The 57898-nt window shown below is 40.4% G+C and overlaps 4 protein-coding genes across 8 annotated transcripts; 2 read left to right on the top strand and 2 right to left on the bottom strand.

The window, feature by feature from the left end:
* Window positions 1-982: 982 nt before the first annotated feature.
* aqp7 (aquaporin 7) lies at window positions 983-5360 on the top strand. Its single transcript, XM_007554270.2, has 6 exons — window positions 983-1325; window positions 3531-3657; window positions 3751-3888; window positions 3978-4096; window positions 4694-4911; window positions 5024-5360. The coding sequence occupies exons 1-6, from the start codon at window positions 1200-1202 to the stop codon at window positions 5166-5168; spliced, it is 873 nt and encodes a 290-aa protein (XP_007554332.1). The 5' UTR covers window positions 983-1199; the 3' UTR covers window positions 5169-5360.
* Window positions 5361-7219: 1859 nt separating this feature from the next.
* Window positions 7220-11711, bottom strand: tpgs2 (tubulin polyglutamylase complex subunit 2). 2 transcript variants are annotated; one of them, XM_007554272.2, is made up of 7 exons: window positions 11528-11711; window positions 11352-11431; window positions 11184-11271; window positions 10522-10662; window positions 10265-10378; window positions 9987-10150; window positions 7220-8086 (listed from the first exon to the last, which is right to left on the bottom strand). In XM_007554272.2, exons 1-7 carry the CDS (start codon window positions 11607-11609, stop codon window positions 7871-7873), a joined length of 885 nt encoding a protein of 294 aa, XP_007554334.1. In that variant the 5' UTR covers window positions 11610-11711; the 3' UTR covers window positions 7220-7870. The 2 variants fall into 2 exon arrangements, with proteins under 2 accessions (XP_007554334.1, XP_007554333.1); XM_007554271.2 differs by having other exon boundaries at window positions 7220-8089; window positions 11528-11710.
* An 85-nt stretch (window positions 11712-11796) lies between these two features.
* On the top strand, window positions 11797-32872 carry kiaa1328 (KIAA1328 ortholog). Its single transcript, XM_007554269.2, has 11 exons — window positions 11797-11903; window positions 12611-12885; window positions 13022-13113; window positions 13246-13361; window positions 21320-21444; window positions 23091-23479; window positions 24575-24793; window positions 25013-25087; window positions 25207-25298; window positions 25526-25637; window positions 32238-32872. The coding sequence occupies exons 1-11, from the start codon at window positions 11849-11851 to the stop codon at window positions 32464-32466; spliced, it is 1779 nt and encodes a 592-aa protein (XP_007554331.1). The 5' UTR covers window positions 11797-11848; the 3' UTR covers window positions 32467-32872.
* A 9108-nt stretch (window positions 32873-41980) lies between these two features.
* Window positions 41981-53521, bottom strand: LOC103139573 (CUGBP Elav-like family member 4). Of its 4 annotated transcripts, none has more exons than XM_016672545.1 (8): window positions 52770-53520; window positions 51942-52094; window positions 51457-51567; window positions 49596-49661; window positions 49111-49191; window positions 47750-47893; window positions 45487-45682; window positions 41981-43577 (listed from the first exon to the last, which is right to left on the bottom strand). In XM_016672545.1, the coding sequence occupies exons 1-7, from the start codon at window positions 52885-52887 to the stop codon at window positions 45555-45557; spliced, it is 801 nt and encodes a 266-aa protein (XP_016528031.1). In that variant the 5' UTR covers window positions 52888-53520; the 3' UTR covers window positions 41981-43577; window positions 45487-45554. The 4 variants fall into 4 exon arrangements, with proteins under 4 accessions (XP_016528031.1, XP_016528033.1, XP_016528034.1 ...); XM_016672547.1 differs by having other exon boundaries at window positions 49596-49658; window positions 52770-53516; XM_016672548.1 differs by lacking the exon at window positions 51457-51567 and having other exon boundaries at window positions 49596-49658; window positions 52770-53521.
* Between the last annotated feature and the right edge of the window lie 4377 nt (window positions 53522-57898).

The raw sequence follows: 57898 nt of genomic DNA, 5'->3' as shown, positions 1-57898 counted from the left end.
CGTCTGAAAGGGGGACGGTCCAGCCAGCCCCTGCAGTGCAGCTTTTTCCCAATCAACATCCGAAAATTAGCCAGTGGTCTCGTGTAAACATAGCCTACGCTGCACTTGAAAACTGCAGTTTCAAATGTATTGGTATCCATTGATACTTTCATTAAACAAATAGTTTGTCAGAATTTCTTACTATAAATCCTGACAAAGGCAGTTTGGGAGGTTTTAAGCATCATTAATTAGCATTTATTGTGACAGCTATAAATCAAAATTCTTATGTTAATAAATTTATCACGATAAGTGATAAACCATAAGCGCCCATCCATCCATAGAACCATACAAATGGACTGGTTTTGCATTTTACCCCGTCTTTCAAATATCAGCCTCTTGGTGGCACTAGAGGAAAGGTTATTTGACTTTCAGAAGGCGCTGACACTCAGTATTCATGTGAAGCAATTCAAATAGACATTAAAAACTGTACAGTAAATTCTTCTGGCAGAAAGTGACTAGAGGCTTCATCAGCTGTTTTCACTTTAAATCTCATTTCCTCCCTTTGTGTCAGGCTTTTAGCACATGATTGATGTGATTATGTGAACTTTGTAGTTTTGTGTTGTAAAGTGTAGATCATCTGTGACTTTGCAATTTATACTTTGTGCTGTATTTTTTCCACATCTGGACATTTTGTCAATCAACAGAGCTTATGTGTAAAAATGCAGCAAAAACATGAATTTAGACTTGGGAAGGCCCACGATGGATCTCAGTGAAGATCTTCTAGCTCTGTTTTTTTATGCCCTTCTCATAGGAGTGTTGGGCACAGCGAATTGATTTTCCTCATTGGCCAAAAAGTATTGGAGGATCTGGCTGTGGGTTTTGAGTAAATCCGTCAGAAGGTGGGGTTGGATCAGGGCTATAAATTGTGGGACAAACCCAAAGGGTTAGTGAGACAGAGGGAGACTGAGAGACAGACACACACACACACGCGCACACACACACACACACTCACTCACACACAGACAGTGGGAGGAAAGGGAAACAGAAGAGAAGAGGAAATGATTTAGTTTGTTTTTTCCCCCCCACAATTTGACATGGGACTTTATATCTTTTTCACAGGAGTCTGAAGATGAGAGGCCTGTAAGTTTTTAATTTTTTATTTTTCGCCAAATCTATAACCTCTACCAAAAGACTGAAGCAAAGAGGAGACAATCAAAGACATGGGGCAGTCAGTGGAACTGGAGGTCTCCATGCGGGGCAAACTGGAAGTAGGGCGACCCAGGATTTGGCTGAATGAACTCTCACGAGTGGGACTTGCTGAGTTTCTTTCAACGTATGTCATGATGGTAAGACGAGAAATTCAGAAAGGAATCCTGTTTATTCTGTTGTAGTGTTCTTTTATCAATAACTGTCCTTCGTGTTCAAAACATATGATTTGCCTGCATATGTAACAACAACCATATGTCATTAATTATTAATACTGTGCTCTTCACCCTGATAACCTGCCCCAACTCTCTAATGCACACAGACAAGCAGCTTTTTTATGTAACATGTTCTGTGAGAGGGGATTGGTGGGTGCCGGTGGGTGAACCAGGAAACGCTGCGTCACGAGAGCAATGGTCAAGCTGCTGGCCACATGGAGAGAGTTTCAAAAGGCACATGTTATCTGTCAAAAGGTCACAGTAATCCGATACCTAATACACTAGGAGAAACTAGAAGGAAGACTCAGTAGAAAAGAAAATCTTGACAATGACTAGCAGATAAATAAGGGTTGCAAACAAAGTCAAATTTAAACACTCCTTTGACCTAAACACTTATCACATTTTGCAGCGAGAATCCAGCTTTGACTATTTCCTGTTGTTTGTCAGTGTCAGCGTTTTTCTCTCTGAACAGTGTTTCATAGAGTTCAGATTTAGAAGAGACAATGATGAATCATAAGTTTATAACCAAGTAGAGATTGTCTATATAGTACCTTTCTATATGTAAAAAAAAAACCAAACAAACAAACTTAAAAGCATCATAGAGCTTGAAAAAATACAATGACTAGTATATTTTGACTCTAGTTTCTGGTTTCCATCTTAAGAAAGAGACTTGTCCTCTCATGCAGTTCTTCCAGATCATTTTCATTGTCCCCATCCTCTGCCCAGTGTCCAAGGTCTCCAAACCCCCAGCCTTGTTCTAAACTGACAGCCATGGTGATATCATTTATCGCCACAAGCAGCACTTTGCTTAAGCAGCCTGCCTCTTCAGACACCTAGATCCACCGAAGGCGGTGGAGGATTGCTTACTTCTGCCTCAACATCCTGTCTAAAGCAAAAGGGCCAAGCAGGGGCCGCCTTCCATTTCATGCTACTGGATTTCAACAGAGGGATGGATGGCCAGCTTCTTATAGCGAGTGCCTTCCCAGAGTGGGTTGAGGATGGCCTGCCACTTTAAGTAATTGTCCCTAAGTCCTTTGACGGTGTCGAGGCTGATCTGCCTCCTCCACTGACTGATTCTGCCCTCTCTGTTCTATCTGGCTGCTCACCAGAAACTTTCTGCCAGAGATTGTTGTTTTCACTGAGGTGGCCTCTGAACAAACCCCCTCTCTGGGACTTGCTTGACCCACTTGGTTGGGATTGTAGTTTGTTTTTCTGGACTGCTGGAGTAACTTGACGATTCCCACATTTTTGGGTTGTTTATGTCATTCTTGTGTTGGCTTAACACTGTAAAAGACATTTCAAAACAACCACTGCAATGAGACAAAAATGTGTTCGATATGTTGTCTCCATTGTGTGCTTGTTAGAAGCTGTGCAACTGATTGGAGACAGTCTAGTTTATTCTTATTCAAACATGTAAGAGTCCCAGGCATGAAGAGATAAAAACGTGATGGTTATCTCCTGATCGATATTTGAGATGATTACAGATGCTTGGAGGTACAAAGGGTTTTAAACTTTACTGGATTTGTCTATAAGTAGTTGGGATGTAGTTACTGTTTAATGATGGACGGGCACTTAAAACAAAGATAACAGCTTAAAGTATTAAGCAGAGTAAAATGAGTTAAACAGCAGAATATATTCAGCATTTAGATGGTAAAACTTCCTTCCTTCCTTCCAGAAACATCTGGGAATTTAATAAGTTGTAAATCTCAGGAGGAGAATGTTTGATATAATATATATATATATATATAGAGAATGTTTGATATAATATATATATATATATACATATATATATATATATATAGGGAACATTTCACTTTAATTTTGTGTGTGGCTCCAAATCCAGGCCTCCATTGGTTAATAAATTTGATTTCCATTGATGATTTTTGTGTGATTTTGTTGTCAGCACATTCATCTTTGTACAGAACAAAGTATTCAATGAGAATATTTCATTCATTCAGATCTAGGATGTGTTATTTGAGTGTTCCCTTTATTTTTTTGAGCAGTGTATATAAAAAGTAAATCCTGTGGTCCTCTACAAATTTTCACACAAACTTGTTGAAGAAAACCTTAACTTTCACTTAAACTTGTGTTTAAAAAGTTGATATTTTTCCTTTTTTCCTGTTTTGCCAGACATTAGGTCTGGGTTCGGTGGCCCAGGTTGTGACTGGTAAAGGAGGATTTGGGACCTTCTTCAGCATCAACATTGGCTTCGGCCTGGCTGTTGCAATGGGGGTTCATATTGGAGGAACTGTCTCCGGTAAGAGAATAGATCGCTTAAATGACTTCAAAGGCTTCGGTGTTCATATGCAGACGACATGACTCTTGTAACCCTTTTGTTTCTCTTTTCCAGGGGCTCATATGAATGGCGCAGTCTCCTTTGCATTGTGTGTTTATGGCCAACTACCATGGAAGAGGCTCCCCTTGTACATTTTTGCTCAGCTGTTTGGATCGTTTCTTGCAGCAGCAACAGTTTATGGTGTTTACTATGGTAAGTCTGCTGATACTATACACTTGACATGCACTGTCACTGTTCTTTCTGATGGTTTCAAATAAAAAGTTATGTCATTTTACTTACAGACGCCATTTCTACTTATGCTGGTGGAAACCTGAGTGTTACTGGAGAAAGAGCCACGGCTGGGATATTTGCCACTTATCCAGCACCATACCTCTCTGTGTTAGGTGGCTTTGTTGACCAGGTAGCCATGAAACTTAGCTAAAGAATTACAACCACAAATCAGATTTATTGAGTTCATCCCTTTTTCTTTCTTCAACTGTTTTACAAACTTCCTTCTTGTGGTAAAGTTCCATCTGCAAACTGGACTGGATACTGGAAACTGTATGGAGAGCACCTATGAGCATGAACTTCCCAGTTACCTATTCTAAGTCAGATTTAGTTTGTGGACTTGGACTTGGCTATTATAACGCATGATGTTGATTTGACCCATTAAAGCACTGACGTAGCTGTGCCATTTTCATGCTCATATAATAAACGAAACAGTGCACCATGAGATGTTTAAAGGCAGTTTAAACATCTCAGCTCGGTTTATAACACAACTTGGCTTTAAAAACATCTCCGCAACTTCATCCGCTCTCTGTCTGCTGTGTTTCTCGGTCTTCAGTTTTTAGATTTATATTTGTAAAAGAAGAAAAAGTTAAGCCTTGTATCATTTTTCTTTCCATCCCGCTGTTCAATCTAAAATCTGCTGCTTGCAGTGTTTTGCGTTGTTGCATATTTGCCTTTTTCATACCGTGAAAAGCGGAGTTGTCATTATTGTTTGTGTTGTGTTTGCCAGGTGTTTGGCACGGCCATACTGATGCTGTGTCTGACAGCTCTAGGTGATGAAAAGAACAAGCCAGCGGCCAAAGGGGCTGAATCTATCTTTGTGGGTCTTCTGGTGGTCCTCATTGGCATTTCTTTGGGCAGCAACAGTGGTTATGCCATCAACCCCACCAGAGACTTTGGACCCAGGCTCTTCACTGCAATAGCAGGCTGGGGTTTGGATGTATTCAGGTGAACTCAGGGAATTTTTTTTTTGAGATATGCTCCGGTTAACTTTTAACGATAAAATCTGTGTTTTTGGTCACCCCCAACTGTTTCGATATGTCCGTCATTCTCTTTGTAGGGCTGGAAATGGCTGGTTCTGGGTCCCTATAGTGGCTACTCCCATAGGTGCAGTGCTGGGAGCAGGGCTTTACAAGGTATGTATACAAATGCACCACCCAGCCGTCTCTGAACAGTACCAGGAGAAGGATCCCAGTGAGGAATAATCTCTCCCGCCAAAGAAGAAGCGAAACATCTGTTCCACGTGAAACTTGAAGCAAATGGAAACAATAAAGAGCTTGTGCAGCTGTGAAGATCTGAGGATGCTGTTGAAACATGCTGCACAACATTCCTGAAGCACTTGAACAATACCTGCAGTGCGCATAATTTTATAATAATTAAACCAATTTACAAAATTTTCTGCTCACGTATTCTTCCTATTTTTTTTAAACTTTGAAGGAATTAACATGCTTAAAACAAAGATAATGACGTTTCTTGCCACACAGACAATTAAAGACAATTGTTTTGTGATTAGTTTTTATCTCCCATCGGGAATAGCGGCGTAGGCATGCTTGGAAGACAGAAGTATTATGAGGCAAAAGATCATACGGCAGTGATCAGAGCCTGGGGTCCTTCGTGAAATGTCAGGGTATGCAAGACGTAAACAACTTTTTGAAAATAAATAGAAGCAGCAGGAGCCAGCTCCTCACAGCGTTCAAAGGGCAGCAGTACAAGGACTGAAATAAGTTCCCTCAAGTAGATTTCCGTCAGTTCAATGCACAGCAGTCTGGAAGTCTAGAAAATATTGATTAATGGTGTCTGATCAGGTTTTCTTTTTTTACACAAAGTGTGACAGATAGAAAAAAGATGCTCCTGAAATGATGCAATATATTAATATATGCCTTTAGTTTGTCAACGTTGAGTAAATAACCACAACACTCAAAGTCGCAGTGCTCCAAAACATTTTTAAACTTTGGGAAGTTTAAAATGCATAAAGCTGAAGCCTGCGTCAGTGATTACGTCGGCAGTAACCTTCTTCTGGGTCCTGGCCTGTTGGCTGAGTAAATGTCCTTACATCCTCATGTACAAACACAATCACAATAGGGGTTGGGGGGAATCAGTTTATCCTTTTCACTATTTTGTGTTTAATATTTAGGCTTTTTGTCTTGTTGTCCTTTTACAAAATCTTGCGTCCAGACGGGATATTTAGAAAGGACGTGTCGGTTTGAACTTGTGGCTTTGAAAGTATTTTGTGAATGTTTTCTTATAGTTTGCTATAAGATAACATGACTTTCAGACTTGAATATATAATCTCTACTGACAGGAGGGCCCTTGGTGCTATTTTAGGTTGTTCATAAGTTAAAATCTCTCATATTTTCAAAGAGTCTAACTGGTTCAAACAGGGATCAGAACCGCAATCAGCACAAGTCTTTAGACAATTCTATGAATTATATTATAATGATGATGGACTTAAGATTTCAGTTTTATTATGTTCAATCGCATCTTAACAAAGTCCTTAACTACAAAGAGAAACAAACTATCAGAATGCAAGAGGATTTTGATTTAGTCTTAATTCTACATTTTTGACTGAAATATAATTCAGTTTTATTGCCAATTTAGTCCTTTCTCATTTCCTTTTAGAATTGCTTTGATTTATTAAACTATATTTTAGTTGACAAAAGTTAGTGGAATAATCTATGAAGTCAGACAAATAGATTTGTTTAGGGTCTCTTATGACTTAAATGAAAATAATTTCTTAGTGAAATATATAATCTTGAGAAACACTGCAACTGCACACAGTTGAAATTAGATTTAATTGGTTTTCAATATTCTTTACTTATTAAAGAAAATCCTGACCATTTTGTGGTAGTTTTTAGTCATTTTTGCCGTTTTTCATTTTTGTGTCAAAAACGAACACTGTAAAACTACGATGAAAAATCCTACTCAACAAAAACACGGGATGAAATATCACGTTGGACCAAAACGGAAACATGTGGGTTATCTTAATGACAAAGTTTTTGAAATACCACGGACCATGAAGTTATGGTCACATAACTTCATGACCATAAAGCAGTTCTCTTTTATATTTTCTGGAAGCAGAAAACATGAAAAGAAAGATTTGTTACTGGTTTAATACCAAATGTTTTCTATGATTGCTTTTTTTTTTGTAACAGTTAGTAGGAACACTGATTTAAAGGAGCTCAGATTAGACATCAGCCAGTATAAGACACACTTTATGACGACCTCGGGTGCAAATACCACAACACCTACACAGACATTTAAAACAAAAGTGTAACAATAATTAGTCATTTTATTCAAAACATAGGAGACAATCATAATTTCTGCAGCAGTATTGACATATTGCTTCTAAAGTTATAACAATCTTGTATACATTAAAACTTGCATTTAATTATTATGTCAATTTCTATACATTATAAATAAGAAAAACAATATAAAATAACGGCAGCAGCAGTTTTCCAGTGGTTATTGCACACATTTCTATTCCCTTTTGCATTCAAGCTAAATGTCTAATATTAGCTGGTGATGGGTGGTATACTTGTCTCAGTTTTTTGTTTTTACAAGAGCATAAAAAAAACAAAACAACACAAAAGGTGGTGTGAGATTTTTTTTTTTGCAAAATATTTGTATACCTAGAAACCAGCGACTGGCCCAAGGTCAGCTCAGAAGGATTCATTTTCTGGTAAAGTTTTAAATCCGTCAACATCTCGTAAATACCAAACCGAACACAGGCGAGGCCATTTAAATCCTGGTTACGGACTACGCATGCTCCACAACGTGCTCTAGTGTTACAAAAACCTGCGTTCAAGCAAGCAGACGACAGCAGATCAGTCTTTTTAAGATGTGGTGGCGAAACAGACGAAGAGAAAGCTGCACAGCAGCAAACGTCTCTCTCCAGATCGGATTGGTTTCACCGTTTTGCTCCACCGTGTCTTCCCGTGCTGCCTTGCCCTTTAGCAGCGCCTCCAGAGTTGCACTGGGCCGACTGCTTCTTCTTGGGGGGCGGTGCCTTGGCTTTGCCTCTGAAGGCCTTTGTGGGATCCAGCTTGTTTAGAAAGACGTCTGCAGCCGAATCCGTCTGGCTAACCTCATTGCTGAATATCAGGGGCTGGTAGAGGGACGCCCACTGCTGCAGAGAAAACCAGCACATGAGAACATGAACACAACATCTACTTGATACTCCAAACAGAGTTGTGACAAAAGGTTTAGAAGATTAGAACAGAGGATTAAGAAATAAAATAATATCCATACCGTTTTTTTTTTTTTTATGTTTTAAAACAGCAGCTAGATGTGTTTTAAAGTATATAAAATAAACCATTGTGCTAAAAATACAAAATAAGATAAAGCTACAGTCAGGGATCCCCCAAAGTTTTACATTGTTGTGGAAATTTCTGCTATCAAAGAATGAGAGTCTGTTCCACTAACTAGAGAAAGATTAATCTTCCTCTTCACTTCTATTCGAAGGCAAAAGTGTTCGAAGACCCGTCTCACTGAACATCACATATTTATATAGACACAGCGAAAAAAAACAACACACCCAAAGTCCGAACTTATCTCTGTTACCAGGTGGACAACAGAGCCACATTTTTATCCACTGTCATGCAACCGCCCCTTGGATGGAACAATTTCAGTTGGACTTTCGTTGGAAAAGAAAGAAAAAAAAACAACAACTCACACCCAAACATGAATGGCAGGAAATGAGAGCTGACAAGGAGTCTTATCAGAAACCGCTAGAGCTTCCTACAGCAGAACTAAACTCATAGGTATATGTGCTCTCACATTTACACAGCGACGAAATGTTAAGGAGAAACATTCATATACATTCAACACTATCAATCCAAAATTTAGATAAAATTACAATGAAATAAAGTTGAAATGACATTTTCTATTACAACATTTAAAATTCAACATATTTTCAGGGTCAAATTTCTGGAGGGCAAAAATATTTACGCACTTCGGTTTTATCTGTACGTTCCAAAAATCACAAAACGACACAAAAGTAACGTTTGCTTGTGATTTAGCTTTGTGGTAAAGAACTATGTCAATCCTTCTTTGAGATCTAGACGTTAAATCAGATCCGTTTCGAAAACTGCTATATGGAAACTTGTCAAATCGAATTGTATTATACCCCATTAGCTAGAAATGGTTTAAATCACAGTTTGTAATGGGTGGTGCCCTGATTTGTTCTTTTTTTTTATTATTCTAAAACACTGGAAGTTTTAATGGTACATGTTTAACATCTGAACCACAATCAGTTTAACAGCCACAAGTCCAGTTTAAAGCCCAGATGTAAGAGAAACAGTAAAAATGCCATTTTTTATTCCTGAATATTTATATAAAAATGAATGCAAAGGACATTTGTTTTAAGGACGACTTCTTTTTTCAAACTTTCCACAACTGTATTTCTCTATCAGTCTGAGGATTGACAGGTAAATCACAAAACAACACAATCATAATCAGATATACAAGTGTGGAAAGATTTGAAACTGACAGAAATAGCTTTTTGAACTACTACTACTACAACCATATAATTGTTCAAAGGAAAAAGGGAAAGTTTCAGTGTCCTACACACACGCGCGCACGCACGCACACACACAATGGGATAGTGAAGAAGTTAGCCAGTAACTGGAGAATATATCAAAAAGCAGTTACGTTAAAAAAGCTGAACATCTCTCCAAGATTAAAGAAAATACAAGACTGAAGAGACCCACATCAACACTGCAGCAGATGCAGGAATTTCTAACATGACATGGTTGTGATCCATAGAAAAGTTGTGTGTAGAGCTGAAAATGTGTGTGAGAAAGGTGATCTACAAACCTAGCCTGGTTACACCAGTTATTTTAGGAGGAAGGGACCAAAATGCCAGCAAAATGTTTAAAATACATATATACTTACAGCTTTGAAACAGGTGTAAATCCCTCCCTTTTTTTTGGCTTATTATGTATGTAAATATCTGGTTTCGGTTGAGGATAAGAAATAGCAAAACAAGATACAACAAAAAAAATTTACATCCTCCCATTATCTACCTTAGCCTGCGGGCTTGGACCATATGGTGTGTAGGCATACTGCCACTCAGGTAGGCCCAGGTGTGTTATCATCAGTCTGTAGTAGGCAGTAAATGTTGCAGTCAAAAAATGCCAGCACAGTGAGCGGTCCAGGAACCAGATTTCACTGTGCTGTGCGACCACTCCTGAAAAACAAAATGGCGAGATCAACATGACGTAACAGAAAATATCACCGTCTTCAGGTTTTCTCTGTGCTTCTAATTAATAAAAGTGATATTATGTAAACATGAACGCAACACCTGGAGTGCAGTTTTTGTAAACCAGACACACTTTTCCATTCCCGCCGCAGGAATCCAGCTCATAAATACGACTCCGGGCATCAAAATGAGGCTCAGACGGTGCAGGCTCCAGTCCTGACAAAAAGAGGAAATAATGCATCCCGAACAAATATTTACTTTCCTGTGCGAAGAAGCACACGCAGCATAGATGTAATTGAAAGTGGCACACGGAGGCTGTTGAATAAAGCATGTGCGTGAATCGGTCAGGTGAGTTTTACCACTTTCTGAGCTGCTCTCCTCCCAGTCCAGGTCGGCCAGCGATGGGGCATTAGGGAGAGAGAAAACAGACGTAGGCTGAAGCAGCGGGCACAGCCTGCCCACGCCGTTAATCATCATGCAACCTAAAGGGACGCACTCATCTGAAAGATAACATACAGTCATGGATGAACGGATAAAAAATTTTAAATTAAAAAGTCGTTTTTAGTGGATACAACTTAAATATGTTCTGAATAAATCTAAAAACTCACTAATTAAGTGGGTGAAATATCAGTAGAACAAGCTAAATATTCATGGAACATTTTGGTTATTTCAAATAATACATTTAAAAATGGGGACTCATGTAGATCAATCACACACTAAGTAGTTCAATCATTTATATTGATTTACAGGTAAAGAATTATGTTTATCAGAAAACTATGTCATTACACAAGATATATATATATATATATATATATATATATATATATATATGATATTGTATTTAAAACTAATGTAAATACAGTTTTATGCAATATTGTAATTTTCTGAGGAACTGTAATTTATGAAAATGACCACAAATAAACATGAAACATGTAAGGAATTAGTATTTATAGTTGTAATAAATTACCTTTTAGTACATCGTAAACTTGCTAAAATTGAGCTATGCTAGGAGGCCACCTACCGTCCAGTTTAACACTCCAGGTTAATGTGAATCCATCAGTGGTCAGATAGAAGTCTCGCAAATCCTCTGGTAAAATACACGTGTTTTTCTAAAATAATATAATGAGTTACACATAAATATGATAAAAGGCAAAACGAAATTATTGAAAAGGTGCTAATTTTATTCTACCTGCTCCCAGGACAGGAGGGTCCTCTTTTCTGCAGGGTCTCTCTCTGCGAACCGCAAATCCACCACCCCTGGCATGTTTTCTGGACCAAAATGGACAAAAAGCAAAACATGTTTAAAAGGTAACATATTTATTGCAAGCTAGTCTCAGCATAAATGGCATATAAGACAATACAAACCGAGTATTCGAGTAATTCCGAGGGTCAGCCTCTCAGCAACACCTTTGAACACAAACGCATCTTTTGTGTCTTCCATTATCATAATTTATGCACAAATATTAACAGAAATTTCTCAGAAATCCTTCACGCATCCTTCCTTCTGCATCGAGTCACAGGAAGCGACAAGAGCAGTTTACAAGCAAACCTTGACACATATTTTGACCAATAAGAACGCCGTGTTTCTGCATTTCGTCCTATGAGATTCTTAGTTGAAAAATAAGGGCGGGGCTACCATTCCTTAGCAACGCTTGGCTCTCTGGGAGTGGTGGCGGTTGTTTCAATATGGCGGCGGCTGCAAAGAGAAGTGGAAACTCGGGGATATTTTGGAAGAATTTCGGTATATTTACTTTTGTTTGATTTTTTACGCTTCACAGAGTACCTTACGTCCGTACGATAATAGGTGGGGTTTTTAAGTGGTCCTGCTTTAGTGCTTTCTTTTTGTGTGAGCAGCTAACAGGAAAGTTGCTGTCTCAATGAAAGGAAGTAGGGCAAAAATGTTAGCTGGCTACTTGAAGTTTAAGTTGTTTACATTTATTTTACTCTCAGTGCTGCGAACTCCGTAATCACACGGTAGCCTGCGGCGAGTCTTAACAGTTCCTAATGTTATTTCATTATGAATAACACTGAAGAGCATCTAGCAGTAGAAGAAAGGCTAATTTATTGAAATATTAGTTTATATATGTTTGAATAATCCCAAGATTTAACTTCATTGAATCTTGGGAGTTTTGAAATGTTGCTTAGCTCAACTGAACTACTATCTCTGTTGCACTGGTAAACTCTTCCAACTTGAGTAGATAGTTTTAACTATCTAGTTTAAGGTGGCAAAAAGGAAATCATGGAAAAGCCTTAAGTATACTTCATGTATGATCCATCCACTGGGTTATCCATGTTATTTATTAAGATTTGCATGACATTTTTATTTCCAAAAAATATTTGGAAAGAATATTTTTATCAGTTCTTGACCAAAGTACAACACCTAGATGTGTGAATCATGTATAAACACTCCTGTATTTGCTTGTTGTTTCTTTCTGTTAACTGTCTTAGGAGTTGATGGAGGACTGAAAAGTCAGACAGCTGCAGGTCTGGACCCAGACAGGATCTATTCGTCCAGAAAAAAAGACACCAAGATCCGAGTGAAGCATTCTACTAATGGCAAAAATCAAGCTTCACTAAAGGCGACGGGGAGAAAGCAAGGCCACTATCAAAGTGATTACTCTGAGAGTTATACTACAGAGGAAGCATTGGGGGATCAAAGGGATTCTGTACCTACAATACACAGCCTCTCTCAGCCCAGTGGTACCCATTTTCCTTTGCCACAGGTAAATCAGTTTCCGGTACATGGTGCGTTTTCTTCTCTCCTCATAGATGACGGAGTTCAGCATGTTAAGGCTGGCAGATTTTCACTTCAACTTTTCGTCGCTAACTCTGTGTACCTCTTAATTGTTATTTACATAGGTGAGCAACAGAACAAAGGGCGACATCTCTCTAAAGGACCTGTGTTTTGAAGACAAAAGGAGAATTGCAAACCTCATTGAAGAGCTAGCCAGGTATGTGAAATCATATGGTAAAGAGCGTCTTTGAAATGTTGTTCGTAATTAAAGTTCTTTTGGTGTCATAGATTACATGTAGACAGTCTGTCCTTTCCTTATTTTCTAACAATGCGCCTTGCTGGTTTACAGAGTAAGTGAGGAGAAAGAGGAGTCTGTGCAGCGTCTGAAAAATGAACAGGGAAACTTTGAACGCAAGATCCAGGATCTAGAGCAGCAGAACCTGATGATAGCAAAGGAGAGAGAGAGTATCCTTTCAAACTCACTGGCAGAAAATGTTGTAAACAGTTGCTATTTATATGTAATTGGGGGTAATCATTGTGTTTTATAAGTCCTTCAGGTGCTTCTCAGTAACTTAGATCATTATTGAAAAGCTAAATTATTTTAGTAAATCGATTTTAAAACGTTAAACTCGTATATAAGCATTTGTTTCTGTTAATTTTGATGATTATGGCTACAGCTAAGGAACTTTTAATACTCAGTTTTAGAAAATGGGAATGTCGCATTAATGAAGCATTTGGCAGAGCAGAGAGGAGTCAAATCCTGCTGAAACAGCAAGTAAGTGTAAACTTTGTCTGCAGAGGGAAGCAGGAAGTGGTCCAGAGTTTCCTGATTGGCTGCTGCGCTTACTTTGAACAAGATGAATCATAACAAACCAACACCAGCAGATGACAGGGCTTCCCAATCCATCATTGACTGTACAAAATTCAAACTGGATCTCAAGCATCTTGGATTTTGTCCTTTCTTTCTCCAGACAAACCTTTCTTCAATGTAGGTTTTCATTAACTGATGCCATAATTGTTAAAATGAATGGAAACAAACACTTATATGCCAATTTGTGTGTGACGAATTAAAATTAAATACAATTTGCCATGATCCTTATTTAGCGAAATGCACTTTTATAATGTAAAAAGAAAAAAACATACAAAAACTACATCTACAATTCAACTTCCAAAGGTTAGGCTTAGATCTTTGGAGATTTGATTTATGAACGTTTGCAGGTCTTTTGTAAGGTTTCGACATGTTGAGTCGATTAGATGTATTAGTAATATTAAGTCAAACATCTCTGAACGACTTTAAGTCTAAGGACTTTGTTCTTATCCTCTATACTATAGAGGATAAGAACAAAATCCTTAGTTTTTTCAATTAGGCAAGTAAGTTTTGTCATTTTTGACATGCAAAGAACAAAAAATTAACGACCAAACACACTAGTGCTGTTAGCTTTAATACAAAATCATATCAAAAATGCCTTTATGCTGTTGATAGTATCAACACTGCATAAGCATAAGTTATCAAAACTGTTCAAAACAAAAATAACTGTTTATTAATATCAATGCACTTTTATTAAATAAATACTATTTTATTAATGTTTCACAAAGCAATCTGCAGGGGGCAGTGTTGTTTTAAGTAAGGGTACCTCAAGGCCTTGGGCTAGACCCATCAGTCTGACACAAAAAGCAAAGAAATAGATGCATTTAGATTATTTGATGCTTGCTGCGGTTGTCCTTTTTCAATTGCTCGCAGTTTATCCACTGTTGTGCTCAGAATCAATTTCGTGGTTGGAGCCGGTGGTCTTTGCCGTCTAAATTATCTTACGCGAGGTTTGATATTAACTCGGAGGACCATGTTGTTTGCTTTTTCTCTGTGTTTGTTGTAAGCCCTTTCTTATTGCGGGTGCTTGTTGAATACGGAATATTTTTCACTCACCTGGAAAACCTCGAGCCTTTTAACCTGAAAATGTTTTTAAAAGATTACAGTTGTGTTCAATAAATTAGAATAAGGTTAATGCATTTTAGTAACTCAGTTCACTAAGTGAAACACATCATATGCAGACTGATGTTTTCAAGGCTTTACTTGTGTTAACTGTGATGGCTTAAAATCACATTTATTATTTAAATACTACATCATAGCAATATTAAAACATTTACTGCAGAAATGTGGGTCTAGCAAAAACTTTCCTAAATGCCTACTTAAAGGTTGATATTCTCAAAAGCTACTTCAGTCTGACAAAATGAGGCTTGTTTCTAATTTGATAATATGGATGTCTGTAAGAATTCACAGGTCGGGAGATCATAAGCAGCACAACATATCTCCTCATCTTGATTTAATTAAATGAAACAATTATAAAATAGGTAATATGCAGTCTTTTTCCAGTCAGTTTTACAACAAGAAGTGTGTCTGAACTCTGCTCATTCATGTTCCCACTCAGGCACCACCTGAGCATTTCCGTCAGTCTGTTTTGCATTAAGAAGGCAGCAGAATATGAAGTCTATTTGACCCAGCTGGTAATTTGCACAATTTGCAACAGCAGCGGAGAAAATTGGGAAAGCACAACTTTATTAAAGCCACTTTAGCTTGGAGACTTGGCATTTACAGCTAACTTCTAAACTTCATTAAAAGGTATTTAAGAGGAGAAAGTGTTTGAATCCTAGCACCTTGGGGTACGTGGGGGTGGGGGGATAACGTAGTCTTTAATGTGTGTGCAAAAGTCAGGAAGGCCCTTCTTAGGAAGAAGGTTCGCGCACTTCTTGGAAAAGGTTAAGGAGACACCAAAGGCAAGCGCACTGAGTGAGGGTCTTGTCAAGTCTAATTCCATTACGCCTCAGCTTATCTTATCTAACCAAGACTCAGGGTTGTCTGAGGTATAAAGGATGTGGGACTATACGTTAGCCCCCAGCCACCCAGGATAAGTTAGAAAAGTACCCTTGATATTAGGGATATTCGGCTGACATTTGCAACTGACTGGCATACAGAAGTCAATCTGTGGCAGAGATAGCGTTTTGTACTTAAGGGCGTGTTGGCCTGGGTGGAAATCATTTGGGATTTCTAACGCAGCGTAGACGTCTGGTTTGTTGTTGCTGCTATTTAGTGAGAGGAAACAATATGAAAGGAAACTTGTGGTGTTATAAAAGGCTCCATTAGAAATTACCGGCATAATTCAATTCTGGTTGAGTTTGAATTTACAATGATTAAAATGGATGGATGGATAAAACCCAACTTTAATTAAAAATCGTTTTTGTAATGAGCAATACAAACATTTCACTTTTCATGTGCATCTTGCGTCTTACGAGTTAAACCTAATTTTTATCACAATAATATTTTAGCTTTCCATTGTAGCTTGTAAACATGCTTTTAGGCATTTGCAATGAAATAACATTTTGAGCATTTAAAAAAATACTTGGTCATTTTAGTTTGTATATACTTTACGCATGTATGTAACTTGTTTGGTTGCTAAAGTATTATGAATATAAAGAAAACATTTGTACTAAATAGGATAAAAAGAGAAGAAATGTTGGGGAGGTCAATCATGTTGATATAATTTAGTTCCTCGTTTTCTCTGTGTGCTAAGCAATTGCAAAACCTGCCTGCAAAGATATTTTGGGGGAAAAAATGAACAAAACACGCAGATCTCCAGTCATTTGAGACTAAAGCTGAAGTTCAATTTGGAAGACTGCAAGATTTTTTTAACTTAAAGTCAGGAAGAGTAGTCAATAAAATATCACTACAGGACAATCTTTCATCAAGCCGAGACTCTTTTTTAAAGGTAGAGCTCAACTCTATTATTGCAATATGATTTGTCCTGTGTTGGTGTTAGTTTAGTCTGCCAGACTGGCTCTCTTTTGTCATGATTCCTAATGACTAACAATTCAAAGCGCATGTGAGAGTTGGAAGCATTGTGACAATCACAAAGACAAAGAAAACTGACTTGTTCTCAGATAGATTCTTATTTAAGTTTGATTGTTCCTGACAGCTTATCGACTCAAAAAAAGTGTATATATATATATATATATATATATATATATATATATGGTGCCTGTGGTCATCGGGGCCCTCGGGGCAGTCACCCCCAAACTGGAGCAGTGGCTCAAACAGATCCCAGGAACAACATCAGACATCTCAGTCCAGAAATGTGCAGTTCTAGGCACAGCCAAGATACTGCGCAGAACCCTCAAGCTCCCAGGCCTCTGGTAGAGGACCCGAGCTCAGAGGATGAAAGAGACCACCCACAGAGGGTGAGAAGGGAATTTTTTTTTTTTATATATATATACTTTTGTTTCCCCCCCGAATCAGTGAATTCGCCATACATACAGGCTACCAAGTCGTGCCTACAACAACAACTTTTATGTGTAGGGTAAAGACTCAGTTAGCTATTTTCATTATCAGTTGGATGTTTTAAACAAGGTCTGGAGACCCGCAGATATGCAAGAAGCCATTTAAGAAGAACATATATTTCTTCCATATTTATATTATATATATATATATATATATATATATATATATTTTTTTTAAGCTTATGGAGACGTTTTTCTGGTTTATTCCTGGCTACGAGAAGGCAATAGAGAATGCGACTTGAAGCAGATAACAGGAACACTGAATGAAGTACGGTGAAATTGGTTTGTTTTATGCTTTTGAGCTTCCGGCTTTTCTCATGAAACATCCTGGCTTTGGAAATGTTAGAGTAAAGGGCCCACGTTATCCAGGGCATGCGTATGGAGACAGCTGTTTAAGTAATGGTAGCCATGCTAGGTGTGGCGGGTTTCTCGCCAAAGATGGTTTGAAATGTGAACTTTTGAATAATTTTGTTTTTGTTTTAAAGTAGTAAAGCCTCATTTTGGGGCGACTGTTCTCTCACATAAAATGTGATGTAGCCTCTGCTCATACTATAAATAAATAATGACCGCTCACTGCAGGAAGGCTGAAAAATATTTTGAATGGTGTCCTTATATCGTCTTAGGTTATAGTTCTTTCTATTTACTGCTATTGGCAGCACAAGTTTCAGGATATCAGGCACAAAAATTCTGGTTGCTGCATCTCTTCTCATAACCCCTTAAGGACATTTTTTGAGTGGCTCGATGGCTCCTGCTGTTCACCTCCACTAAAAGGCAATCATTGACAGCACCTTCTCCTATTCAAGAATGTAAACATTGTCATTGTAGGAGTATAAGGTGGAGGAAATGGGGGACACTGGGTCCATCGTCACCATACAGTTAGAGTGATAACTGAACCGGAACTATGGAGAGTTTAATTTGTCTGCGTTGCATGATGCACTAAAACTTAGCAAATGTTTTTGATAATTTTGCTTTCTGTACTTTCTTTTTCTTTGTGGGTGCCAAAATATATTTAACAGCCGTAAAACTGCACCTGCTGATGGCTTTCCTGAACTTTCAGTGAGATACAACTTGATCTGTACGAGTCCAAACTTCTGACTCCATCCAGTTGTCATCTATGAATCACAAACATGTCTGTCTGTCGGTGGTTTTGTCAGTTTTCTTCTTCTTTTTCTCTTCTGCTTGAATCCAGACGTGTTTTCACATCTTTCTGAATTCAATTCTCCAGAATCAGTACTATTGAGACGATTATGTAAACTGTCATCTCCTATTACTTCCCTGTCATTTTCTTCCCCACACACTTTTGATGTACTCAACAGCCATCATGCATCAGGCTCTCTGTCCCCCGCTCCCTTTTTGCATCCCTGCTCAGGCTCAATCTGTTTGACACAGAGTACTAAAGCGGGTTTTAAAATACCCCCACTTCCCCTTCCTTCTGTGCAAATTTGTTCCACCTTGAAATGGATTTCATTATTTCATTTGAGGCTCTGCCTGACAGGGAAGTGAATCATTTTGACAGGCTCCATCTGAAGCCTCTTCACTCCAACACCTCGCTTTGGAATATTTTTGGATGGGGAGGGTGTGTGTGTGTGTTATTGTCGGCACTTTGTAGTTAGGATGTAAACTGGGAGTTTGCAAAGTGCTCCCACTGGCTGAGGTCCAAGGCCCTGGGGGAGGGGAAGCATGTTTAGCGTAATGACATCGGTGCTGCAATCAAGTATGCTTTACTGAGTGGTTTTAAGACAGAGAAAGTGTAGAAGCGGCATTTGCGTTGGTATGACGAAATGAATTTGGTTTATTTATACGTTTCAAATTTCATATTCTACCTTGGTTTGAGGTAATCTATAGCCGAGGAGGCATGTTCAATCTCCCGCGCTGCATAAACGGACCTCCCAGTGCAGATTTGCTTGATGTGATGCCCTTGTGATGTCCTTAGGTTTTCCATATAGCGCTGCTTTCATGGAGATCAGCGCAGGCATCCGGGAGCCCGGGTGAGGCTGAGGGTTTAATCAAAGTGTTCTCTCACATTTTCTCAGTGTTTATGGAAGTCGCTACATTGCATTTGCCCGGTGTCTGGTCCTCAATTCAAAGTCATCCTCTCTCTCCTCTCTCCTCCCTCCCTCCCCCGTTTCATTTCCACGGCCTGATTGAAGTCGTCTAACAAGGAAAGTGTTTTCTTATTCAGTGTTCCGCCAACTATTTCTTCAATAAGACTCTACTCTGAACTTTGATTTTCTCTTTAAACGGAAGCTCTTTTTTTTTTTTTTGTGCAAATGTATGGTGAGAAAAACTCATCAGATGGGAGAGCATGGCCACCATCATAAAAAGATATGACCTGGAGGAATACACTTTATGGTCAGCCTGGGGGTAGTGTGTGTGCGTGCGCGCTACTTGCTTTGTGCACAACCTGCTTTATTGTTGTGTTTATGTGTGGACTGTTTACTGTGCATGTGGGGAATTTGCACTCTAGTGTCATGAGGTTCTTGTGTGTACGTGTGTTTGTGTCCTAGAACGTCAGAGTTGATTATTGCACGTGTGCGGATGTGCCTGTGTGCAGTCTCCCCATTCTCGTGCTCATTATCTTTGTATGTGTCGGTGTTGGTGTGGTGCTGCCACTGTCATTAGTGGGCTCCTGAGGCACAGCAGTACTCCCGTTCCAGATTAGTTTTCCTCTGGCTGCCAGCTCTCTGTCTGGCAAATAGCCTGGCGTGGCACAGCCCGGCTCAGCTCGACACAGCTTGGCTCAGCCCAGATGGCGAAAAAGCTACATGCCACAACAACAACTTTGATTTTGCTGAATTCTTCCCTCCATTTGTTTGGAGAGTTGAAGCTCTCTCCACCTTTTGTGGTACAGTGAGGATTTAAATTCAGTTTGCAGTTTGCAGGTACAGAGCCAAGAATGCATTGAAGCTTAAAAAAAAACAAAAAAAAAAACAAGGTTTCTTAGGCAGCAAAATGGGACCATCATAAATTATTTCAAACTTTACAGCTCCTTACAAAATGGATTATACCCCATGGACGTTTTCCCATTCAATTACGTTGCACAAAGTTCAATGTATTTCTTTGGGGTTTTATATTTTGCACATTAATAGGGCATAATTGTGAAGTGAAGGGAAAATGTTACATTGTTTAACAGATATTTTCAATAATAGTTGGAAAATTGTAACATATGCAGCTCCCTTGACACTAATTCCCCTAAATAACTAACTTCCAGTGCAGCCGGCTGACTTCAGAGGTCACTTTATTTGTAATTAGTACAAACTCAGTATAAATCCGGCTGTTCTCTGTTTGAAGGGCAACATTTTTTATAACATGCTGAATTTTAATTAAAAAATTTTTTTTAACATTATTTTGTGTTCGCTGTATTAAATACTGACTGAATAAGCAAGGCTGTTAAGGTGATAACTTAAGGAGCTTGTTGAGTGTTTATATTTCAAAACAGAACCACATAAACTGTATTTTGATTTCCTCAATGGACTCTGTTTGGACCGCTTTACTTTCCAGTATGGGAATAGCCCTTCCATCTTTATTCTTGCGTCAATGACCAGCAGCACCATCTTGTGGATGGCGGCCAAACTACAGCAGTAAAATAGGCTCCAGCGAACATTATTAGTTATTCGATTGGAAGTCATTTTAATCTAATAAACCATTAATTTATTAGATTAATGGGTTTTCATCTGTGTGTTTAGCTTAACTAAACACACAGGCAGGGTTAAAATAAAATAAATTGCATCATATTCACAGTGGCTCAAAGTACAGGCCCAAGTCCAATTGGGAATCTGTGGTAAAATTTTCCATTCAATCTGACTGAAATTTATTTTAAATCACCTCATGACCACCTTTCAAAGGCACTGTGTACATTCAAGTGAAAAACAAAATTTATAAGGCTATAATAACCTTGTAACATAAATGTGCAACCATTTATATATATATATATTTTTTTGTTTAATTAATGTCATGTTGTTACCCATGATGTTGGCTAACATCGTGGGTAACAAGATGTTAGCCAACATGGTGGATGTTGGGTAAAGGATATGAAAGACTCACCTGTTCAAGTCAAGTCTCTGCTGTTTGCTACTTAACCTTTGGTCCTCCAGGCCTACAGCTACAATACAAAGAGTGCCAGGAGCTGCTTGGCCTCTACCAGCAGTACCTTTCTGAGCAGCAGGCCAAACTGAACCAGTCCATTGCTCACCTCACTCACCCAGCAACCCTCACTAAGGTAAGGCATGGTGTGTTGTTTATGTATATAACGTCACTATAGTTGGTTCTGAACGAACCGTGTAAAACTGAAGGCTGGGATTGAAGGTCAGTCTTTTTATGACTGATGCTGGTATTTAAATATTTGAAACCAGGGCAGCCAGTTGCAGGAACTTCTGACTCAAAGTTCTCCTTCTGTGTCTTTAGAGAGGTGGTGGAAATATTTCAGTTCAGATCTGCCACACATGCAGTTCTCCGAAAGTGTGCGCGATTCCCCCAGTAACCGAAGATACATTGGAACTATTTGCTCTGGGACTTTCTGCTGATTGTAACTCATTGTTAAGCAAGTTACAGCTGACTGGAGCTGCAGACCGTCCCAGCAGCACACAGAGGGATTGCTGCCCACTGGCTGTCTTTAGGAGTCTGCTGGACAATATCGATGTTTTTAAAATATGGACTGTTGTGGAAAATGCCCAGCTTGACTTGTTTTGACCGTGTGATGTATAATGGTTTCCTCTAGCTGTGACAACATTCAGAGAGCGTCCTCCTTTGACCTCCATCATGTTCTCAGGCACAGATTTGTCATGCTGAATGTGACAGTGAGTCAGAGTTGTTTGTTTGAAGAATACTAACTGAACGAAATGACCTGGTTGTATTTGAACTGCAGCCAGTTCTCTAAAATCTGGAGATTTCTTTTCTACAATCATAAAAAAATTGACTACTTCTCTAACAAGGAAATGAGATTGTAAGCAGCTTAGACATATTGAGGCGTTGTTGCCATTTCTTTTTTCAATTATTCACACTTGTGGTAAAGTACTATTTTATCATAATCTTATGAATACAACCTATATAATCACATCTCTGAACACATTAGTCTAAATTCTTAATGCCTTTTTTTGTTGATCATATTTAAACCACTTTAATTTTTAGCAGCGTAATGCTGCAGCTTTGTGCATGTGAGGTCGTATTCTGAAGTTGTCAATTCGTGACTCAGTGCAAATTTCTCATATCGTCTGTTCTTGAACTGTGACATTTTAAAATGGAGTCAAACAAAAGGGTTCAGGAAAGTAAATTCAGAGTATTTGACCTAACCATATCTAGTCCGTTTCTCTCTCAAGGTGACTTTGTAGAGGCAAAGATGCAACTCGGGGGAAGGCTTCTGTGAGTAATAGTGACTTTGTCAACCTCGTCGTCCCTCAGCGGCTCTGAATAATAAGTGTTTGCTTGCTCTCTGACCCTCAGCAAATTACTCAGTCTCTTCCTCCATTAGAATACGAGGTGGGGCGTTCTTCCCTGTGTTTGGCTCATGATTTCCTTGATCTTGAAGTAAATGCCAAGCTTTCCTCTTAGTCTGTTAAATTTTACTGTTGTGAAAGATTAGTGGCGCTATAATGTGCAAACACACAGTGTCTGCACACGGTGTGTCCAAACACTGCGGTTCACGTCCGTGCTCCAGCAGTGGCTTGAAACTTTTTGTGGCAGCACACGGCATTAGCTTTCGTTAGTTTGAAAAGTCCTAATGTTGTATAGGAGAATTTGCGTTTTGTTACCCAGCTGTAAATTAAACTTTTATAGAGCAGTCTGTTTTGGCTGAAGCACTTCATTAAACTCTCAGAGGCTTTCTAAATGGGCTTAACAGAACTAATTGTTCTTTTGGTTTCTGTGCAGGTGCTCGGTTCTGAGGAAACCCCCAGCAGGCTCTCCACAAGCAGAGCTAATGGCTCATTCTCTGACAGCTCGTACATCGGCCTCGCTGCTGCCGAAGCGCAGCAGGCTTCGCTGTACAGGAGCCCTATCGGAAGAAGAGGTGCTGCAGAGACGCTTAGGAACCCTGCCTCTCTTTCCTGTGACAGAGAGTTCAGTCCAAACGACGGGGCAACCAAACGGCACACGAGTCAAAAAAGAGGCTGCAGGCAGCCACGCATATGCTACACATGTGAGCGCTGCCAAGGCAGTTGTCATGACACTGGCTGTGGTACACAGCACAGGAGAGGTGAAAGCAGCTGCTGTCTAGCGAACTGTCATCATGAGTCCTTCACTGCGAGGGAGCATCAAAGGTAATGTTAGTGTTGACGTACAGACTCTTGGAAAAATTATTAATGCTCCCTGTACTGCCTCTATACGCTAGAATCACAAACTTTAGTGTAGGATTTGAGTGTTTTATTTGGAATGTAGTGTCATTTTGAAGTGGAAGAAAAAAAGTGTGCTTGATAGATCTGAAAAGTGTGGCATGCATTTGTTTTCAGCCTTAAAAAAATAACAGAAAAGGTAATTGTTAAAAGAAAGCTACAACATGCTAACAAGGTGTCTGCAGATCCTTAAAAAAATATTACATTTGTGCATCTAAAATTAAGGTCTAAAATGTCTTAAATTCATAAAAAAAATTTAGTTGGCCTTAAATACAGTAATCACATGTTTTAAATTTGATTGTGGTAGAACTCTTTAAAGTAGTTTTGTTGTCTTGCAGAACTTTTCTGTCAGGCAAAAGTTGCACTCATTTGAAAACATCTTAATTGAGTTCTGTGACTTGAGGTGGTTGAGGATACCTCTTTTATCTAATATACTCTTACTACCTAGCTAGTTAGCTTTTTTGACTTTATCATAGGTAAGTACAAATTTGATCAGCAGTTGGCTGGACGACGTTTGTTTTTGCCAAGAAAACGTTTAAGTTTGTCACTGTGAAGGTTAAGACTGTAGAGAGCCATTTGCAGTGTGAGAAGCACAAAGTCGGGTTCACAGTTTTTGCTCTCCTTGATTGCAATGCAGCAAGTCCTTCCAACCATCCCCTATGTCTACAGTTTTTTCTCTTAAATTTTATTCAATGTGGCATTAAAAAGGTCTTAAAAAGTCTTAAATTTGACTTGCTGAAACCTGCAGATAGCTTGTATAAGACAGTTTGCAACAAGATAAAGTCAAAATGGCTTGAAAAGTACTGCAAAAGACTTGCTGTCATTCACTTCCACTTGACAATCACGTGTTATTTTTCGGTCTATCACATTAAATCTTAATATATTACAAAAAACATAGTTTGTTGTTGTAATATAACAAAATGGCGAAAAGCTTAGGGTGGTATGAATTTTTTTTTTCTCTAATTTTGATACACAACCAAACTGGAAACATGTAGATCATGTATTGCATGTGTTTCCATATAGGCTGCCAAGTAGGAATATAATTACTGCAGAAGCAAAGGAAGCCCTGACCAGGCCCCTGCTGGGTCATGAGGACTGGGAGGAGAAACGGCACCAGCTGCTGCTGCAGAAGATGCAGTTGGAGTTGGAGAGGGAGAAGCTGCAGGCACGGCTGGCTGAGCAGGAGGAGCGATTCAGCAGACAGACAGAGCAGCTTCGACAGTCACGACTTCTTCACAGCAGGTAGAACACACAAGCCAAAGAAACGCGGCCCGTACGCGGCGACACCGCTGGGAAACGTTTACGGGCTGAAGTTGATGAGTTGTTTACTTTTGTTTCTGAATTAACACACACCCAGTCGGTCGCTGTCCGTCCTTCGTACGACGTTTCAAGCGTCAGTCATTGCAGATCTGTTTTTCTGACTTTGTTCTCCCTCGTTTTGATTTGGATCGAACGAACCAGTCCAGCTCAGTACAGCAGCTCAAAGAATGCTGGGTCAGAGTCAGAGGTTCCTTCCCACCGAGATTTTCCCTCCACGTAAGTCAAATAATAGTTTCTATCAGACATTAAACCTGTCATCAAATAAGCAGTTCACACCCATCGAATCCTGTAGAACTATTGGGGAAAAAAAAGCAAAAAAACCTTGTGATCTGCAGGTCGTCTGGGAATGTGGAAACTCATTCTGCAGAACAGAATTTGCACGAAAAGACTTCCCAGGCTGTTCCTGCTCCTTCTGCCAGTGGAAAGGGTAAGCCTGTCAGTGCACATAAAAAGATCCACTTCATTTCTAACCCTAATGCAGGAGCTGGATACCACTGATTTATTTTTGTTATTCCGTTTGCTTATAAAACCCTATTCTTTTGCTTATAAAACAGAGACTGTATGGTACTTTCTTTAAGCACCATATACTCTTTGTTTCCTGACTTGCTATTATTTTTTATTTCTTTTACAACAGTTGTGTTTTTTTCTTCACAGATAATCCTTTACAACGGTCTCGAAGGGACATGGCCACATCTCCAGCAAGAACCCCTTCAACACAAAGTTTCCCCACCTCGGTCTCTGTAATCCAAAACATCCCTGAAAACAGGTGAGCAAGTTTTAATGTAATATTATTTAGACTTTTATGAAACATCTTCTGTTTACATTGTTTAGTTTTTCTTTTTTTCCTTTTTTTTTATTTCTACCATAATCCCTGAACTCACAAATTGTTGAACAGTAGTAATATTATTTTAGCATGGGTTGTAATAGTTCTTCCATAGTTGTCCTTAGTTTTGTTTGACAAATAATCAGTTCATTAAATGACACTGACATATAGCACACTTTCACCAACAATATGTATATAAAAAGCGGGTAAATGTTTCAATTTCATTTCTTGAGTGCTGATAAAATCTCTCTCATTGCTGAACACTTTTCTCAAAGCTTTTAGGTTGAACTTTTAGGTGGAAACAAAAATAAAGGAGATGTGCAAAGGCTTATAATAACGGGAGCCAGGATGAGTTATGGATAGCTGACAGATGGATATGAATCATTAGAGACGCACAGATCAGAATTCTCACTCCTGGTCTTTTTAAAGTTTTGCCGCCACCAGTTGTAGCCAATTCTGATTTCTCTTAACAACCTCAATATAAGGCGATATGCAAACTGTTTCAGTTTTTTTTTTCTTGCACTTCTGCCTTGAACAACCTCAGACTGTTTTGATTGGATAATCCTTCTCCTTCGCTCCAAATGTGAGGTTTTACTCTCGTAGTGCTTCTTCTCCAGCAGTAAAATTAGTTTTAAGTTAGATATTTGACAGACATGCTCGTTGTGATTCACTAGAGCTAACCATGGCTTTTCATGCCAGGTGCTGTTAACAGAGAAGGTGGTTAGAAATACTCCATGTGATCACTCCAGAACGCAATGTTTGTTTGGAGTCCATCAACAAATTCCAGTCTGTTGAAAAATGGAAACAAAAGGACCAAAAAAAAAATCTTTAGCATCCTGTAGGAAAAGCTCAGTTAGCATGGCTAGCATTAGAAATCAGTTAGCATGGCTAGCATTAGAAATCAGTAGTCAGTAATAATCAGTAGAGCCCTGCATTAAAGTTTTCCAAAATTCTGCTAAAAAAATCCCAGATATTCAGTGGTTAAAAGATGTCGTAAGAGCAAAAAACCTAAACCAGACCGATTTCGACGTAGTCCATTCAGACTTCCTATTATCTGCTGAAAGTCTCGTTCTTTCTCTAAGCCTAAATAGGCCACAGAGAGGCGCGGTTCCCTTTTAAATTGCCTTTTAGATCTTACACTGCCCTTTTGTATTCATTTGGAAGACCTCAGTTACACTGAAAGTGTCGAAGTTTGAGCCTTCTTCCTCAGGATCAACTTCTTCACTGAAGGGTGTGTGATGTGTGGTATATTATTTGGACTGACTGGAAAAAGATCGGGTTTTCGAGTGTTCGACCAGTCAGTTTCTCATCGCATGTCTGCCTGGCAGTAAAAAATGAGGTGCGCCTTTGAGCAGCAGTGTGTTCCTGTGGCTGAATGGAAACATTTAAAGCCACAGCCTCCTGTCAGTCAAATAGCTGCAGGCGGACCCCAGCAGACGGTCAGCGAGACATCGATCTCTATCCGTGGCTCGATTAATTGCAAACCTTCAATTAGCTGTTGCTTATTGAGCACGGAAATGTTTCCACCGTTAGAAGAAGAAAGAAGCGGCTACATTTCAGTCTACTGGTGCGTAGATGTTTATGAACACACTCCCACCACTGACAAAAGTCTGCTTCTTGGATTGAACAAACAACACAAAAGAAATGAACAGATGGGTAAGTTAAATATATCAGTATGATATCAACCATCTGCTGCCAAACCCTAGAAATTCTGCATCAACATTGGCCTTAAAAACACAGTTTTTTTTTGGTCAAGCTCTAATTTAAATGACGGCTCGGCGTCCTTTTGTTCACACGAAGAAACGTAGGATCTAAAAATCAGAATTGCGAGAGGCAATTAACAGCACAAAAAGAAGCTTTCGGTCGATTTGTTGGGCGAATAACCTCAGATCAGAAACTTGAAGCTACTCATGTAGATAAAGGTGTGGAAAGGGAGGGAGGAAAAACACTGGGGAGATAATTAGTTATATTTTATTAGTTGTTTGTGATTCCTCAAGGCAGTTAGTGTTGTTTTTTTTGGGCTGTGTTTTTTTTCCTTTTTTTTTTTTAACCCCTTGTTCTTCCAAAAAAAAAAAAATAGAATCTCCAGCTTAACAACACATAAGGAATACAAATGGAAACTTTAGATCTTGCAGCTTCTCTTTGGCCTGCAGTTGTTGCAGAACTGGTAGCTAAAGGAAGATCTTCCTCCGTCAGGCTACGTTCTCGAGCTGTAAGAAGCTAAATGAAGCTTTTTACAGGGCTAGCTTGGTGCTGTGGCCAGCCTGTCAGGAGACATGCTGCGTTCCATTAGTCGGCCTAGCAGGGATCCTGCATCAGGTGTAATTGAACAGACTTGGATGCACACGGTGCCCTCCCTCACTCTCTCCCTCCTCACTCTCTCCCTCCTCTCTCTCTCCCTCTCTCTCTCTTCCTGCCACAGTAATGAGACCGAGACAGGAAGTGTTAGGGAGAGATGTTAAAAGTGTGTTTGAGGGTTCGCACATTGGAAAACATGAAAAATGGGGAGCGAGGAATTGCCAGATTAGGTCCAGATGGAGGAAAATGGAAACGGCGAGAAAGACATAAGAGGTGGAGAGTGTCGGGCTTTAGTCCGAGTCACTAAATGGTAATTAACCCCAGTGCAAAACATCCCACTGCATGCACTTGTGCACATTCTTTACACAGTGGGAGGACTCGTCGGTCGCCGTGGACCTGTAAATTAAAAAGAATAAAATAAAAAATACGAGAAGCTGTGAAGCGTTTCAAAAATGATGTAGACATTTAATAAAACATTATCTCTGCTATATTTTTTAGATCTTTCTCACATTTCTGCAGCCTTTCGTAAAAATGTCTGCTTTTTAATGCAGTGCGTGTAGGATAGTGGAGACTCACCGTTTTAAAAGACAGTTCTTTAAAACGGCTGAAAGTTTACTACTTGCAACGATTAACTCTTAATCAAAGTGGTGCGTGGTCCAAGTTTAAGCTGGGAGCTCTGGCAGCGGGCCATTAATTCCAACAGGGGACCGAGGGTTTCAGATCTTATTAGCATCCATTTTCACCTCCAAAGCCCATTAAAATAACTACACTGTTAGTTGCACACTGCATTTTTTTACACTAACTATAATGAGGAATTTTGCCTCTAATATGGGTTTTGTGAGTTGTAATCAGTTGATAAATAATACCCGGATTTGATTGAACCTGTTTTTATAGCTGCTGTCTGCTGTTTTTTTTAAGATGGTCTACTTAATTTTTTTCCTTTTTCCTTTCATTCTGTCTCTTTATTTACATTTCTTTCTTCCTTTCTGTCTTTCTGTTTCTTTCTCTCTTTCTTATGTATAATAGAAAACAAATATATGTCCTTTACAGAACAAATACGTTTGAGTGTGTATTTATTTAATCTGTTATAATTTGTCTTCTAATCAAAACATTGTAATAAATAATCAGATCCTACATGCTACAAAGACCAAAAAATAAACCAATGAAACTGTAAGAAGTGAAGTTTTATCTCTGGTAAAGACTTCTGTTCTCTGTCCAGCTGGACAGCAACAGCTCCCTTATGGACATTTAATCTCGACCATTACAATCTTGATGTGTGAATTGCAAATCCAGAGCAGGTGTTAACATTAAGTGACCTCCTTAATCCCTTCATGAATCCTGTGCTAGTTAGTAATGAGACAGTTCCAGCACACCCTGCCCATCTCATCTCCATCTATCCTGCTGTTGCCCGCCTGCTATTGATTGGTTTGGAAATTGTCATGCGGGATGTACGCAGCGGCCATTATGGGATTTTTTTATTTATTTTTAATCTTACTGTTTGGACTGCAAATGAAAAGAGGCACCGGGGCGAGACGGCCGTCTTTAAGGAAAGAGACAAGCCAAGAAGGAAGTGCAAGTTCGAAGAAAAGTCTGAATAATTTGTCACGGGCAGTAATGATGTTTACATTGTTGAGTGTTTCCAGCATTGTCTTGAAGTTGTATGTATTTCTTTGGATATTATATGATAGACCAACAAAAACAAGTGCAGAAGTGTGAAGAGGAAGGTAAATGATGCACGACCTTTCAGACTCGAGGCCTGAAAAGTATTGTGTGCGTTTATCTTCAGCGGCTTAGAAGGCAGTATACAGACTGACCAAGGAAAACCTATTTTTAAAAAGTGAAATGTAGCCGCTTCATTTTCATAAGAAGCTCAGTCAGATTAAATGTTTGTCCAAAACGAACGAGTTAATCATCCCAACCATTACGTAATGTTTTGTTGCTGTGTCTGATCAGTTGTTGTAGTGAAAAAGTTCTGATAAAAATGCTCAATGTCGTTTCCCCAAAGATTATTTGTTAGATTTTGGTCGGATTTTCAAATTCCATCTACACAAAAAAAAAAGAAAGAAAAAAAAGAAATCAATAGAAACAAACTGAAAATTATGTGCCGTTTTCTCTCCATGTTACAATTACATTCTTCTTAATGCTGGTCTGTCAAACAAAATCCCAATAAAACACGTTCAACTTTGTAGCTGGAAAAAAAAAAAAAAGAAGAAGTTCAAGGCGTATGAATACTTTGGTAAAGTACTTCGTATGGGATTTTTTTTTTTCCCCCACAAAAGTGAAATACTCAGAGTCCACTTTCTTTTTCATGAAATGTTCTTACTGTATTGAGTTGTTGTGAAGATGGAAGCACTTAAGTATCAGCCATCCGCTGTTCTTGGATGCCCTCGACATGACCCACTGTTCCAGGTCCAAAGGCATTTTTCCTTTTCTTTTCTTTTTTCCCAGCAATGCCAGAAGCTTGTTTCTTTAACCGCTGACCATCAGAAGCAAAGCAGACTTTCCTGAACTCTATTTACGGGGAAAGAAAATCTCTGGCAGCTTTTGACTTTTGCAAAACTTCTACATTTTAAAAACTCTGCTCAAGAAAGAAAAGCTGCTCTACAAAAAAACAAAAACAAAAAAAAAAAAAAATCACTTGCTTTTCTCTAAGTCTTCATGCAATCTCTGTGCCTTCACTTGTCTCTGCTGCCGCCACCCCACCCATGTCTGTTCCCTCGTTCCTACCCAAACTGTACGCCACCCCCTAACCCCCTCCTACGTCCGCCCCCCCCCACCCCCCACCTCTCGCTTGTTATAGATTGTGACCGCCGGTAAGTGATGCATTATTCATTACAGACATGTCGCTTGTTGATGGATGGCTGTTTGAGAGCCCCGTCCATTAAATAAATCAACAAATAAAAATGCAAATTCTCACATTTCGAGTGAGGCATCCCGTCCAAAGTTCCTCCTTCCCCCCCATCTACACACACTCACGCACACATACACACACATTCCCTCTCTGCCCCGCTTTCTATCTGAAACAGCAGTGCTCATTTCCAGTCCCTCCTATAGAAGCAGACACACATTAGCCACTCTCTCTCTCCCGCTCTCTGTCTTTCTATTTTTTCCCCTGCTGGTTGACGGGGCGCAGACCAAAATAAGGACGACAGATTTACTTCAATTAGCTTCAGCTTTTTTATCCCCATCAGCCATCACCCTTCAGCTCCTTCGCTCTCTTGCTCTCTCGAACTGTACATGCATAAATTAATCCAAAGCAAAATGTGGTCGTATTTTTTTGTTGTTGTTGTTCTTTTTAAAACTTTTCAGCTACTGATGTGCGTTGCTTTCGATTTAGCTTTAGAACATGACATATCAAGGTCCAAAGCTACATGCAGAGGAACACCAATATGCACCCTGATTGGAAGCTGCGTCAGCCCGCCGGCCACCTGCATGCATATCAACAAGTGCCTCCCGAAGATCGCCTTTACCTGGGAGAGCTGTGTGCGGAGAGCGGCGCGCGATGCAAATCAATGCAGCTTTAAACGAGCAGAGAATTATGTTGGCAAGATCAGTGGAGCGTGCTTTAAAGAATTCATGTTTTGTATCTGGAATGGCCGTCGTTCGGCTGTGTATACACTGAATAATTTATCAAGCCAGCCAGACTGCGGGATTGAATCTCTATTAGCTTAATCTCCCCCGTTTTGGTTTATTTATTTCGCTGCACACTCCCTCATTTCTATTCCGGGAGAGAAAAACGCCACGTCCTCTCCCACTTATTCTCACACACCTGCAAAAATCAGATTTTTTGTTTTTCTTCTTCTTTCTTTTTCTGCAGGGACACCCCAGTGGGTTTGGACTTGTTAACTCTGCTTGTTAGCGTTCCACAGGCATTTCGGCAAGAACGAATTTTTGTTAATACTCAAAAGTGTTTTGCTTTCAGACCGTCTGTGTTAACAAGTGAAAGGTGAATGACAAATTTTCCCCTCGAAGTAGATTTCAGTTTGTCCTATTTTGATCCTTCGGCTTGTGTTGTCCTTTGTTCACTCTGTCCGTCCATCCATTGTGAACTTTTGGGTTTTTGTTCATCAGGAATACTTCGAAATTTCAGTCTGTAAAAGTTTTGAATTTGTGCTGGAACCTGCTCCGCTAAAATATATCCTGCAAAGCAAATTAAAGTCAGACACATAAAAAAACAAACAAACAAAAAAAAACAAAGATAAGGTTTAAACAAAACAAGAAATAAAAAGTGTTGCTTTCTTTCAGGTTGGACCATTCCTTGAGTGAGATTTTGGATGTCTTCAGTCCCGTCTCTGCCCCGAAGCAGTACAAGCCTGCTGCTCGGAGACCCAAGACGGCACAACGCAGTTCAACCCTCTCCGGCCCCAAACCCGGAGGAACGAGCCTGATCACTCCAGGTGGGAACTACTCACACGGCGTTCAGCAGGACCTCGAAGAGAGCCAGATACTGGAAGATATCTTTTTCATCTGCTAACAAAAAGTAAAGCGAGTCACTTGACGTTCACCGATTCGATGATGCCTTTTTATTGTCTTCAATTCTTTCGGAAATTAGGATGAATTTGATTTCTGTCGATCGTGTTCTTATTGGCTACTGTAGTTGTTTTTTTTTTTTTTGTTCTTTTTTTTCCCCTTTTATATGCAAATAAATGTATATTTATTCTGAATTTCCTCTGTTTGTGAGGTTAATTATGTTTTCCCCTGGAAATTTTTTTAACACTGAGCTGCATTTATTGCTTCTGAAGACCTTGGCAATGTAAATGCAAACTGAATCTCATGACTCACAATTGTCCATTCTGAATCTGACTCAATGTATTATGCATAAATCTGCAGCCTCAGTAAATCCCTGGAAATACAAGCCAGTTGCTCCCATTTGCAACCAACACCTTTCCTTCTGTTTCATTACCGAGGAGGTCTGTGTGTGTGTGCGTGTGTGTAGTGATGGGTCGATGAGGCATCATGTATCGTTTCGACACATAGCAAAACCGTGTCGATTCTGTGTCGATACTGTTTCACTCAATACTGACACCTGCTGGACATTAAAAATTCCTACAGGCAACGTGGTGATTTGATGACCTAGTCTATACAATAAGATTTAAGTCTTCGTATTTTATTGAATATTATATATTGTATTATGTCATATCTTCAGTTAAATTTAAAATATATTTGATATACAGTCAATAAAAAATGTGAACATGTACCGTAAAGTGACAAATTTAAGTGAATGTTTTTGCGATGAGGATGCTTGTGGACTGTTTTTCCCCCCACAGATTTTTATTTAGAAAAAAAAAGAAAGGTTTTACAACATTTTGAAATTTAGCCTGTTACGCTTTTTTGACAAAACGTCTCCTGCTGTAGAAAACAAATGAAGTAAACATTACATTTACAGTGAACCCTTGTTTTTCTTAGATCTCGTCAAGCCTCCGGTCGGGTTTTGCGCTGCTTCTGGCCACAGTTAAATTCCAGTTGGCATTCAAAGTTTCAGTTTCCATGGCACTCAGGTAGAGAAGAAGCGCGGAGACTGTTTTTACACATCCTACGGTCAATCAGGACGCAGAACGCTGTGGGGGGCAAAAAAACTCCACAAAAAAATCTGCGAAGCAGCGATACCGTGAAAAGTGAACCGCTTTACAGCGAGGGTTCACTGTATATGAAATAATTTATAAAAAGCAACTGAGTAATTTGTAGAATGGCTGTATATCTGAGTTTATACAGCCATTCTACAAATTACGCAGTTGCTTTTTATAAATTAAAAATTGAGACCAGGCATTCTCATGCCTGGTCTCAAAATGCCTCAGCATTGAAAAGGTGGATTTATTTAAATAAGACAGTTTAGTCAAACATATGCGACACTTAACCTGCAGAACATAATATGAAAGTGAACTAAAAGTCAGTTTCAGCTGAATTTGGATTCAGATAGATCAAGTAGAAACTGACAAGAACTGGATTAAACAACAAAAATTAAAACAAATTTATTTTCCAACATAAGATCAAAATGGTCCCACACTGAGGAAACCTTTCCTTTGAGGCTGCTCCATAGTTGACGCTGTAAAAGATCAAGAATTAGTTTGGCAAATGCTTTTGACAGATTGGCTTCCTTATAAACACAGTTTGGCGCGTTGTCATTTTGAAACAGTTCCTGTATTGGTCACGTGACTTGCTGAAACCAATACGCGCACCGACACGGGTTTTGGTCTGTGGGCTTGATGCATGCGCCGACGCATCGGTGTTGCCAGACCCATGTGTGTGTGTCTGTGTGTGTAGATTTCAAGTCATTACCTTCAAATTTAAGTTAAAATAAAACAATCTGACAGCCTTTACACATGAAAAGTACATAAATAATACAAACTAATTGGTTTTATTTCAGAAAAACATAGTAAGACANAAAAAAAAAAAAAAAAAAAGGTTTTACAACAGTTTGAAATTTAGCCTGTTACGCTTTTTTGACAAAACTTCTCCTGCTGTAGAAAAAAAACGAAGTAAACATTACATTTACAGCGAACCCTTGTTTTCCTTAGGGGTTGCATTCCGAAAATAACCCGTGATAGGCGAAATCCGTGAAGTAGTTACCTTTAGTTTTTACAGTTATTATACAGCATAATTAAATACTCTACATTGAAACCAAAGAACAAAACCTGTTTTCAGATCCCCGCGAGATTCACAGCGTATCTACGGCAGAGCGTTGGATCTCGTCAAGCCTCCGGTCGGGTTTTGCGCTGCCTCTGGCCACAGTTAAATTCCAGTTGGCATTCAAAGTTTCAGTTTCCATCTGCTGATTGGCCAATAACTCTACCTGAGTTATTGGCACTCAGGTAGAGAAGAAGCGCAGAGACTGTTTTTACCAATCCTATGGTCAATCAGGACGCAGAACGCTGTGGGGGAAAAAAACTGCACAAAAAAATCTGCGAAGCAGCGATACCGTGAAAAGTGAACCGCGTTACAGCGAGGGTTCACTGTATATGAAATAATTTATAAAAAGCAACTGAGTAATTTGTAGAATGGCTGTATATCCGAGTTTATCTAGGTGTATCTGAGACTTCATTCTCATGCCTGGCCTCATAATGCCTCAACATTGAAAAGGTGGATTTATTTAAATATACAGTTTAGTCAAACATATGCGACACTTAACCTGCAGAACATAATATGAAAGTGAACTAAAAGTCAGTTTCAGCTGAATTTGGATTCAGATAGGTCAAGTAGAAACTGACAAGAACCGGATGAAACAACAAAAATGAAAACAAATTTATTTTCCAATATAAGATCAAAATGGTCCCAACTGAGGAAACCTTTCCTTTGAGGCTGCTCCATAGTTGATACTGTAAAAGATCAAGAATTCGTTTGGCAAATGCATTTGACAGATTGGCTTCCTTACAAACACAGTTTGGCGCGTTAATGTCATTTTGAAACAGTTCCTGTATTGGTCACGTGACTTGCTGAAACCAATACGCGCACCGACACGGGTTTTGGTCTGTGGGCTTGATCCATGCGTCAACGCATCGGTGTTGCCGGACCCATCACTGTGTGTGTGTTTGTGTCTGTGTGTGTAAATTTCAAGTCATTACCTTCAAATTCAAGTTAAAATAAAACAATCTGACAGCCTTTACACATGAAAAGTACATAAATAATACAAACTAATTGGTTTTATTTCAGAAAAACATAGTAAGACANATTTTATTGAATATTATATATTGTATTATGTCATATCTTCAGTTAAATTTAAAATATATTTGATATACAGTCAATAAAAAATGTGAACATGTACCATAAAGTGACAAATTTAAGTGAATGTTTTTGCGATGAGGATGCTTGTGGACTGTTTTTCCCCCCACAGATTTTTATTTAGAAAAAAAAAGAAAGGTTTTACAACATTTTGAAATTTAGCCTGTTACGCTTTTTTGACAAAACGTCTCCTGCTGTAGAAAACAAATGAAGTAAACATTACATTTACAGTGAACCCTTGTTTTTCTTAGATCTCGTCAAGCCTCCGGTCGGGTTTTGCGCTGCTTCTGGCCACAGTTAAATTCCAGTTGGCATTCAAAGTTTCAGTTTCCATGGCACTCAGGTAGAGAAGAAGCGCGGAGACTGTTTTTACACATCCTACGGTCAATCAGGACGCAGAACGCTGTGGGGGGCAAAAAAACTCCACAAAAAAATCTGCGAAGCAGCGATACCGTGAAAAGTGAACCGCTTTACAGCGAGGGTTCACTGTATATGAAATAATTTATAAAAAGCAACTGAGTAATTTGTAGAATGGCTGTATATCTGAGTTTATACAGCCATTCTACAAATTACGCAGTTGCTTTTTATAAATTAAAAATTGAGACCAGGCATTCTCATGCCTGGTCTCAAAATGCCTCAGCATTGAAAAGGTGGATTTATTTAAATATACAGTTTAGTCAAACATATGCGACACTTAACCTGCAGAACATAATATGAAAGTGAACTAAAAGTCAGTTTCAGCTGAATTTGGATTCAGATAGATCAAGTAGAAACTGACAAGAACTGGATTAAACAACAAAAATTAAAACAAATTTATTTTCCAACATAAGATCAAAATGGTCCCACACTGAGGAAACCTTTCCTTTGAGGCTGCTCCATAGTTGACGCTGTAAAAGATCAAGAATTAGTTTGGCAAATGCTTTTGACAGATTGGCTTCCTTATAAACACAGTTTGGCGCGTTGTCATTTTGAAACAGTTCCTGTATCGGTCACGTGACTTGCTGAAACCAATACGCGCACCGACACGGGTTTTGGTCTGTGGGCTTGATGCATGCGCCGACGCATCGGTGTTGCCAGACCCATGTGTGTGTGTCTGTGTGTGTAGATTTCAAGTCATTACCTTCAAATTTAAGTTAAAATAAAACAATCTGACAGTCTTTACACATGAAAAGTACATAAATAATACAAACTAATTGGTTTTATTTCAGAAAAACATAGTAGGACAGTTCCTAAAAACCAGAATAAATATCGGCTGTATTTGAACAGCTTATCGTGCTGGACATAACGAGCTGATTATAGATGGTTAATAAAGCTTATCTGCTTGGTTAGCTGGCCTGGAGTCAGCTGCTGAACAGACAGGCCACTCAAAGCTTGTTAACCGTAGCTTTAAAACAGTGCTACCTTTAATTATATTGAATTGCCACGCTACATTATTTAACGACCGTGTTTTTAATGAAGCAAAAATATATTCAAACAGCTAAATTTGATAGTTTTCCCAACTTTATGCTTCCAGTGCTTAACCAGGACTGTGTTTGAAATGGGATTTATTAAGAAAGATCTAATATTTGTGTGCTGAAATGACCTGATTAGTACAGGAACTCAGCCAACCCCTTTTGTTTCTGGTCGTATCTTACTTTTCAGCCAGCTGACTGGCAGTATGCAGAAACATCTGGAGAAAACCCAAGTAAAACTCAGGCATTTTACTTAAAACCATAGAAACATTCTGACAGAAAATATTAGCGCTTCAGAACTTTTTGAAAACCTTGTAATACCTTGAAAATAGCAAGAGGCCCAGCAAACGACAAATCTTGATGCGATGGCAATTACGACACGACACAGATTACGATATTCTAGACTGTGCTTTATTATTGGGCTAAGCTGAGACGCATCATTCATTTAAAATTACAAAAAGAGGAGTCCAGGGGACCGGACAATGGTGCAGTCTGGAGAGACGGGGGGCAGGGACGGGGCGGGAGCCTAAAGCGCACTGCCCAATCAGAAGCTTAGCTCATTAGGAACCTGGCGAAGCTTTAATATGCAACATTCAATTCCCCAGCCCTCCATCTGTGCTGAAATTTGGGAAATACAGTAGATTTCCAGAACACTTTGAAAACCACATGATGTAAAATGTGGTTCTAGCAACACTACTGAGCCTTAGAGAAAAAAAAAAGAATCAGAAGAAGAAAACAAAAAGAAATTCAGATTTTTCTCTCATTTGTTTTTTTTGTTTTTTGTTGATGAAATAGTGCAGTCATCATTGAATTTTGTTTGGCAGAAAACATGGGTTGAACAAGATCAGAGCTCTGTCAAATATTGGAGTACACAATGGAAAATAAACCGGTAATCAACAATGAACAACTTAACCATTCGTTCTGATTGCAATACGTATCGGCGCCAGATAAATGACCTTGCACTGATCAAATATCCAACTGGACGACTACCTCTTCTGCCGCACGTTTAAAGCTCTTATGGCAAATTGTAACTACTACTGAGAGGGGACTAATTTTCTTCTTATTAATACTAACTACAGAGTCCTTTTCATAACGGCATGGATCTATCGTTACAGTATGTATAAGGCTTTAGTGTAGTACTGCATTGTCATTGAGAGTTCACTAGTGACAGGAAAAAAAAACAACAAAAAATTAGTCTTTGAGGAAGTTAAATTCAGAGGGATGCAAATTAGCGCCTTCAAGGATTAGTGGCGACAGCAGAGCTCGGATCTTGACTCAAACAGCGCAAATAAATAAATAAAAACGCAATAAATTAAATAAATAAGATAAATAAATGATTAAAATCTGTCTCTGACATCACTTGGTCAATAGGAGCTCCTTTTTTTTTTTTTTTCCTTTTTTTCTTTTTAAACGTTTTTCTTCTCCGTCACCAAAGAAGTGCTGAAGGCAGGAACAAGGATTCATCTGCGGACCACAACGGCGGCCCGTGCATGTCATTATAAAAAAAGATTTGGTCACGTACCAACTCATAGAAAAATAATGCTGTGAAAGCATGCATATCATCTCAGACATGACTTCTAAACAAATATCTAAACAAATAAATGAAGAGAACCCACTGAAGTTTTTTAAATGTTTCGTTTTTTATAAAATAGGTCAATGTGTGTCTAAGCTCTAACTGAGGTCAATGCTCTCCCTGACTGTATTCTGGATAAATGCCTTGGTCAAGTCCTACAGTTTTCACCGTAACCTAGCAACTGTTTTTTTTTAACCTTTTCTTTTTGTACCTGGTTTTAATGAGCATTATCTTGTTTTCATTCATATATTTATATTTATATTTATTTATTTAAAGTATTTAAAGTACTTTATCCAGTCCTTGTAGATAGAAGTAAAAGTCCTATAAAATATGCAAACCTATGTACAGAAGAAAACAGAGCAAAAAAAGAAATAATTTACAGTATATTCATCAGTTTATGTATATATTTATATATATTTATATTCAAACTTCTGCTCTGTTTCTTGTTGTTGAACCAAGTTTGTTTTGTTTTTACTTATTTTTTTTCCTTTCCCAACCTGTAAACTTGCAGCTTTGATTCAGAGCAAATGAAGATGACGAATGCGTCACGTGACTGCTTCATCTCTTCCTACGTCCCTCAACGTGAAAGCACGGGTTAAAAAAGACGTGGAGGATTGCTCCGTGAACGTGTCTCTCTCTGTGTTTTTGTGAAGTTTTCTTGGTGCAGCAGTGGGGCAGTCGAAAAGGGACACAATGCGGCGGCCGACGATGCTATCGTTAGAGACGGTTTATTCCGATGCACCCAATCGTGTTGGACATCCGGGTTCCTCTGAATGACACGCGCAGTAAATTACCGGTACGTGCAAAAGAAAAGAAAAAGAGAAGTAACCCAGAATGTGTGGTGCAAGTTTCTTTTTTTTAACCCTCGCTGGATTTTAAAGGTAAATGCCAAATTCTTCAAACAGCTTAAAACAAACAAACAAAAAAACGGTTATACGCAAACGCCGGGACATCGGCATAGTGAACAGTTTACACCAAAACTAGTAATGATACCAAACGGGAAGCGTCGTCTTCCAAAAGTGTCATGTAGCCTTATAAATATGCATATCTATAAATATTCATGAAGTATTCTCCACCAGCTCGATACGCATTGAGGGGAGTCCAATAAATCCACGTCTGTTGACCTTTTGGAAGTGTATAGTAGGTGTTTACAGCATTTTTCTGTAAAATACTGTAGGAAACTTTATGCTGAAGAACCATGAAGTGAAATAGCAGCTGCACTGAGTGGAAGGATTTGCTTCATTTAGCAGATTCGGTACCAGCACCGGTCCATCAAGTCCAACTGCTACCCCTGGTAAAGATGTGTAAAAAGCAATAAAATATAAAATACTTTTTTCTTTCTTTCGCAGTACTATAATCTCTAACTGAAAATTTAAGGAAAAAAAAAAATCTTTAATTTGAGTACATTTATTTCCTAAGGGGAAAATAAAGTGACATAATTATTAACACCCTTTATGATTCCTGCAAATGTAAATGTAATTGAAGCAATTTCAATTTACTTTTGTAGGGACTTTAAATCCAGAGCTTCTCTCTGGGTGGGAAGAATGTGTGAGATGGTTAATTTCTCTTATAAACGCTTCAGAATGGGATGGATACAAAGTATCATTCAAGAAGGGCAGATGTCTGTTCGTCTTCATAACTTGGGAAATATCCGCAAAGAAAAAAAGAAATCTGCCCACTTAAATGTGCACATGCACATATTTACAAGAAAAGTAGTTAAAAAGTTTTAAACGTAAACTTTACGACTGGAGGTACAACCTAGAAGGCCGAACAGGTGCATCACATTAAATCAGAATATCGGTGAAAAATGTATTTCGTTTAATACTAATTCGTTTAAAAAAAATACACATACATTTGTAAACTTTAATTTTTTTGATGTTGGTGGATTTTGTTGTTAGTTTGCATTACTCTGTTTGTATTCTAATCCTGTTTTATTTCGTGTTTTAAATAATCATATGTCCAACAATGAAGTGGTCTGCAGTCTACCCCAGGATTTCACAGGCCATAGCGTAAATTTCAACATTTCAAAACATTTTTCTTGTCGTGTTAAGTTTCTGAAAAAATCTAATTTTGGGGTTTCAGTTGCTGTTGGACATAGTTAGCTAAATGGTCCCCTGAAATATAATTTTGTGTTCATGCAACCTGCCAGGTTGACTTTTTGAACCAAATATAAACTTTTCAAAGACATTATAATCTGTTGCGATGCACCTGCAACTTGCCAATATGCACAATGAGCAGCATGGCTAGGGAGGAAACGCATTAAAAACAAAAAAAGTCTCAAAAGTTTACTGTTGGACAATTGCAGCAGAGAGTGTGGGATCTTACGGGTCACGATGTCTCCGTAACAACCGTTTATTTTAAGGCTTTGTGTACGCATCTTTGCCAGGGCTTTCCGTCACTGTGTGCCGACGCGGTGCTTCTGTATTCATTTGGAAGGGGATAAGGCGATCTGACGTATCTTTAAAGTAAATGCTTCGTGTCACAAGCAGATTTTTGCTCACAAACTGCCAAATGTTACCACGTTCCCGACCAACATTACAATAACGTCATAGCTGTAAATACCGCTCGGTCACTTCCCTCATTCGGCCTCGTTTGCTCCAGCTTCGACAAGAGGAAAGAAGGTAGTTTACAGGAGCCCCGCACGCTGCTTTGACAGTTTACGTGCCGACAGGTCACCTAATGCCCACGTTTCATAGAGTGTGTCTCCTTTAAGCTCTGAATGCATGTTTTTTTGTGTCGTTTTCTTTCCAAAGACCGGTGGACCCAGCAGTGACGGGACGGTTTGCTCCGTTTGACGTGCGCTAAAGCTCTGCACATGGCTGAGAAATGATATGGATCCGCCTGGATTTTTTTTTTTTTTTGACATCATAATAGCGCAGTGGCTGCTTGCAGAAGTGTGTGTTCGGGTTTCTTTGTGTCTGTTTTTTTTTTTTTTTTTCTTCATTGTGGGAGCACAGTGCTGAATGGCAGATTCCGCAGGTGACAAGGCACACCTCGACGTGGTGACAGCCCATACGCTACATGCACTTTACTGAATGCAAAAAGAGAGCAAGGGTTGTGAGACGTATTCGTTTTGGTTCAAGTTTCAAAGAGAAGTTTGTGTATGCGTGTGTGCGTGTGTGTGTGTGAGCTCACATGATATGTTTTGGAATAGAGTCGAAGATAATTGTCCTTTTCCTCTAAAGAAAATCCTCTTTAGCCTGATTCCCTTAAAGCCTGCTACTGAGAGGTGGCTTTTTGCATTTTTCAGATAATATTTACAGAAGATACGTTTTCTCACACACGCTGATCTTTCTTCTTTTTCTTTTTTTTTTTTAGCAACATGTCGTGTGTCAGCATATAGGTTATCAGAGACAGGAATGCCTGCAGTGTTTGGGGAGCTGCCAGATGTGTGGTTCTCTTCCCAAGCAGAGCAATGCTTCAAACTCCTTCTAAACTCTACAAAAAATAAACAAACAAACAAAAACAAAACAAAAAAAACAAAACAGCTCAACGTAGTCAGTAGCCGCTCTATGTACAGTCGCACATATGTAAAACATGTGCATATAAATACATATATTTGTGATTAATATCTATTATCCATATATACCGTATATATATGAATACATTTGCTTGAATGCTCGTTATACATATATATATGTACTGCAAATATAAACAAGTTTGTATATTTCAAACGTTTCGGATGTTATTTTATCTGTGAGGTTAGGATGTCGATTTTAAAAAAGATAAGGCTGTGATATGGAGCAGCCCCTCCCATGCACTCGCCATCCCTCCCGAGACGAAAAAACGAAAAGGGGAACAAAAATAAACATTTTGCGTAATTGTAAACTAGCGAAGTGAGAGACCCCCCTTTTGGTCGTCTGAAATAGTTCTGCCTGTATTCAAAAAAAGCATATCAGCAATATATATATGTGTATATATACAGGTTTCTTGTATATATTCGAAATGTACACTTGCTTTAAGTGCAACTCTCCGGGCAGACGATGCTGACCGAAAGGAGATGCAGTGGTCCGAGTATATTAGCGCTACAAGTCCTCAGCGATAAAAACGTTTGGTCTTTTGGTCCCTAAAACAACTAAGGAATGACGGATAAGACTCCCTGGAATCCGTTGCTGTGGCTCTCCTCGGCAAACGGTGTTCCCTGGAAACGGACAGGCACTCCGAGCTGAAGGTGGCCATCCCAAAATCTGTGTCCCGAAAATGTCACATTCCCTACCTCGGCTCTCTTTCTCTCTCAATTTGCACCTGGTGGCTTGAAGTCTTAGAAATTGGCCTTCAAAAGTCAGCTGTCCAAAAAAAAAAAAAAGACCCCCCAACCCCGCCCCCCACCAAAAAAAAAAAACACCCCCGAAACCGTCCCTCTCAGAAGGATCCCCTACGGCAATCCACTGTTCAGGTTTTAAGAAGTTTGTTTTTCCTGTTGGACTTTTGGCGTCCATATCCCCTTGGAGAGTTTAGTGGAGTTGGTCATTATCAGTAGATTTTATGGAGGATCTTTTACTTCTTTTTTTTCCCCCCATCTCGGCGTTCAAGTAAAAGTGTCTGTGGTCCAGAAAAAGGTAGCTGTCATTCAAGCAGGTTTTTTTTTGTGTTGTTTTTCTTTTTTCTTTTTTAGGTGGAGGAGGTGTATATATGTGTGCAGGAGGAAAAGAAGTCCTGGTGCTAACCAGAAAACGCTCTCTCAGTTCAAAAGTTTTTAGTACATCCAAAGGGAAGTGTCCTGGACCGGGTCAATGCTCGCGCTCTCTTCTCTCTTTTTCTGAAGCAGACTTTGTGGTCCAGAAGCTGAGTTTGCGCTCAGCGGTGGGTAGCAAGTGGTCAACGTATTATTCAGCTCAACAAATCCTGCAAAACACAGAAGAAATGGGTTTGTCAACGACGACGTAGAAAATCTGCCACTCTTTTCACTAAAAAGTTGCCCTACAGATTTAAAACGACATAACAAAGCCTGTAATGCACACTGACAATTAGCTGGTCACCGTCAAGTTTGACCACCTCTGTAAAACCAGGAGTCGTGTCAGTCGGCTGGTCAGGAGGAAACCGGTGAGGTTTAGTGTAACGCCAAGGAGGAAAGACTCCAGCAATGACCCTCGAGGAGCATTTGTTACTGCCGATTACTCTGGAAAGAGCTTAAAGGCTGATTTTCAAACATCATTCTACGTTACAATAAGAAGGATCACGATTAGAAATATTTAAGACAGCTACCAATCTTACCAAGAGTCACCCCAAGTCACAACGTTCAACCTTGCACTGGTCGGAGAAATTGCGAAAAAAAACCCTAACTGTGCAACGTTCCTGCTAGCATGTTAAAAGTTAAACTCCACGACATCGGAGTCGGAAAAAGACTGAAGCGGTTGGTTAGTTTAGCAGAGCTGCCGCCAGAAAAAAAAGCTTCTTCTGTCGTAAAGAAAATGTTTCCTGGAACACATTTTGATTTTCAAAAGTTGCATCTGAGTGAAGGAACGCTTTCTGTCTTTTGGACAGATTAAGCGTTTCAGTGTCCAAGGCCGGAAATCAACATGAATTAAGTGCTTTGAGAAGACATTAGCAAAGCTGCAAACAATCAAAGGCCACGAAATACCAGTCTGTCACAGGTTGTGTTTACCGAGAGTTATTGTGGCTAAAAGTGGTTTTACAAGCCACTGAATCTTAAAGTGCGCTTCGTCTATTTCCCATGACTGTATATAATGGCAGACTATTTTAGCTGCACCTGTTTTTCTGAACCTTCTCGGACAACGACAAAGAAATACAGTGCAGGGAGAGTGAACTGGAGCATTTGGAGTCTGTAGAAAAAGAAATAAAATATTTAGATATGCAAAAAGAGTAGAAAAAAACGCCATAAAACTTGCGCCCCTGTGCTTGCTTTGTCAAACTCGTATGAGAATGCAATATTTTGCCAGTGATTTGCCCCAGGACACTGTGCGGTATGGTTCAGCTGGCTTGTGAGTGGGTGATAAGTTGCCCTTGAATGAAGTCATCAGCGGTGGATGAACGACGTGGCCTGAACCCTCCATCACACAGATGAAGGGGGGAGACAAAGAGGAACGGCACAATTACTCGCCTGAGGGGTAATAAATGCCTGCCCTCACCCCCTCGGAACCGTTTCCTTCTCAGCGCAACACGCCGAGCCGTTTACCAATTATCTTTTACCTACAGGGTAACATGCGGGGTCACTTACTGCAAAGATGTTCTGCAAACAGAGGAGGCAGCGTGTAAAGGAAATGCCTCTACAGCTTTGTTTGTGTTTGACTGACATTAAAATAAAAAAATAAATAAATAAATAAAAAAGACCCCATCTGTTTCCAAGATCAGACACCTTTTCCAGGGGGCATGGATCTTTGTATTACAGAAATAAAGAGAACGCTAAACCCACATTTTTACCGATTTTAAATTCATAGATTAGCGAAAAGACTTTACTTTTTTCTTTTTTTTTAAAAATGCTGTCCGCTTTCAAAACCAGTTTCTCACTCGTACTCCCTGCCAAGTCCTGGACGAGCCACATTAGCATAACCTTTACCAAATATATTCTTAAACTGTCTGCGCCGGAGTAAGACTTCACTAATCTTTACAAGCGTTTTACAGATGATCAAGCTGTTATTAGGTGCCTGCGAGTGTTTTATGACTTGCATAAAAGGTTATGGAAAACACATCAGGCGGCACCATAAATGGGCTCGCCATCGGGGCGTTTGCCAGTTTAATACTGCAGCGGCCGCGCACGCTTCGGTTCGGCTACTCGGCTCAAGTGACGCCTGACCTGTCTCTTCCTGTTGACGGCGGCTGCCCCGCCTGCCGCGGTGGCCGGCTGGGGCAGGGGAGAAGGGGCTAGTAGGGGCGGTTGGCGTCCTTTGGCCTCTTGAGCTGGACCTTCAGTCTCTTCATGCCAATCTGGAAGCCGTTCATGGACTGGATGGCAGCCTGGGCACTACCTGGGTTGTCGAAGCTCACAAATCCTGAGGGGAGAAGGAAGAGGAGGAGGACACAGCGTCGTCAGGTGAAGGTGCAGGAAGAGTTTGGGTTCATGAGGCAACACAGAGTAAGGGTTAGAAGCGGCTAAAGACGTGGCTTTTCACGAAGGAGTTGTGATCCTGAAAAAGAGACGCATCCTTGATTTTGGATGTTCATAGTGTGGCAAAGCATAAAACTGAAGGCAACAATGAAATTCTTTAAAAATCTTTTGCAGATGAAAAAAAAAAGCAACTATAACAGTGCAGTAAGATATTACATGAAGCCTCCAACCAAATAGCATAGAAAAAGTATGAGACAGCAACACAATCCTTCATCAGTTAGTCACCAATGTATGAAATACAATCATATAGGAAAAGTAAAAAATAAAGCAATGCATGCACAGTGCCTTGCAAAAGTGTTTACATCCCTTGAACGGTTTGGACTGATTTGCCCCTTTACACCGGCACAATAAATTGCACCCAATTAGTAAATAGAGTCCGTGTGTGTGTGTGTGTGTGTGTGTGTGTGGTTTAATCCCCGTTCTTAATCCAGCGTTTTCTGTGAAGGCTTTTCAGAAGTTTGTTAAGAGGACATAAGTGAGCAAATATCATCCTGTGATATTAAGGTTGTGGAGACGTTTAAATCAGGGTGAAATTATAACAGAAATTACTGAGTTTTGGACATCTGTTCAATCCATGGTCTGAAAATAACTGAAAAGAGTGTGGCACAAGTGTAAAACCTTAACAGAGAGGTTGGGTAGGGGGAGTAAGGGTCAGGGTTAGCAAAATGGTTTACGCTAACCCTGGAGGATCTGCAGAGATCAGAAATACCAGCTGTGTACTACAACGATCTGGTCTTAATGGAAAAGTAATAAGAAGAAAGCCATTGTTGGAAAAAAAAAAAAAAGTGTTAGAAGCCCCAATTAAAGTCTGAAATGTAATGATCAGGGGAAAAAAAAACCCCCAATGTTTTTCACCTACATACAAAACGCTGAGATGTTGAAATTAACACTGGATCACCCTGAACACATCATCCCCACTGCAACACGTGGACGTAGCGCGCCGCCACCTCCATGGGACGGGCGCTTGTTCTTTTTTTTTTTTAGCAGCAGGAACAGTGATGTTTGTCAGCGTTAATGGGAAGATGGATGGAGCACAACGCAGGGCAACACTGGAAGAAAAAGAGGCTCCAGAAGAAGTGAGATTGGGGCAGATACCGGATTTACTTTCCAAGCAGAGCAGCAGCCTGGAAAACGCAGCCGGCGCCACGGAGGGACGGCTAAGAGAACGTTAGCGTGCCAGGACGGCCTGGTCAAACCCCAACCCCAGACCCGACTGAGAATCTGTAACTAGACCTGAAGCAGCATGTTGGACGTGTAAGAGCTGAGCAATGCTGGAATAAAAAAAATAAATACAATTTTCTTTCTAACATGTATGCACAGCTTTGCACTGCTGTTGTACAATCCTCAGTAAAATACACTGACGAAATAAGGAAACGTGACAAAAGGTCAAGGGGTGCGAATACTTTTTACAGCACAGTGACAGTAGCTTCGCAACAGCTACCAATCAAACACACACAGACTCAACACGAAGGTTTCACAGAACGCTCCTTCCTCCAAGCACATTCATGTTGCGTCATATTAATGAGAGAGCTAATTTGCTAATTGGTTGCAGCTGATGGACTCAACATCAAACGCTCTCCATCACTCTGAGCTCATCGTTGTCAGCGGCGAAGCGACACAGCAGCAGTTCAGTCCGAGATCACATATTTGTAAGAAAAAAAAAAAAAAATGTCACAGGAATAAAGGAATTAAAAGTCATATGAATGCAGAAATGAAAACAAGTTGAGCTTCGGAGTAAAACGGCGTTAATAGGAATAAAGAGAGAAATCATTTTTGAATGCATGCATTTCTGCACGGCTGCAGCAAAGTGTTCTGCTTTAATTTAAAATGGAAAGGAGAGAAAAAAAAAATCGCCTCATGCATTCAGTGAAAATGAAAATAATAAAAATAAATAGAAAACAGTAATCAGTATATATAGAGATTTTTTTTTATTCTGTTCATTTTTACCCACCAAAGCATTTACTTTGGTTTGTCGCCCGATCCACAAACACTTTGGAGGAGATGACATTACCGAAAGGCAGGAACATCTGCATCAGCTCTCCATCCCCAAACTCCTGAGGGAGGTGGTAGATGAACAGGTTGCACCCCTCTGGTCCTGCATGGGAACAGTGAAAAGGAGACACACATGCACACACGCACACACACGCACGAAAATAGGGAAGAGACGGGAGAAGAGAAAGAGAGATGGAGGGTGAGAAAAAGGCAAAAGTTAAAAAAAAAAAAAAAAACTAACCATGAGAGAAGATTCAGTCAAAACAACTGGTACGCCTGGTAAAGGTTTGTCAAAACTCCTGTTTTTTTTTTTGTTTGTTTTTTTTTCAGTATAATCATGAAGAAAACCTCTAATTTTATATGTAATTTTGTTTAAATAGTAAAATATTTTCACAGATTCTCTTTTTTGCTTGTTTCTCACATTTTCAGGTCTGGGGAGAGAGATAGCCATGGAAGATGCTTGACTTACTGTCTAGTGAACTCTTCCTTTGATTGTTTTTCCCTTTAAAGCTTCGCAGTATTTCAAGAGTTCATAACACCAGGAACTTCAACATCTCGAAACAGAGTCACAGTCACACAGATTCTCCACGGTAACCGCTTTGAGATGCTTTCTGACTCGTTCGGCCTTTGTTTCACAGCGGTCCCACTTTCTGCAAATTACATTATGCAATGACCCGGTGTCGATTCTTCAACCAAGAGACTGTAAGAATATAACTTTCCTTTGAGAGTAACAGAGCCGTCTGACTGAAATTGTAGTAAACAGCTGCCTCTCCTCGTATTTTTGTATCTGGGTGTTTTCTGGTTAGTTGACAGTAATTTTAAACATGTTCACCCCTCTCTGTATTTTTAGTTTGTCCTTTACCAAATCACCACTAAAAGCCTAAAACCCACAGACTCCGTCACGACGGATTGGAGCGCTTTTTATCTTCTCCACTAGAGGGCAGTGATGCCCCAGACATGAGCCTGCTGCTCCTCGGGGTCATCAAGTTTATATGAGCAGGTTTACAGCAAAGTTGGAGATACTCCGTTTTTTTTTTTTTAAATCCTGTTACTTTGATTCAAAATTCACTTTTAAGGGCCTTTCATCTTTTCAAAATTATTTGTCATAAATTACGGAGAACAAAATTGGGGCATTTAGATTCGCCTCGGTTCATCTGATTTAAAATAGTACGTTGTGTAGAATAGCTGCCTGAACCACTCAGACACAGAGAAGAAAAACGCAGTAAAAGCTTGAAAGAAAAGCAACAGCAAAATTAAATTTTTGCAGTATTGTCTGTGTGCGTGTATAGGTGTGTGTGTGTGTGTGTGTGTGTGTGTTACCTTCTCGTTGCTGCTGTGGAATGATGGGTGGAGGATGGGGGAAGGCTTGGCTGATCTGACCGTATGCGGCGGGGTAGGCTGCTGAGACCCACACAAAGACACGCGCACACACACACACCCACACCCACACACACACACACGCCGCGCATCAGATAACAGTCATGAATACAGCGCACACTTGAATACATACAAACAATGTGATATATGCAGGAGCACAGCAAGCAATCGATCAGATAGCGTACACAATGGAGTCTGCGTGTTGCACAAACACCGCCGGGAGAGAATAAACTGATCCAGTTGGACCGAAAAGACAGGAGGGCTACATGATCAAAATACCTAATTTGAAAACAGGAGTGCTTATCTTTGCACTCCTTTAATTTTATTATTATTTATTTTAAAGGGTCTCGGATGCAAACTCGCAGCCACCCGTGCCACTCAAGACAGACACACGGATGAGCTGCGGAGGGACAGAGTGACGGACAGACCTGCGTACTGCTGGACTCCTGTGTAAGCCTGCTGGAGAGGGTCGGCCGCAGTGGGACTCTGAGCTGCTTCAGCGGGAAAAAGTGAGGAGGAGGAGGAGGAGGAGAGAGGTGAGACGGACGGAGAATGTAGATGGAAGAGAGGGCACGGAGGAAAAGATAACAAGGGGAGCGAAGGAGAAGGAGAACAGACAGGGAGGTTAGAGGCAGCTCGCTTTTCCTTCAGTGTGTCCAAAACTTTTCACTTCATGCTCCTGCTGAGGCATCTTCAAAGTAGCTCTAGTGTGCTATTCTTGAAAACAAGTACAACTTCGAGGGAGTAAAGAGACAAAAAAACACACCACCACCACCACCACACCACAGGAAACCCCCCCCCCAAAAAAACCCAAACAAAAACTCCGTCATGCAAATCCAGATCCTACAAAACGGTTTTCATTCCGCAGAGAGCTAAACGCACAGCAGCGGACGCATCTGTCGCCACGAGTTGGCGCCGTACATCCGGGGATGGTACCTGCGCGCGCGTTTTTCTACCCGTCTGGTCCACAGGCAGCGCATGCACACAGAGCACACACCACTGAGAGAGGACGCACACAGAGACACACACCGATAGACCCAACATCACTCGAAACAGCCGAGAAAATATCGAACACACTGTGAACCGACAGCAACACTGACACACAGTCACAGATGGCCTGGAGGAAAGAGGAGAGGTGAGGGCTAAAATAGAGCTCTATAAAAGTTACAGAGTGTGAAATCATATTGTAGCTTTCTTTTCCAACCTGGAAGGCGCTATTTTGCTCGGGGGGGGAGGGGAGGAGGGCGGGGGCAACAGGCAAAGGTTACTCTCAGGTCACGGTTTGCGAAAAGGGCGAGATCACACTCTTGCCTTTCTCGAGTGGACGTGTCTCACTGGAAGTTTCTGCTTGTTTAAACTTTGGAAACATCCGACTTTCAAAATGTCATTTAATTGCAAATTTTAGAGGATATTTTGTCATTCCCTGATACGGCGCCTGGCAGAAGTACACCTTGAAACTTTGCACATTTATATGGCCTTTTATTGCAATCTTTCATTTGATAGACCAACATAAAGTGGTGAATTGCTTTAAAGTGGAAAGAAAGGGATTTTTTTTTAAACATTTTGTACAAGTAAAAGTCTGGAAAAATGTGGTTCATAATTTGTGTCTGGCATGCTGGGTCAATACTTCGCAGATCCGCCAGGTTTGTCTCCAGGGAGACGGACGAAGAGTGAAACCTTTCTCAGTTGCTTCTTCAGCTCAGTCTGATTAGACAAAGTTTTATCTGTGAGCAGCAATTCAAGGATTTCTACACATTCAACAAGAGTTGCTAGAGATCTAGCGTGGCGGGTCACTAGCATGGTGACCTACGTAGACGCCATGCTAGTGATCCATTAGATTCTCTATAGTCATGTTAAAAGGTTTCTACGTTTCACAAACTGCCTTTGTTTTGCTCTCCTGAATTTTATTTATTTTTGTACTTTTGGTGGTGTGGGTCGGGAAGGGAAGTTGACATGTTGCTTATGTTTTGTTAATGTTCTACAAACTTTAAAAAGATTCAAACAAAGTATTTTTGTCATTCTTTCATAAAGGTCATATTTGTGGAGCGCTTATCTGAACGATGTCCTGCGAACACATTCTGCCGTCTGGGCTGTGAATCACTGCAGCTCCCCCAGAGCCTGCCGGTTCATCTTGTTCATCTTCAGAGATTACAATCCCTCCCAGTTTTCTCCAGAAATGTCACAACAGCCAAAAAAAAACCCCCACAAAATATTTAGGGTTCTGATCTTCCCGAGCGTTTTGAGCCTGGTGAGAGATGAGAGTGAGGGCGGGTGGGAGAGGAGCGCTACCTTCAGAGAGAGAGGAGAGGAAGCAGCCACCCTGAACCCCAAAACAACTCCGCGGAGCCACGCCCAAGCCGTTTTTCTCTGAGTCCTCCCTAAAAACCACCTCCTGCAACACTGCGGAGACAAGAGCGTGAAAGGGAAAAAGCAGATAGAGTTTTCTTCGTCCATCCCCTCAAAAAAAAAAAAAAAGCACGAGCCACGGCTCACCACACAATCTCACACTCGCACCGTCGGGACGGTGAAGAGGCGCTCACCTCCACGCCATTTATTTCCCCTTAACAACATGCTTTAGAGCTGGTAAGATATGCAATCTGGAGCCATGCTTCTAACTGGTCTGTGTCTATAAAGTTTTGCTATCTTGAAGCACAGCAAATAGAACGGAAAAAAAAAACAAAAAAACAAAAACAAAACAGTATTTAGGTGCTAATAAAGTTAGCTGCTGTTTCTGTGACTTCTTAATGGATGCTACGCAGACGATCAAACCTTACCCGGGTAATGGTGGATCCCGTTGGTGAAGACAGCCTCTGCCGGCGGCTGCCCGTTCGCCTGGGGCGGCGGCATGCCAGTAAAACCATTAACGCTAATGGGGGAGGGGATGCTGGTCACTGTGGGGGCGCTAATGCCCGGAGGAGTGCTGCCACCTGCAATAACAGAAACATTGACAAACATTGTTTTTTTGTTGTTGTTTTTTTTATCTCTTCCTGAAGACATGATGGGAAAGTTCGGTTTCGACCGGCTACCGAGTCACGAAAATGTCAGAGGGGCTGGTCCAGTGGACCGGTAAGACGCTAAATGTCAGGGCTGATTCCTTGGCCCCGTGTGACCCTCAGGGTTACACAACAGCCATTAGACCTGAGTCGCTGAGCTAATCCTGCAGAGCAGTGAAAAAAAAAAAAAAAGGTGTGGGCATCTTTCCAGCCGCAGATGGATTCTTGGAATTTGAACCATTTGCTTTAATGCATTCTGAGCCAATCGCAGTGGGTTTATTTTCACCTTCAGCGACGGCTCCAACGGTTAGTATTGACACCTCTGACAAGACTTAAAATAAACCGTTGTCATAGAGACTTGCTCGGTGCTAATAATGCTGCTATTCTTCGTGGAAGTTCTTTCTTTTCTTAATATTTTGTTTGCTTTTGAAGTGAATGTTCATCGGGAACGAACCGCTGATGACCAGTTTCACCTAATATATATATAAAAAAAAAGAAATAAAAAAAAGTCCCCTGAAATTCTTCTATTTTGTTAGAATTAAGAATGCTATACCTCCATGCTAGCTGTTCCCCCACAGACCTTTAACCCCTGACCTCCGGCACTGTTACCTGACGTGGGGGTCAGCGGTGCTCCGGGGAGGCCATTGATGGTGGCCATGTGCTGCATCTGGGCTGCTGCGAAGGCCGCCATAGGACTAAGGTAGCCCCCCTGTCCTACAGACGCCATCAACGCCGCCTGCTGCTGCACCTGCAGGCGGAGGATGAGGAGGAGGAGGAGGAGGAGGAAGGGGAAGAGATGGGATTAGAAAGCAGAGCAGAGAGTAATAAAAGGAATGCTGCTGTCTGTGAGGTCACTGAGATGAGAAAGACAGATAAAAGGAAGAAGTAGGGCTATAAAGTGAAATGAGGTACAGCGCAGAGACAAGAAAAAGAGGCTATTAGGTAGAAACCGGGTATTGATTCTTACAGAATATCTATTCCCCAAACCGAGCTTCTGTTTTTTAAGACTAACGCGAAAATCTGACATGACCTCCATTTCCTCTTTGGACATTATTTGGTATTTATGGAGCCTTTCGGAGCTGCATACGCAGCCCTTGAACTTTTGCCACGTTCTGCCACGTTCAAAACCTCATATTCGACGTGTTTTATTGGCGTTACAGAGACTTTCACCGAAGGGCGATTCATCGTGAAGCGGAGGGAAAGCGACACGCGGCCAGCAAAATTCTTTACGAGTTGAAATGCCGAAAGCTTTCCTCCTCAGCCTCTTTACTCTGACGCCACAAAATAAAACGGAGCACGACCTAAATAGCAATGAAATAGGTCTCTCCACAGATCTGAACTTTATAGAGGAGCGGCAAGAAGGAAAGCCACAAGAAATCCTGTTCACAGTTTGCCACAGAGCTCACTGGTCATTACTGTCATTACAGTAGGAAGTTGGTCAGAGATGCTAAATACAGTCAAAAGAAAACCTGTTAGAGGCTGAAGAAGACTTGAGGTTGTTGTGGAGATTTACTTTCCAGCAGGACAACAACAACAACCCCAAGCTTACAACTAGAGCTACAGTGAAGCTGGTTAGATCAAAATGCATTCCCAGTCAAACTCCAGACCTGAATCTAACTGAGAATTCAAGTTCAGATGCTGGACCGGATGGATCTGGTAGAAATATCCTTCGTTGCAGCTGTGTTTGCAACGAAAGGCGGCTCTACAAAAATATCGACTCAGGGAGGTGGAAATAAAACATCTCCGAACTTCTAGTTTCGATTCCTTAATTCTTTTTGTGTAATTGTTATTTTCCTCAGTATGGGATCTGAAATCCAAATAGCGTACATTACGGTTGCAGTATGTAACCTCTAAAAATATAAATTTTTTGTTGCTAATTTGTTGAAACTGTCACTATGTTGTGAAGTGACAGTATGCTATGGTAAACAGATAATCTGTGAAAAAAGCAAACACCTCTGCCTTCTCCCAGCGCCAACTAGAAACAACCAATCAGCATGTGGAGGAGGGCTATTCCTGTCAATCATGCTTATGTATGCGCTGCTGACCCCCCATCGCTTCTGCAGCTTCTTCAAGACAGCAGAGCAAAGTCTAGTTAGCACCAATGACAGATGAACAGTTTTCTTTTAACCTTAAGTTATTAGTACGTTTAGCAGCATGTACAAGAGGCAAGAGGATGATTGACAGCACTAACACACTCTGGTTGATTGCTTTTGTGTGGAAGCGGTGCATCTCTTCAGACAGCAGTAGTAGCAGAGGGAGGAAGNATAAAGGTCATATTTGTGGAGCGCTTATCTGAACGATGTCCTGCGAACACATTCTGCCGTCTGGGCTGTGAATCACTGCAGCTCCCCCAGAGCCTACCGGTTCATCTTGTTCATCTTCAGAGATTACAATCCCTCCCAGTTTTCTCCAGAAATGTCACAACAGCCAAAAAAAACAAAAAAACAAAAAACCACAAAATATTTAGGGTTCTGATCTTCCCGACCGTTTTGAGCCTGGTGAGAGATGAGAGTGAGGGCGGGTGGGAGAGGAGCGCTACCTTCAGAGAGAGAGGAGAGGAAGCAGCCACCCTGAACCCCAAAACAACTCCGCGGAGCCACGCCCAAGCCGTTTTTCTCTGAGTCCTCCCTAAAAACCACCTCCTGCAACACTGCGGAGACAAGAGCGTGAAAGGGAAAAAGCAGATAGAGTTTTCTTCGTCCATCCCCTCAAAAAAAAAAAAAAAGCACGAGCCACGGCTCACCACACAATCTCACACTCGCACCGTCGGGACGGTGGAGAGGCGCTCACCTCCACACCATTTATTTCCCCTTAACAACATGCTTTAGAGCTGGTAAGATATGCAATCTGGAGCCATGCTTCTAACTGGTCTGTGTCTATAAAGTTTTGCTATCTTGAAGCACAGCAAATAGAACGGAAAAAAAAAACAAAAAAACAAAAACAAAACAGTATTTAGGTGCTAATAAAGTTAGCTGCTGTTTCTGTGACTTCTTAATGGATGCTACGCAGACGATCAAACCTTACCCGGGTAATGGTGGATCCCGTTGGTGAAGACAGCCTCTGCCGGCGGCTGCCCGTTCGCCTGGGGCGGTGGCATGCCAGTAAAACCATTAACGCTAATGGGGGAGGGGATGCTGGTCACTGTGGGGGCGCTAATGCCCGGAGGAGTGCTGCCACCTGCAATAACAGAAACATTGACAAACATTGTTTTTTTGTTGTTGTTTTTTTTATCTCTTCCTGAAGACATGATGGGAAAGTTCGGTTTCGACCGGCTACCGAGTCACGAAAATGTCAGAGGGGCTGGTCCAATGGACCGGTGAAGACGCTAAATGTCAGGGCTGATTCCTTGGCCCCGTGTGACCCTCAGGGTTACACAACAGCCATTAGACCTGAGTCGCTGAGCTAATCCTGCAGAGCAGTGAAAAAAAAAAAAAAAGGTGTGGGCATCTTTCCAGCCGCAGATGGATTCTTGGAATTTGAACCATTTGCTTTAATGCATTCTGAGCCAATCGCAGTGGATCTATTTTCACCTTCAGCGACGGCTCCAACGGTTAGTATTGACACCTCTGACAAGACTTAAAATAAACCGTTGTCATAGAGACTTGCTCGGTGCTAATAATGCTGCTATTCTTCGTGGAAGTTCTTTCTTTTCTTAATATTTTGTTTGCTTTTGAAGTGAATGTTCATCGGGAACGAACCGCTGATGACCAGTTTCACCTAATATATATATAAAAAAAAAGAAATAAAAAAAAGTCCCCTGAAATTCTTCTATTTTGTTAGAATTAAGAATGCTATACCTCCATGCTAGCTGTTCCCCCACAGACCTTTAACCCCTGACCTCCGGCACTGTTACCTGACGTGGGGGTCAGCGGTGCTCCGGGGAGGCCATTGATGGTGGCCATGTGCTGCATCTGGGCTGCTGCGAAGGCCGCCATAGGACTAAGGTAGCCCCCCTGTCCTACAGACGCCATCAACGCCGCCTGCTGCTGCACCTGCAGGCGGAGGATGAGGAGGAGGAGGAGGAGGAGGAAGGGGAAGAGATGGGATTAGAAAGCAGAGCAGAGAGTAATAAAAGGAATGCTGCTGTCTGTGAGGTCACTGAGATGAGAAAGACAGATAAAAGGAAGAAGTAGGGCTATAAAGTGAAATGAGGTACAGCGCAGAGACAAGAAAAAGAGGCTATTAGGTAGAAACCGGGTATTGATTCTTACAGAATATCTATTCCCCAAACCGAGCTTCTGTTTTTTAAGACTAACGCGAAAATCTGACATGACCTCCATTTCCTCTTTGGACATTATTTGGTATTTATGGAGCCTTTCGGAGCTGCATACGCAGCCCTTGAACTTTTGCCACGTTCTGCCACGTTCAAAACCTCATATTCGACGTGTTTTATTGGCGTTACAGAGACTTTCACCGAAGGGCGATTCATCGTGAAGCGGAGGGAAAGCGACACGCGGCCAGCAAAATTCTTTACGAGTTGAAATGCCGAAAGCTTTCCTCCTCAGCCTCTTTACTCTGACGCCACAAAATAAAACGGAGCACGACCTAAATAGCAATGAAATAGGTCTCTCCACAGATCTGAACTTTATAGAGGAGCGGCAAGAAGGAAAGCCACAAGAAATCCTGTTCACAGTTTGCCACAGAGCTCACTGGTCATTACTGTCATTACAGTAGGAAGTTGGTCAGAGATGCTAAATACAGTCAAAAGAAAACCTGTTAGAGGCTGAAGAAGACTTGAGGTTGTTGTGGAGATTTACTTTCCAGCAGGACAACAACAACAACCCCAAGCTTACAACTAGAGCTACAGTGAAGCTGGTTAGATCAAAATGCATTCCCAGTCAAACTCCAGACCTGAATCTAACTGAGAATTCAAGTTCAGATGCTGGACCGGATGGATCTGGTAGAAATATCCTTCGTTGCAGCTGTGTTTGCAACGAAAGGCGGCTCTACAAAAATATCGACTCAGGGAGGTGGAAATAAAACATCTCCGAACTTCTAGTTTCGATTCCTTAATTCTTTTTGTGTAATTGTTATTTTCCTCAGTATGGGATCTGAAATCCAAATAGCGTACATTACGGTTGCAGTATGTAACCTCTAAAAATATAAATTTTTTGTTGCTAATTTGTTGAAACTGTCACTATGTTGTGAAGTGACAGTATGCTATGGTAAACAGATAATCTGTGAAAAAAGCAAACACCTCTGCCTTCTCCCAGCGCCAACTAGAAACAACCAATCAGCATGTGGAGGAGGGCTATTCCTGTCAATCATGCTTATGTATGCGCTGCTGACCCCCCATCGCTTCTGCAGCTTCTTCAAGACAGCAGAGCAAAGTCTAGTTAGCACCAATGACAGATGAACAGTTTTCTTTTAACCTTAAGTTATTAGTACGTTAAGCAGCATGTACAAGAAGCAAGAGGATGATTGACAGCACTAACACACTCTGGTTGATTGCTTTTGTGTGGAAGCGGTGCATCTCTTCAGACAGCAGTAGTAGCAGAGGGAGGAAGCGGAGGAGATCAATCTTTTCACAGATTACCGTCACAATTTAACAGAAAAAAACAAAAACATTTTCTATAAAAATTGCAGCTTTAAAGTTTGTCGGTTGCAACATGACAAATATGAACTGGTTCAAGGGGGAACGGCATAACCACAATTTCCGTTTAACACACTATTTGCCATAAATAACCCTCGACGGAAAAAACCCCCCCAAAAAACAAAACGAATCAATGTGACTCTTG

Source organism: Poecilia formosa, unplaced genomic scaffold, assembly GCF_000485575.1.
Source record: "Poecilia formosa unplaced genomic scaffold, Poecilia_formosa-5.1.2 Scaffold62, whole genome shotgun sequence".
Lineage (NCBI taxonomy): Eukaryota > Metazoa > Chordata > Actinopteri > Cyprinodontiformes > Poeciliidae > Poecilia > Poecilia formosa.
Note: the sequence above shows the minus strand (reverse complement) of the source record. Positions and strands in the feature narration are given on the sequence as shown.

Bases quoted from the DNA above. Each gene is read 5' to 3' on its own strand.
- aqp7 (XM_007554270.2), top strand. From the start codon at position 1,200: ATGGGGCAGTCAGTGGAACTGGAGGTCTCCATGCGGGGCAAACTGGAA. The intron at 3,889-3,977 runs GTAAGTCTGCTG...TTTTACTTACAG, and splicing joins AGTTTATGGTGTTTACTATG to ACGCCATTTCTACTTATGCT. The intron at 4,097-4,693 runs GTAGCCATGAAA...TGTGTTTGCCAG, and splicing joins TAGGTGGCTTTGTTGACCAG to GTGTTTGGCACGGCCATACT.
- tpgs2 (XM_007554271.2), bottom strand. From the start codon at position 11,609: ATGATAATGGAAGACACAAAAGATGCGTTTGTGTTCAAAGGTGTTGCT. The intron at 10,663-11,183 runs GTAGGTGGCCTC...GTTATCTTTCAG, and splicing joins CTGGAGTGTTAAACTGGACG to ATGAGTGCGTCCCTTTAGGT. The intron at 10,151-10,264 runs GTGTTGCGTTCA...TTTGTTTTTCAG, and splicing joins TTACAAAAACTGCACTCCAG to GAGTGGTCGCACAGCACAGT.
- kiaa1328 (XM_007554269.2), top strand. From the start codon at position 11,849: ATGGCGGCGGCTGCAAAGAGAAGTGGAAACTCGGGGATATTTTGGAAG. The intron at 11,904-12,610 runs GTATATTTACTT...TAACTGTCTTAG, and splicing joins GATATTTTGGAAGAATTTCG to GAGTTGATGGAGGACTGAAA. The intron at 13,114-13,245 runs GTATGTGAAATC...GCTGGTTTACAG, and splicing joins CTCATTGAAGAGCTAGCCAG to AGTAAGTGAGGAGAAAGAGG.
- LOC103139573 (XM_016672545.1), bottom strand. From the start codon at position 52,887: ATGGCGTCTGTAGGACAGGGGGGCTACCTTAGTCCTATGGCGGCCTTC. The intron at 49,662-51,456 runs GTAGCGCTCCTC...TTCCCGCTGAAG, and splicing joins CCTCTCCTCTCTCTCTGAAG to CAGCTCAGAGTCCCACTGCG. The intron at 45,683-47,749 runs GTGGGTAAAAAT...TTCTCCCCTCAG, and splicing joins AAACCAAAGTAAATGCTTTG to GATTTGTGAGCTTCGACAAC.